The sequence below is a fragment of the Terrapene carolina genome, unplaced genomic scaffold (assembly GCF_002925995.2).
Source record: "Terrapene carolina triunguis isolate 2854851 unplaced genomic scaffold, T_m_triunguis-2.0 Scaffold238, whole genome shotgun sequence".
Taxonomy (NCBI): domain Eukaryota; kingdom Metazoa; phylum Chordata; order Testudines; family Emydidae; genus Terrapene; species Terrapene triunguis.
Window position 1 is genome coordinate 9,759,342 of NW_020664589.1, and position 67,038 is coordinate 9,826,379.

At 41.1% G+C, this 67,038-nt stretch overlaps 2 protein-coding genes across 5 annotated transcripts; one reads left to right on the plus strand and one right to left on the minus strand.

Moving 5' to 3' along the window:
• Positions 1-2,589: 2,589 nt before the first annotated feature.
• On the plus strand, positions 2,590-5,370 carry SPACA9 (sperm acrosome associated 9). Its single transcript, XM_024210423.2, has 3 exons — positions 2,590-2,733; positions 4,105-4,307; positions 4,977-5,370. Exons 1-3 carry the CDS (start codon positions 2,590-2,592, stop codon positions 5,368-5,370), a joined length of 741 nt encoding a protein of 246 aa, XP_024066191.2.
• A 7,515-nt stretch (positions 5,371-12,885) lies between these two features.
• On the minus strand, positions 12,886-56,807 carry TSC1 (TSC complex subunit 1). Of its 4 annotated transcripts, XM_024210419.3 has the most exons (24): positions 56,766-56,807; positions 55,231-55,460; positions 51,680-51,911; positions 43,340-43,532; positions 42,327-42,430; positions 41,377-41,529; positions 39,821-39,965; positions 38,436-38,590; positions 37,998-38,071; positions 36,195-36,373; positions 35,506-35,621; positions 35,088-35,211; positions 34,414-34,526; positions 34,023-34,095; positions 32,470-32,571; positions 28,583-29,159; positions 25,277-25,320; positions 22,837-23,003; positions 21,656-21,838; positions 21,177-21,287; positions 19,185-19,307; positions 17,200-17,387; positions 16,693-16,854; positions 12,886-15,195 (listed from the first exon to the last, which is right to left on the minus strand). In XM_024210419.3, exons 4-24 carry the CDS (start codon positions 43,443-43,445, stop codon positions 14,691-14,693), a joined length of 3,504 nt encoding a protein of 1,167 aa, XP_024066187.2. In that variant the 5' UTR covers positions 43,446-43,532; positions 51,680-51,911; positions 55,231-55,460; positions 56,766-56,807; the 3' UTR covers positions 12,886-14,690. The 4 variants fall into 4 exon arrangements, with proteins under 4 accessions (XP_024066187.2, XP_024066189.2, XP_026513138.1 ...); XM_024210421.3 differs by lacking the exon at positions 51,680-51,911; XM_026657353.2 differs by lacking the exon at positions 55,231-55,460 and having other exon boundaries at positions 56,766-56,806.
• Positions 56,808-67,038: the final 10,231 nt, after the last annotated feature.

Below are 67,038 nucleotides of genomic sequence, written 5' to 3' on the forward strand. Positions count from 1 at the left end.
CAGGTGAGTGGAGCTCCGAGTCCAGACTGACCACAGGGACTCACCCATCTGCGGGCTGTGTAAGGCCTTTCTGCTAAAGACTTAAAAGCACTTTACACAGCAGCAGAGAGTGTTCAGAAGAGCCTAATTGAATTTAACTGTGAGGTCACCTCATTCCTAGGAAAATCCCATCCATCCGCCTGTCTCTGTTTACTACTGGATGAAAATGGGATTGAGAGTTTTAATGCCTGTTCTTAGTTTAGTCTCACTTTTGTGACAGTCAAACTGTTTTGATGTCCCCGAGAAGCAGGACTTTAGAGATGACGAATAAGCAACAGGAACAAGTGAATGCCACATGACTGATTCTGGGAAGTGCTGGGTGCCCTTATATGCCCCATTGAAAGGCAATTTAGGGGGCTATTGTATCTTCCAAGCTGCTAGAGTTTCCACTTTAATGAAAACTTGCTCATAAAAATCAATCATAATAGGAGAGTTATAGAGGGTGGTTTTAAAGGCAAGGTATCTCAAAAGTTTTTCAAACTTTCCCATGAAGTGCAAGACTTTACGGCTCAGTCCAATTCACATGGTAAGGAATGGCAGCTACTTTAGACAAGAATATATATTTTGGTTAAACCTATTTACTATCTTATAAAAACATCCATTAATAGATCTTGTAATTAATTATTTTGCTTGTAAAACATTAATAGTAAGGAGTACAAGTTATATTTTTAAAAAGTCAATAGCCAGATCTGTTACTTGCTCTGTTTCTGAAATCCATTGCAGACCTATACTTTTTTTGTACACTTTAGACATTTTTTTCCATAACAGAGTTGCAGCCTATTTTTGACACCTGCAAATAAATTCATTTGACAGAATACCTGTGCTTTGATTTTTAGAGGCGCTATGCAATACAACTCCCACTGAATTCAAATGGGAGCTGCTGGTGCTCAATATCTTTGGGAAGAATCAAGACATTATATTACCCATTTATTATGGAAAGTCACATGCATTTTGTATTTCATTTAGATTTGTTATATTTCTGATCTAATCTCTAATTGTAAACATTATTTTTTATTGCAGAAATGTAAATGTTTGCTGTGTCAAACTATTAGGATTGGGGTAAAAAAATAAATTTTCTCCATTGGAGACTTTTACATTGTGGCTTTCAATGCCGAATTGCTACTTCGTTATTAAACATGCAGAAAGTGTAAATAGCTTCTTTGTGATCAATTTTGATCTTGTTAGAGGGACAAACCTAAGCCAACCCAAGTGAGTTTCCCATCCTCACCCATCCCAGAGTATGTGCCAACGTAGATTTCACCTCCCTCCAACGGGAGGGCTTCTGAGGGCCAGCTATAGTTTTTATGTGGGGATGCGTGGGGCCTCAGGCATACATCCATAAACTCCACCACATATTTGGGAGTGGGAGGGTTTAGCAGCTGGGTAGGACAGATCGGTATGGGGATACAGGAAGATTTCAAACTAGTATTGGGGGAAGATAGGGACATCAGGATGCTTGTTACTATGGGGCATCATCAGAAGTGTAGAGATGGGGGATTTTAGCAACTACGAGGTGGCCTATGCTCTGTCTGTAAGAGGGGAAAGCCTCACGATCTGTTGATGGAGAAGGCACCCAAAAGTAACTATACACTTGACAAATCCAGCCATGGAATTTGGAACCATGGACAGTTTTCCCTTTCATTCTGGGTCACCTTCTGGCTCTGCACTGTCTACTCAGAGCATTAATACCATTCCCAGCTGAGTGGTGTGTGCACTTATGGGCACTATAACAATCCTTCCTCTGATCCCAGAACTTGAGAGCCAGATTTAACCAAGGACATGCAAATGGTGGTGGTGCCCACAGTGCCCCTTTAGCATCTAGATTGCTGGGGCTAGGAGCAATAGTAATGAATTTTTTTTTTAAACTGGAGGATCAAAAGGACAAGAATAGTCGGAGCTTCTCTGGGGTAGGGGCAAGACAAGTTAAGGTGAAACTAGGGAGGTGGGGGAGTATAGAAACTGGTAGCCCTAGGCAGTGCTCACACTGCCTCTACATTCAGACAAGACCAGCACTGGAAATCAGCACCCCTTGCCAGGCCCTCATCTCGCTGTGAAAGAGCCAGAGGTTAACCTCAAGTCCAGGTCTCCCTTGTTCCATCGCACTTTACTGCACACTGCCGCTCAAGCTGGCCTTCATTTAATGTTAGAAGACAGTTTTCAAGCCGCTTGGGCAATAGCTTTACACTGGATAAGAGAAGATATTTCTCCCTTTGGTCCTCTCACAGCATTGTGTTTGATGCATTGCTACATTATGTTTACAATAGATCCACTAGGGTTTATGGCATCTGATTGTCAGTGGTCCCCTCTGGGTTCTCTACCTCTGTTTGCAGCATCATTACTACCTCATTGACTTACTGTTTGGGGCTCTGGGACTGCAGAGCCTTAACACAATATATTTCCCCAGCTTCTTGATTTTTTTCATTTTTGGGGGGCAATTCAACCCATCTGGTTACAGCTGTAGATGAAAATAAAGTTGCACATGTAAAATTGTATCACTTTAAAAAACTAACTTCCTCCCTCTCCTTTTTCAAAATCCAGGAGGGGGGGGAAATGAACGAGGTAAAAGAATGTCTGAGAAACATAGAACAGACTTACAAGATCTTCCAGCAACAGCAGTTTACATTTATTGCAGCACTGGACCACACCCGAGAGGATGCACATGACAAGATCAGGCCTATAGCAAGTATTGGACAGGTAACAAAGAAATCAGCACAAAGATCTCTGCCAGCAGTGATGGGGACAGCATAATGCTGTCATGCACTTGTGTATATTTCAATGGCGAATAACTTTACTAGGGGAAGCTATATACAAACCCCTCTAGTAAGATCTGTTTATTAACTCAATATTATATGCTACAATGGATTATCAAATAGATACAGAAGTATCTACACATTATGATTTACCCATTTATACAAACGCTATACTGCTTAGTACCACTTTAGACAACTTAGCCTAACAATCCCATTTCCCCACCTCACTCCTAAACACAAATATACAGTACAAGACCAACATACCCACCTTCCCCTGTCACACATGGACTCTGTAAACCTTAACTTGTTGTAGTAAGCAGCTTACTTTCCACTCCCTCGTTATTGGAGCTACTGTATTTTTCTGTAGTGTTTATTAAAAATAATGGCTGTGTTACAAAGGTGGAATGAGGGCTGAATATAGAGTAGGGGGTTCTGAGTTGGTATGTGAATTGTCTTGGAACTTTCAAAAATATTGAATATTTTAAATAATGTGAAGAACTCAGAGCCTGGAAGAGACCGTGGGAAAAAAAATCTAAATAAAATGACAATTATGGATGTGCTCCCTTTACATGTGGAGACAGCATATGTCATTAAAATCAGGGTTCACTAGGATTTAATTTTTCTACTTTAATAATGCAAGGGCTTTGTTCGCTATTCAGAAGAGTTTCTGGATAGATTGTGTTATGAACTAATGTCAGTTTCTACCAGGAATTAGCATTGAGATTTAGTCTTATTATTTAATAAAATTAAACTGAGCAATACAGATGCTTTGTAAGTGGTAATTATTATAATGTCAATGACCAAGGTTCAAACTAATCCACCTCCTGCCACTTGGCAGGAAGACTCTATACCTAGCCATTTCATCTCTCTAATTTTGATCCACCACTCACTAGTATAAAAAAAGGGTGACAGGAAACACCCTCTTCTGCACCCTCAGATCACAGTAATGGAGCCACACTGGCCACGTGGCTGAAGTAGCTCAGCCAGCACTCCTGTTCCAGCAGGGGAGGGGGAAGAATGGCCATGGATTTGCAAATCAGTGGATACCACCAGCCACACCTCTCCAAATCCTATTGCACAGGAAAGGAGGAAGCTTTTTACCCAGGCAGGCTCCAGAAATCCTGTTGCATATAGGTTCCCCTGCACATTGCTTCCTTCAGAGCCATGGTTGAGAGGGCAGTTTCTCTGCAGTGTAACACAAACTGCATCGAAACGGTCCTTTGTACGTAAAGCAATAAAAACTGCACCAGCTTGTTTGAACTAGTTTCACTGCGGTTTAAATATTGCCCTTCCTTGCACATGTTGCACTACATAGGTGCAGGCATACATGGATCATCACTGTAACAACACTACCGACAGACGCATCCTCCTCATGTTCTTGAGCATCTGTAGTGAACTGAACAAACTCTGCCAAAAGCTAGAAGCCCTGCATCCTGGTACCAGTGTAACGAACAATATTTTGGAGAAATGCAAGCTGCTCGTTAGCCCCAGCAACGACCTGAGCACCATTCGAGCCAAGTACGTCTATCATCAGCTCACTTTTTTTATACATTTCTCATTGTAAAAAAAGCAAACATCACTTAAGCAATTTATAAAGCTGGGAAACAGAGAGGCATGGTCCTCTGCTGATGTAAGCAAAATTTGTACTCCAGACCACCACACACATCTATTAGAGCCATGTGACTGTCTTCTAATTCCAATGAAAGAGCAAGGGTGCCCCAGTAATCCCATTGGTCTTTGGAGAATTTCCCCCAATACTATTCACTCCCCACTCACAAATAGTTAGATTTTTTTTTTTAAGTTTGTGAATTTCAGTGCTAGTGAAATATAACATATGGGCAGCCTAGTACACTGAAGTCACATGCAACGGCAGTACAGGTTTTCCCCACCCTATACTGTCAATGGTTTATTTCAACTGGGCAGAGGAGAGACATGTATTTTTTACATGCTGTTGAAATTAAATCTGGGGGCAACCAGATTTGGGCCCAGTGGTGAGGAATGTTATTGGGCAGGAACGATTTCAGCCACACAGTCTACTTCTGACCATCACTGACCCTTTGTCTTGAGAAAGTAATTGAAAGTGCCTATGTACTTGTACCAGCGACTCTAAAAGTGGCATTTTGGGGTTCCATGTATTTATTGATTTACCATCTGGTAAATAACTGCTTCCCCCCGACCCCCACGCAGGTACCCTCATGATGTGGTGAATCACCTGAGCTGCGATGAAGCAAAGAACCACTACGGAGGTGTGGTGAGCCTCATACCCATAGTGCTGGACTGCATGAAAGCATGGGTGGCCCACAGTGAGAAGCTGCCTCGGAACTTCCTGCATAACGTGAGTGATGGAAGTGCTGACTCTCAGAAGAGAACACAGCAGGATGTGTCAGCAAAGGCATCTGCTCCCCTAGGCCCACGTCCTGCTATCCTCACTACTGCTACTCAGACCTTGGTTAGTTACAAAGACTATTCACGAGAGCAGAACCGTAAGCATGGTAAAAAAGAGCACCTGAATGGCACAGGGAGAAACACTTGGAAATATCTCAATGGTCCCTGGAAACCACCTGGGAAACACTCTTTTTAGAAGGACCAAAGCTCATACAACTTTTGCATAGATGTGGCTGGTTATTAAATATGGTCTCTAGTATTCACTGCAGTTGTTCCCTCCCGTCTTGACCCAAGTTCTGAATATATGTAGTCTTGTAAGTTTCCAAAAGCAGATAAACCTAGATCTTATCAGACACCTTTCTACTGAGATCCAGAAAAAGAGTGGGAACAGGGATAGTGTATGTCACATGTATTCCTCCTTGACAGGTCTAGTGGTGAGGGCAGCAGATGGAGTTAGGACCAATCAGATTCTGGTCTCACCAATGCTGTGTCTTGGGCAAGTCACTTGAAGTCCAATTCTATGACTTCCTATCTGATTTTTTCAGGTTACGGGTTGCTCAAATTTACTGCTGTAAATGGCCTATCTGAAATCTAAGATGGGTGCACTACATCCCACACCAATACCAGTAATAAAGACTGAGCCAAAATCTGTCTTCATTTATAGCTGTTCAACCCCTTCACTTTCCATGGGGTTGGCACAGGTGTAAGTGAGGACAGAATTTGGTCCTGTAGTTGAAATTTAATTGACAGTGTGAGAACCATAAAAGAATCCAGCTCACTCTCCCAGAGCTGTTTTGGCTTTGCAGGGCTAACAAGAGGAAAAAGTTATTTATTACCACTATTAGTGTGCAAGACTCCAATCCAGGGAGTAGATCTACTGAGGAAGAGGTGACCATTCTCAGACACAGCCTCTTTTCAAAGTAGAATTGCACTTTAAGGTCTCTATGCCTCTGCTTTCCCTTGGGTACATCTTACCTACCTCACAGAAGTGTTTGATGCTTAGGTCATTAACAGCTGTAAGGCATTTGAGATCAGCTGATGGAGCATGCATAGAAAAGTGCAAAGTATTTTTAAATCATTGCCTTCCTATAGAGTCTCTGAAGCCAGCTAACTACCTTTCCAGGACTGGGTTATGAAAGTCAGTCCACCTGTAGGCTCTCTTCCCATAGTTATCACTTAGAACTGATTTGTATAATTTATGATGCTTTATGGAAGCATTATTAACTAAGCTCTTAACAAGATCTTGATAGTCTGATGTATTTCCCTGTATCTGATTGCTCTTTTCCCCTCCCACAGGCAAGTTAGCTCCTGTTCTTTTGCCTCCTGCCTGAAGACACTCCTGAATAAACGTTTCCCGTGCATGCATGGCTGTGTTTGCTAAAATTATGGGGGTGCTATTACCTTAAGGTGACCAGGTTTTTGAAACAAGTATCAACTGAGATGGGAGGGTTGAGCAAACAAGGAAGTGCAGAAGGGAATGGCAGTTCAGAAGAATAGGAAGTATTTACAGGTGAACTTTCACCCCTTCTTTTACCACCCCCTCTATGTATTTGTTCCCATTCTCTTCCCTCACCGCTCATACACTTCTCCATAGGATGTATAGGAATCATTGCACTTAACCCTCAGCTCTGGGATAGACATGATTTCTTCAGCAAACTTCATAATTATTTTTAAGTGATCCCGTTCAATTGAAACTACTGGGGAATTTAAACAGATTTAAGATTGTTGGGCTATTTAACAGACATAGTTGCTAGCAGGATTTTGGGTAGCAGAAAAGCCACCCTTCCTGTGGAAGACTTTATTTAATAGCTGTATCATGGAGGTGGCTTTAGAGAGAAAAATTAAAGTCACTAATAGCATCTAAGTACTTCAAGTTTCAGGCCTGATTGTGCTAGGCACCGTACAGACAAGTAACAGATAAAATGCTCTCTGGGGCCTGGTCTACACTAACCCCCCAAGTCGAAGTAAGGTACGCAACTTCAGCTACGTGAATAACGTAGCTGAAGTCGACATACCTTAGTTCGAACTTACCGCAGTTCAGACGCGGTCCACACGCGGCAGGCAGGCTCCCCCGTCGACTCCGCGGTACTCCTCTCGCTGAGCTGGAGTACCGCAGTCGACGGCGATCACTTCCTGGTTCGACTTATCGCGTCCAGACAAGACGCGATAAGTCGAACCCAGAACTTCGATTCCCAGCCGCCGAACTAGCGGCTGGGTGTAGACAAGCCCTGGGACAGGAACTGTTAAGCAGGAAATGAGGGCTATTGGTTAGACCATGGGCCTGAAGGTTACAACTTCCAGGTCCTATTCCCAGCTCTGCTACTGACTCATTGAATAACCTTAGGTAAAAGGTCATCTAACCTCTGTGGCTTAATTTCGCAATCTGAAAATGGGGAGGATACCTACTGCATAGCAGAGGGGCTGGGAAGCTTATTGTTTGTAAAAGCACCTTTTAAAATCCTTAGATGAAAGGGGCTATAACAAGGGGTAATTTTTACCCACTAAAAATCAGTTTCGCTAAGCCCCTTGCTGTGTCAGCCCAGAGAGTGGGTGTAAGTCCTACCAGCAGCAAAGGAAAACCCCCAGAGGGATATCACCGCCCCCCCCGTGGAGAAGGCTGGTTGAGCATGCCCAATTTGAGACTTGCAGAGCTCTGAAAGTAAATCTGCAACAAATATCCTGAGTGTCTCCAGATCCACATACACAACAAACATTGGGGGATGTCTGAGTTGGCATTTTAAGGGAGTTTGCAAAACTAGGGACCCCATCCTTCTGCCATTTAAGTCAAAGGGAACATTGACATTGATTTCAGTGAGAGAAGAATCAGGACCTGTGTTAGCAAGTTAGAAACAACCCTTCTTCAGTATCAGTGTGTCAGCCAGTCTGAACTTCCACAGCTGCACCTAACTCCAGATGAGACACAGGACTTCCCTGAATAAATTCCTGCTTCAAGTCCAATAGCTGTGGTTGAACTACGGCATATCGTCTAGAAAAACATCCAATCTTGATTTTAACAGTTCCAGTGATGGAGAATTCACCACAACCCTTGTTAAGTTGTTCCAATGGTTAATTACTCTCACCGTAACAGGGTTCCATTATTTTGCCTATGCTTATGCTACACAGCAGAATTGGTGGGGGGCAAGGGGGAAAATCTAGCAAGGGTATTTCCCATTCATTAAAATCACCAACTCTTTTTACTGCAATACAAGTTGATCAGAAATCACCATCTAAATTTAGTTTTAAAAGGGCCATAAGTGTGACTAAAATGACAATTAAAAATTCAATTGTCAAAACAGATATTCAGTTATAATCTCTTTAAATACTTCTATTTTAAATGTCAAAGGCAAGCAGTTAGTTATCACTTATCTGTTCTTGCTACATAAAATGAGTGCAGTTTAGGATTTCTGAGAATAGTGGTTACATGACCATATGTTCTGATCTATATTTAAATAAAAAATAGTATGAAAATAAGGAATTTGCACTTACTGTAAATGTCTGCTAGTCCAATCAAAAGTTATGCTATATGGAAGATAAATGTTCTAGTATTTGTTTGTGCATTTTCATATGTTGATCAATACGTTGTTCCAGCGGCTGTATAAAAGTCTGAAAAAAGAATCTCTGCTATGCTAGGTGAGCTAAGTGACTCCTGAAGAGGAAAAGCGCAAAGAATCTCCCAAAAACAAAACAAAAATTGCAGGGTGGGCAGAAAGGCATGTGTCATCTATCGAGCATTTTACAAACATTAAGTCATTCACAACTTTGTGAGATGGGAAAATAGTCTCCCATTTTACAGATGGGAAAACTGAGGCACAGTGAGGGGTCAAGTGACTTGCCAAAGTCCAAGTGGTGGGAACTCCTGATTTCTAATCCCAACTTTGACTCCCAGTCCTGTGCACAGACCAGGTCTTATTGCACAGTATAGATCTGAAAATCCAGTTTTAACGTCATTCTTTATATAGTGTAAGCCGGAATACTTGGATTCTGATCAGCTCAAACTACTGTATTAACTTTGAGGTTAACGTAGTATGAGTTCACTTTCAGTTTTGTGTATTAAATATCACAACCCTGCCACCCAACAAGCTAACAGCTGTTGCTCATGTCTTACCCAGGAGTTCCTAAACTGTAGCAAATTACTGAATAATTCCAAAAGTAACTGCCCCAGTCCTCTCACCCAGTCCTGCTCACTAAATTTCCTCAAGGACTCTTGAATGGAAAAATTGGAAGTTTCTTGGGAAACTATAGTTTTGCAATAACATGACAATGGTCTTTTGGAAGATTTTTTCAAAGATAAGTTGCAAAAACAGTTTGTCCAAATTACTTTAGTTTCTATATAAGTTTCCCTCTACACAGTGGATGACCACCACTTCAGATAGAGCGAAGTTTGAGAGAAATTTAGAAGGTTGGTAGGGTAGGAAGAGACAAGTATCAGCTTTCCAACAGCAACCTAGTGGCAATGTTGGAAAGAGTACCATCTTGCCATAAATCCAGTTGAAACTGAGTAGAAATTGAGGTAGTTGGAATGTAATTATCCAAACATAGCTCTGTAATAAAACTTTGCTTTAACTTTGTCTTCCAAGTTCACATACACACAAACACACAAGAAACCTGGGAAGCAGCCAAACTAGCTTACTTTGTGTTCCTCAAGTCTCCTTGATCACCTGCTTTTCCTTCTGAAGACAAATACAGATACAAGCAGAGTATACAGGATCCCAACAAAATCCAGCTGTCTGTATGCTACATACTACTTCTGTAGTTCTGGTCCAATTTAGACAGGGGACGGCATCAGTCAAAAACCAGTATCAAATCAAAAATATCCCTTAGGTTAAAGATTTGTTTTTTTAAAAGTTTAAGTCTGGAGACACCGTAACCAACAGGATGCTGCTTATAGGCCATCCAGAAGAGAGCTGGGATCAAGTCAGCAATTAGAAAGTCAGGGATTCGGCTAGACCTGAAAAGTCTTGCAGGGAACCACAACAGGAAGTGTGGTGGAAGTTCAGCAGCTCAAAAGATTAGTTCTGAGTGAGCTGGCAGAGTCATGGAGGCCTCTAGTGGTCAGGTCTAGGAAGCAGCACTAAAGAACGCAACAAGGTCAAAAGGAGAGTTGGCTTTTCAGTCTGTTATGTGGCAGTAGAACTGGGAGGAAAGCCATGGCTGCTGGAAGGATGATTCTTATTTATGGTTGTGTTTATGAGCATTAGAAAGTAAAGTGGATTCTTTATTTCTCTACTTTTGTGGAAATATATATTGAATTATTTGTATGCTGGTAAGAGCAGTTTTTGAATGTTAAACTTGTATTGAGATATGTAACAATAAAAGAAAGTCAAGATTCTGTTTCTGCTGTTTTTCTGCCATTTACATCCTATAGGAAAAATTCACCCAAGTCAGAGGGTCCAAACAAGGCTTCCCACATCACCTGACCCTCACAGTAAGGGATTAAAGTGTGCATAAATCCTCCGTTATGGGGATGAAGTCCCCATACAAGTAGTTGATCTGTGCAAAAATATGATCTCTCTGACAGCATCAAACAGTCCAAGTTGGTTCATGCATTTAAAAGTGTTAATTTTTATGCTCAAAGTACTTTAACTGCACCATTGATATTCATGCTTGATGAGCAACTTTAAAAAGAGTTGCATTTGTGCTCTTTCAGATTTTCATTCTGATTCCAATTGTTGTAAGAGCACAGGTCAGCTTCTGAAACATCCTTTTGCTAATTTGTAATTAAGAATGGCTGTCTCATTGCATTTGAGAAGTCGTTCTATGGGTCGATTGGTCCTTCAGCGCATACAATTCCCTAGGCTGTGCATACATTCCTATGTAAAAAGTCCCAAAGTGGAATTTGTTATGCAGACACAACCTTAATCACAGTAAAACTAGCTGGCAAGATTCTAATACAAGTCAGACCTTTAAGATGATTCTAACTGGGCCATCTGCAGTAGATGTAAATGTGTTCCAAGAACTAGACACTTTTCTGCTGTCTTTGGGGGACTTCAAACACACTCAACTTCTCTTTGGGAACTTCAGGTATGGTATCTGAAGCTGACATCTGGAATAAAGTCAAAATGGTAAATGCTTTCTTTCTGGAAAGGATAGCTCACTGTACCACTGTGATGTTCAGCTATCATTGGTGGCTGGTAGAAGATGAACAGCAGCATTCTGATCATAGTCCTACCGTCCAGACCAGCAAGCAATGCTATGTAGAAGACAAGTCAAATATCCAGACTACTTGCAGATATCTCTGGGTATGTAGATATGCTTGGATACCATAAGTACACCTCTACCCTGATATAACACAAATTTGGATACAATGTGGTAAAGCAGTGCTCCGGGGTGAGTGGGGGGATGCGCACTCCTGCGGATCAAGGCAAGTTCGATACAACGTGGTTTCACCTATAACGCGGTAAGATTTTTTGGCTCCCAAGAACAGCATTATATCGGGGTAGAGGTGTAGTAGGACTGGCACAGAATTAACACTGAAAACTACATGTGCAGTTAAATTACTGGATTATACATACCTATGACAACATCAAAGCTATTTTGCAAAGAAGGAAAAATTGCTCATGCTATCTATAAAAATGGCAGAACATCAGAAGGGCAGGACATTTATCTGTTTTGTAACATACCCAATACTATTAAACACTTGGACCTCTGAAAGTGCTTTAATGCTAATCTTGTTTCTGCAAAGCTCACATTCAGTCAGTATAGGTTACTGGCACAGATCCTTCACCCTGAGGGCGCAGCTTGCAGAGAGCTCAACGCAAAGTAGTGCAAAACAATACATTTTTATTTGTTCACAGTTAAACACAAGCAACTGCCTTGACATTTTAGAACATTCTAATAAGGACAGCAAAACCTCCTTTTGGTTTAAAGTTCTCTTTAGCTTAGATTGTACCATTTTTCCTTGTATTTCATATTTATGGCATTTAATGTGGATTGTTTAACATGCTTACAAAGAGCGAGGCAGTGAACAGATTAACTTTTGACAAAGACAGCGTTTTTAGATTTAACTAAAAGCAGTCAGTTAAAAATATCTGTCTCCACTTCATTGATGGGATCCCTTTAAACAAAATGCAAGTTACTACATACAGTAGATCCATAATTTTAGAGATTTACAAAAACAATGGCAAAATTTGTTCCTCCATAATCTTTGTGGTCCATAGATAAACCTTCTAAAGTGGTTTCTGATTCCATCCCAGTGCTAACATCCTTTTAAAAGAGAAAAGGCCACCTACTGATGAGCTCTGATTAGCTCCAGAGCATTTTTGCTACTAAACAACAAAAGTCCCTAAAAGAAGTGAGTCACCATGTGGCAGGATAGTCTGTTGGGAATTGCCAAACTGAAGGGAGGGTCTATCTGATTCCCATAACAGAACTGTATCCAATAGCTGAGTTAGCCCTGTTAGGGGCAATGTGCAAACTGTTCACTTCTGGGTGAGTGGGATATGAAGCCTTTGAGTTTTCACTCATTTGCTATTGCAACTACCACCAAGGCTTAAAAAACCTACAGACGTGTCAACGAAACCAGTCAATGTCACTTGTAAGTGACATTATTTCCTATTCTGTGCAGGTTCAAGCTTTGAAAAAACCACCAAAGTTCACCTTTACTTTCAGAGTCAGGACTGGCTTACAGGCAGAAATGTATACAGACCATAGGTGTTATGGGAGAGGTGGAATGGAAGGGAAGGTATTGTCTCTTTGGGCAACGGGGGGGCGCAGTGGGGGGGAAGTTGGAGGGGGAGGAAATCACAGCAGCTCTGTTTGTCAGGTTAGCAGAATGCCAGCCTGCGTTGATCAGGTCTATTCCTACTTAGATTAGGTCAAGCTAGAAAAACAGAGTACAAGTGTAGTTACCTTTCGGAAGATTCTTACCAACACCCCTGTAGACTGTTTAAGGAAAAAAAAGACGACATCTGTAAAAGAAGGAACAAAATGAACCCTGGGGCAGCGTGGCTCTGAAGCTTTAAAAGGTCATATTACAGACTAAGTGATCCTGGACCCAGACGTATCAGAATCTCACATAAATGAACTTCTCTCTCTTTCCTAATAATGGATCTCTGTTCTGACAGGAAGGAAACCAGAGTTTGATGACCGACATAAATCCTGATCCCAAAGTCCTTCAGCATGCAAGGCTCCCCATTGACTTCAATGGGAATAATAAAGATGGGAAGGCTGCAGGATTGGGTCCTGTATATCATTTTGAGCTACATACACTGGCCCAACAGTAAGCTCAGTTGCTTGGGAGAGTGGAGTGGAGGGGAAGGGGAGAGAGAGAGAGAGAGAGAGAGAAAACTAGGTAGCCACAAATTGAACTGCCATGACCTCTGTATCCAAGAGAGCAATAGCATTAGGGGGAGGACTTCCTTTGGGAGTTTATCCAATGATTCTTGATTCAAGCCTGGAATCTTATAAACTATTCCTGGGAAGAAGAATGTTTGAGATTCTTCAACCCAGAATGAGACTGTCTTGGTCAGCCTGGACAAAGATCACAATGAAAAGAAGAGTCCAGGCAGCACAATTGTCTCCCAGCTTAGAGAAACATTTGCAGAATATTCTTCAAAATGCTCACTTGGAAGTTTTGGTGAACCCGCCACTTTACACAAAATCTCTACATACTGTCCTTGTCTGGATCTCCCTGCACTCAGTATTCAGTTCTCATCACCTCCACTTACGCAACAATTTAAGGTCAGACAAGTACCAGTTTGTCAAACAAACAATGAACATCCCCCTTACCCACCCAAGGAAAAAAAAAAAATCAGAAGCAAGAGTGTTTTAACGAGACCTCAGCAAATAGTTTGCAGTTCCTTGGGGAAGGACAACGTTTGTTCACATATAATTTTCCAGGAAATGTTAAGGACAAAAGAAACAATGATTATGAATTGGGGTGAATGCAACATCAGTTTGCAGATGTGTGTTGTTCTTTAACCATTCAGTCACTTGACCATAGTCCAATCTACAAAGACCAGAGTTGGAGGAAAACAAACAGGCAAAATAAAGACCTTCAGACGAATGCACTAGAAACTCTGGTTTTGCTTCTTTCCAGAAGAACATAACCAAAATCACCTGCAAGGGCAACACAATTAACTGTTCTAAATTGGAAGCTTGCTGAGATATTTCAGCTAAGTAAAGCACTAAGCATTCATAGGTAGATTCACAAAGGTTAATTTGGCCTCATATTGCACTCAAGTTCATAGGATGCAACCACTCATTGGGGAGGGGAGAAGGGAAAAAATACTTATAAATGCTAACAGTTGCCCCTTCAAATTAGTACACACTGCTAACGATGGGATTTGAGAGAGGAGAAGCAGAAGAAAGTTAGGTTGGGCATTACCATTCCAGACCCTAAATCCATTTTGCATTCATTCAGCAGTCATCTTATGTAAAAAGACATCACTCTTGTTTCCACTGCTCGAGCTAGCTGCTCAGACCAATGAAACATAAAAGCTTTTAGTTAAACTTGCATTCGCGCCTCCTGTTCTATGCCAAGAATATGAAAATAACACTGATTGACTATCTTCCTTTTTAACTGTGGTCATGATGAGTTTCATTGTAGTCCATGATATGAAGCTGTCCAACACTGCTTTCCTGGTTCATGGGCGAGGGGCTGGGGTTGTCGGGGCTTGAAGGAGCCTTTGCCTCCACCATGCTTGGATCTTTACATAGTTCACTCTTTAGAGTGTCAGAAAGACTGCTGATGGTCATACCCTCCTCATCACACTGGCTCTCGCTCTTGTTGCGGAATAATTCACGCACCTTCATTCCAAGATAGCTCTTGGAGCTGGGGAGTGAGCCTACAGTTAGTGGGACGCTAGTGGAAGGCTCCAGCAACATGGATGCTTCCCAGTGACTGCTGAACTGACCCATCCTCTGGTTCTGGGATTTTTCTGGGGTGGACAGCTCACTGCTGCTGCCTTTACTGCTACTACTACCCCGGGTGCTCGGAGGTTTGGTCTCCCCATTTCTACCAATTGCTTCTTCACTGTATCCTGCCACAGAGTCTGCAAAACCTTCATTACTACAATCCAGCCTGTTTTGGAATGAGAGACAGAAAGAGAGTCAAAATGATGGTAGCAATGGTACACCATGAAGAGATTAACTAGTTGGAGAAAAAGGCAGTTTACTTTGATTAGTTTCTATGTCTACCATTACAGATGTGCTAAAACATACCGTCACCAGTTTCTCCTTTCAATCAATCCTGCAGCAAAGCATAAACCATTGAATATACTATAGCCAGAAAGATAACCAACATCACGGATTTAGTGGTGGATGTAGGTTCAAGACTGGCAGAGATCCAAAGGGTAGGATGTACCTGCATCCTCACTGCTTTAGGAAAGTTCCCACTTGGATTTGTAGATCTATCCTTTGCCTGCCGTTGCCTGAACAATACCTGCTCTTACTATATCAATTGTTTTTTGTAGCCATTCTGAAATTACTACAGGGCTATGAGCAGGAAGCATTTCATGAGTAGGAAGGATTTATTTAAATCATATATATGTGGATGCTAATCAGCAGAACAGACAAATTCCTAAGAGGGCAAAGGTAACTGTTGAGTATAATCAAGGTTAGTATTTCCTCCCCGAGTGGAGAATCCCCTTTTAAACTCGGACAGAAGTCTCAAGACTTCAATGAAAGCAATAAAATAGAGAGCTTTTCTTTGACTTCCAGATAGCAAACTTCAATTCAAAAGTACTACGTTTGCATAAAAGGGATGCCTCTGACATATCCTACTCAAGCCATTCATGCCCAACAAGTTTTGGCTGGGGATGATGGTAAATCCAGATAAGTTGTGAGAAACAATGCCTCATAACTGACAATGTTTCAGACCAGAAAAGATGGTCAATTCCTGAGACTTTTGTAGTCATAATGAAGGTTCAGCAATTTTCATGATAAATGCAACAGTTTGGATTAGATCTCAACATCCAATTTTGGATATTAGCAATCCTAAAGGTCCTTATTTAACGCAACAGGAACAAAGTGCCAATGGAGTAAACTATTTCCCTGGAGGAGAACATCCCATTTAAATAGACTGTATTGTCTACATTTCCTACACTAGGTCCTACCAGTCAGTCAACTAATTGTTACAAAGGGTAGAGCTGCCCAATCAGACAAGCTAAACTAGATTCATTATGCAGCAATTAAAATAGTTAAGAAAATTCTGTTTTGTTGTAGATTAAAATGATAGGTCCTGGATGTGAGCTAATGGAGCTCAAATTCTTCAGAGAGAAAATAGAGTGTTTTACTAGAATGGTTTTCACCTGTAGCTGGTTTGCATAGTATTTTAGTTACTAAAGAGCTCCTTTACAGTTTATTCTCAACTCTGTTATTGACTCACTGGGTGACTTGGACAAGCCACTCATCTCAGTTTCACCACCTGCAAGAATGAGAAAAGCTGATGCTTCATAAAGCTGAGTAAAGTACTTTGGATACTTAAGGATGGCAGGTACTGAATGCTAAACATTACTAAGGGAGGTTTACCTCAAGCAGCTTGCAAGTAGCTCATCAAGTTTTGTAATATTGTCCTTACCTTTCTTCTGCTGCTTCAGCTGCTTCTGTTTTTTCATCGTCAAGTTTTTTCAATAGGCTATCCTTCTCCCATCGGCCATACAGATCTAAAATCTCCAGCTCAAAGACTTGTGTAATTCTTTTCTGGGCTTTGTATCTGCTCTCTACCGCTTGCAGCTGGTCTCTGAACATACAAAGAACACATTATTATTAATTTAAATTTCTCAAAGTATAACCCATCTGCCAATACATTTTTTTGAACTTTATTTATAACAATATATTTTATTGCACCCACTTCTATTGGTGAAAGAGACGAGCTTTCTTCTGAGCTTACACATACTTCTTCAGGTCCTGAAGAAGAGCTCCATGTAAACTTGTCTCTTGCACCAACAGAAGTTGGTCCAATAAAAGATATTACCTCACCCACCTTGTTTCTCTAATATCCTGGGACCGACACAGCTACAACAACACGGCAAACAGCTTTATCTATAGTGTAAGTTAGTATTAGTTACTGAAGTGAAATCCCAACCTTGCTTGGATTTTGACATCCTCCAGATATTTCTTTTGCTCCAGTAACAGGTGATCTTTCTTAGAAAGCTGAGACTCCAGTTCAACTATCCGCTTCTGGGAGGCATCAAGCCTCTGGCTTTGCTGTTGAACACAGAATTTTGCTTTCTCCAGTTCTTTCCGAAAGGCAGCCTGCATCATTTCCACTTCCTGAAAAAGAGGGGTACTCTGTGTTACTGAGAAATACACCATTTAGTGTCACACAAGTAAAAGGCTAAACTTTGGTCAGATACAGTAAAACATCTACAACACTGGACCCATCCTATGCCCCTTTGCTTTGAAGAGTCTAAATCTGTTTTCTCAGGATTTCACTGGGGAAGAAAGGGTTACGGTTTTAAAGAGAGCTTTAATAGGGACAGGATTCCTAAATGTTTGTAGTATTTATACGTGTGCATACAGATACAGATCGCATAATTTCTATGTAAGATGAAACAAAGCAAACGTCCAAAAAAAGAGATGCAGAACTGGAGAACTTGTAAATGTATCAGGGATACTAAATTACCATGAATATAGCTCCACATGACTGGAATTTATTAGCACATCAGTGTTCCTTACTTAAGCCCTTTGCAATAGGGGTAAGGCTTGTCAGTCTTGTATCAGATTAGAATGGATAATTTTCAATTTCTTTGAAATGTGGCCCTCAAAGTGCTAAAAAAGGCACTTTTTTTGGCTTTACAGTTCACTTTTACTGGTTGCTGTCTCTCATGTAAAAGCAGGTACACTGTCTTTAAGTGTCACTTGCCCTATTGGTACAAAAATGTTTCCCTGAGCAGGGTAATAAAATCATGTGGTCCTTAGAAGTTTTACAAAAAAAGGAGCATGAGATGTATGTGTGGTTGCAAGAGATAAGCACTTTTAGTGACAATTGTTGAAGTGACATGGCACTACTTCTGCATGCTGCAAGACCTACTGTATTAACACTAAGCGCCTTCCCATGCAATATCTCAAGCAGCAGATTCTCTTTTTATCTTCATATAGAAAATTATATGTGATATGGATTTCTGCTCCAGGGTGATACAAATGTAAGTTTCCAAGGTTACTGAACCTATTAAGGGTAGGCAATTTTCCAGGAAAAGCTAGTTTATGCCACGGTGCTGGTAAATACCAGGTTAAAACCAGTTTAAACTGAGAAAAATAACTGCATCAGTGTCCAGTAAGTTCAGCAAGCATAGAACAAATCTTTTCAACCTTTGAATACACCCATTCAAAACTGAGGGACAAGCTCGGTCTATCCACTAAATCAAAGTTGGTCTTTTGCTGCATGGCCAAATGGACTGGTAATTTGCAACTCTGCATGCTTCTGATTGCTCAATGCTTCAAGCCTACAACTCTGCATTACTGTCATTTTTCATAGAATGTTTTTGACTTTTATTTATATAATATTGAAAACTGAAATGAGTCATGACATGAATAACTTCCTTAAGAAGATACCAAACCAAAATGCAGTCATTCCAATGTTCAGTATAATTACATATATTAATATTACACCCACTGCACTTTTACTTTTTATTTGTGCAACTCTAAATTAATCTATGTATTTACTGCATTATGTAACAACAATCTGAATGTATAACTAAACGTAAGTGTAATGTGGTGTGCATTAAACAAACAATTTTTAAACTAGAAAATGCCTTAAACTGTGATGAACTAGTTTTTCCCGGGGCAGTAAAAACCATCATTTTACCTAGTAAAAACTATGCCATCCAAGAAGCTATTTGAAGACAGACTGGATAGCCTGGCATGACTAACACAAAAGCTCTCATTGAAAGATAAATCATAGTAGTATATTCCTTCATTTGCTTTGAAATTGGATGCAAACATTTATGTCAGTTTGTTTGATGATTTATAAAGAGTTTCCTTCTTCACTGAAAAGCCACTACTGAACTTGATGATGATCCTAAGGCAAATCTTTCCAGAAAGGCCTTGCCTGTGACCCACATACTGTACCTTTGTCGTGTCTGCATGCTTGTGCTGCAGCTGTTCCAAGTACAGCTCATTGACCTCCCCAAGAACCAGAAGCTGCCTATTCAAGAACTCCATCTGCTGCTGGACTGACTCGCTGTTGGAAAGCTTTTAAAAAAAAAAAAAAAAAAAAAAAAAAAAAACAGAGTCCGCAGTGAAAAGTTTAATCTAAGTGTCACACCTGACCTACACTACATCTGGGGGTTATTTTTTACTGAAAAGAACAAGAAAAATCAAACCATGATGCCTAGGGAAAGTAGCAGGCCATTATGACAATCAAGTGAATGGATGTTACTCAGAGTTGCTGCAGGTAAATTGTGGCATCCCATGAGACAAATGCAGCATTTAGTTAGCTTAACCACTCAGTTTGCTTCAAATAAGGTAACTGCTTCTCCATTTGTATGTGAAGTCCCTTTACCTTCTGACAGGGGCTCTTTAACATACAGTAAAATACAAGGAGCGCTTTAATCCAAGCACATTATGAATTACTCCTGGGGGAATTCTGTGCCACTGCGCATGTGTAGAATTTATGTCCCCCGCAGATTTCTTTACTTCCCCGCAGTAAAATGCCTTTCTGATGGGGAAGCATAGGGAAGCCACAAGAGCGGTCATGAGACCCTCCCCAGCAGTATGTTTTGAGTGCCCAGGGCAGCCAGCAGAGAGGTAAATCACTGTGGGGCATGGGGCAGGTCTGGGGAAGACCAGGCTGGTGGCTCCTACCCTGCGCCAGGCTCAGCTGCTATTCCCCGCTGGACTGGGGAGGATGGAACTTCCTTTTCCCCTGCATGGCATCCCGGGTCGGGTCAGACCCACCCCCAGATTTCTTCCCCAGTTGCAGGAAGCTCTGCAAACTCCTCCCCCCACCCGCCACTTCCTACAACCATCTCTCCTCAGCTGCAGGGGAAGGAATCCCTGTACAGGGAGCTGCCCCCCCATCCGCCCAACCCCTGTGCATCCAGATCCCCTCACACCCAGACCCTCCTGCCGAGTCTCACCTGCTCGTACTCAGAACCTGCCTGCTGAGCCCCACTCCCCCTGAACCTGGACCACCTGACAAGCCACCCGCACCCAGATCCCCACCCCACCAATGCCCAAGCAGCTGCACCTGGATCCCCACCCCACTAAGCCCACTCCCCCAGCATCTGGACCCCCTCCCCCTCCCCAAGCCCCAACCACCTTCACCTGGACCCCCCTGCAGAGTCCCATTACTGTTGCATCCAAAACCCACCTCCCAACAAGCCCCTGTGCACCCAGATCTCCCCTCCACCCAGATCTCCCACTAAGCCACCTGCACCCAGATTGCCCCACAGAGAACCCTCTCAACCCACACCTGGCTCTCCCCACATTAAGCCCCTCTACACTTGGATCCTGCCTTCCTGAGCCAGTCTGCCCACACCTGGTGCACCTGGCATGGAGGGGCAGGGCCCTGGGGTGTTTCTGGGACAGGCCCAGTCCTTGCGCTGTGTCAGGGTTGGGTGCAGCCTCACCGCTGAGTCCGTGTCCTGGAGGGGCATAGGGAGGGTGCACAGTGATCTCCCACCTCTCTGCAGCCAGTGGCCTGTGCTCCCCAATGCCAAGCTGGAACCTTCACATTTATTTGACAAATAAAATTTGCAGAATTTTAAAATACTGTGTGCAGAGTTTTTATATTTCTGGTGCAGAATTTTTAATTTTTTTGGCACAGAATGTAATATTGGAGTAATATTGCTCAATCTGTGAAATTCCAAATGTGGGCCAGAGACCCAAAATGAGGAGCAAGATTTCAGAAGTATTAGGACCAAGCAAATCTAATTTCTTCAGCATAAAATTCTTCATACTCTGTGTTCTCACTCATTTAAAATCAATACCATGGAACTGAGTGTGGTATGAGGAGCAGCTTACCCAAAGTGATAAAGGCCTTCTGAGGAACAAAGAGAAATTTGAAAATGGGTACTAGCAAAAAAGGACATAACAAAAGGGCCACAAAGGGAATCATACCTTCTGAGAAACTTGGCTGAGAAGCAACTCTGTGTGACACACCTTGTTGTTGGCTTTCTTTAATTCTAACCTCAAATCTGCAATCATATTCCTACAGTCCTTCAGCTTGGTCTGTTCAAATAGAGAGCAAGAGGCTTAAAGTTCTGAAACTGTACTACAAACCTAGCAAAATACACATTTGGCAGGATGGCCAGCATTCCTCCCACACAGCATAATCAGCGGTTACAGACTAAACACTAAAAATGATCATCATCTACGGACTAGTTAAAGGCATGCAATTTGCCATTTCAAAGCAAAATAGAACAAAGCCACAAAGAATGGAATTAACTTAGATGAATTTTTAACTGCATGTTGTCTTATTTGGATTGAAGTGAGAGGTTTAATATACTTAAGAGCCATTTCATGCCAGATCATTAGGGGGGTTATTTTTAAAGCTACATTATCTGTTCACTATAGCTTTTCCATGCTATGTTTCATACCTGCAATTCCTGGCTCTGGTTGTAGAATTCTTCCCTGTCATGTTGCAGCTGTCGGATCTGGCTGTGAAGCTGAGCCACTATATTATCATGCTCTTCCTGAAATTGGTGGTATCTGGCCTGCTCTTTCTGCAGACTAAGCTTCAAGGAGTGGATATCTTTCTCCTGTAGTTTCAGCTGATCTTTCTGTCCAGAACCATATACCAAAAGTCAGATGACCAAATTTGCTACTTCAGCTAGTACATCAGAGACCACTACCCCAAGTCAACCACCAAATAAAGGATCAAAAACAAAACCCACTAATAGCACAGTCTTCAAACTTGGCTATGTTACAGCACTTTAGTATGTTCCTCATATAAAAAGGTTTTTTTGTTTTTTTAAAGAAATGGTTAAAGGTGCCAGGCTGAACATACTGGAAACTGAAGTTACATCCACAAAATATGGTCAGCAGTTATGTATGTTCCTCCACATCACCCTGTGCTCCAGTGGTGACCTAAAGGGACAGCCTCAGGGAAGAGAGGGTAGTTCCATTTCCAATAATTATTTAGTTCTTAGCCTCTTTGCTGTGACCGCAACAAAGATCCCAATTTACATGACAGCTTTTATAATGTGGACATAAGAATTCAAACAAGATTAAAGTTATTTCACATGGACTCCACACCACTAAGTTTTCATCACTAATCAGGGCCAGATTCAGAGACTCTGAAAGAGAGAACACACTTGAAATACTTAGCTTTCTGCCAGCATTCCTCCTCCTCAAATGGAAAGCACGTACCTCTTCAGAAACTTAACAAGGTTACTAGCCTAATGTTAAGACTGCCCAAATGTTAAGCAAGCACAACAATAACTGTTAAATTACAACATCTTTCTAAGCTAAGTTTGACAGTTATTTAAGCCAGTTGGCTTCTTCATGTATGTGTTCAGTTCAATGCCCTTTACAGTAAATTTCCAGTTTCAACTAATCACAATGCATCAAAATTATCCACAATCCATTCCTCAAAAATTGGAGTGTTCGAAGGTTACTTTAAAAACAACAACAAAAAAACTTCAATAATAAATACTTTAAAAGATTTTAAAGTTCTATGATACTATAGTAGATGTTGTCTGGGGCTGGTATTCATAGATTTGATAGTGATGTATTGGTAGCACTTCTTGGCATGCACAGCTCTTAAATCCTTGCTCACCATGGCAGCATTATGTTCCTCCAGTGCTGTTGCTTTGATCACTTTCCGCAGGAGTCGCCGGTTCCGAAGGGCATGTTGTTGCCTTTTGAAGCGCTCATACAATAACTGGTTGTGTAGCAAAAGCAGCTGGTTACGCAGGGTGTGAATCTCATCTGAAGGGGGAGAACCTAGACGGAGTTAAATGACAGAGCAAAGGTTACTGCTAAATATATTTTATTCTATTACATACATTCAAATTTACATCATCATTCCGGCCCCCTCTACTTTTCCAGGGTTATTTTTTAACTGCAAAACTCTTGAATCCTCATCATACCCACAGTTCATAGGTACCAATTTAGTATCTACATTTTACAGATGGGGGTAAAGTTTTCTAGAATGCTTAGATGACTTAGCCCTGGTCTATGGAGGCGGGGGGAAGGGGATTGATCTAAGTTACGCAACTTCAGCTATGTGAATAAGATCGTATTTAGATCGACTTACCGTGGTGTCTTCATCGCGGTGAGTCGACTGCTGCCGCTCCCCCGTCGACTCTGCCTGCACCTCTCGCGGCGGTGGAGTACAGGAGTTGACGGGAGAGCGCTCGGGGGTCCATTTATCATGTCTAGACTAGACGCGATAAATCGACCCCCGCTGGATCGATCTCTGCCCGCCGATCCAGCGGGTAGTGTAGACATACCCTTAGATACTTTAGAAAGTGTGACTGAGATTATGTCTACACTACAAAGTAAAAAAAAAAAAAAAAAAAAAAAAAAAACTCACGGCACCAGGTCTCAGAGCCTGGGTCAACTGATTTGGGCTTGCAGGGCTCAGGCTGCCGGACTAAAAATAGCAGTATAGACCCACTCAGGCTGGAGCCTAGGCTCTAAGACCCTCCCCCCTTGCCAGATTTCAGAGCCCAGGCTCTAGCCTGAGGGGGAAATGTCTATACTGCTATTTTTAACCCTGCAACCCAAGCCAACTGACCTGGGTTCTGAGACTGGGCTCCACGTTTTTTTCTTTGCAGTGTAGACCTAGCCTAAGCTACCTAAGTGCCACTGACTTCCAGTGCTACCTAAGACACTTTTGAAAGTTTTACCCACAGAATCAGAAAGAACTAATTTCCACAAAGTTACACAGCAAATCAGTGACAGAACCAGAATTAAAATTAGAATTTAGGACCTTCCAATTTCTAAGCCTGTGGCTCATTCCTCCAACCTACACAGCCTTCATAATTATAAAAAAAAAAAAAAAATACAACAACCCATTTGAAGCCTGAAACTGAAGTCTGTTTCCCTGCCAACATTTTCTCCTACATTACATGTTTTTGTCACGAGCAACCTGCTCATGAGTGCTGTGCTTGTGGCTTTCATGATTATTTTTGGGAAAGAGTAATGAGAAATGGTAGGACATGGCTTTTACTGCATCAGCTAAAAGTGATAAGACTGGGATTAGCCTCAAACCATTTAAAAATGTCAATTTTAAATAGTCAGGAGAGGATGTCTTCCAAAAAGCCATTGGAAAGATTTTAGACAGACCAATTTCACACTCCTTTGTTATTTCACCATCCTACCTTAGTAAGACAGATTTATCTAAAAGCATTCCTAAGCACAGACAACATTTAAAAGTTTTCTAACAGTGTACAGGGTAGGTTTTTGATTGACAAAACTCTGCTTAAGTCAGTTATGACTTAAGTGGAGCTTCCAGATGCCTCAGGTGAAGAAAGAGAAGGGACATATTTGAATTAAGGGAACCAGACCAATGTGTCCAAAAATGACTTCTGTCCTAAAACCCCTCTGCCTCTTAGTTATATGGATTTTTAAACTGGCTCATTTTTTAAAATCTCCCCAGAGGCGTGAAGATCACCAACACGGAAGTTAAAAGGAAGCCTAAGACGACAAAACTGTGAGATATATGTTAAATAGTGAGGAAAGATTTCAGTTTTAGGCTCTCTGAGTTATGATCAGTTGGGGGTGGAGTGGGGGGAATATTTAAATAGTTCTTTAAACCAGGTGGAATTCAGCTTTAAAACTGAAGGGTCATTCACCTCAGGAGTATTCGTTTCTACATAGGTGGCCATAAAAACAAAACCATAAAAGAGAATCAGTGTCCCTTTGAAGAAGGCCAGTACACGCAATTGTAGATTTGATAATGGGCATGAGTACCACTGCAATTTAGTGGGGGGAAAAGCACATAGTAATATTCTTGGTTCTGTAGGAAAGGTAATTATCACTTTCCAAAGAAAAAGAAACTTGTAATGTTGAAACAGAAAGGTGCATCATCTCCTGAACAGATAAACTACATCTTAATGCCGGTCACCATCCAACTTCAGCGTGTGAAAAGAAAGAAGCCAAATATGCAGTCCATCATTTAAGTAAACCAAGTAGAAGAAGATACAAAGAAATGCATTTTTTACTGACTGTGGACTACATTTATGGTCCTAAACCAAGAAAAACTTGTTTACCTCCAAAGTGAGTCCAGTCAGCAGATTTGCTTGGCAGAGGCAATCTGGAAATAAAAACACAGTATTAACAGTTTACAAACTGTAAGTGAGCACTTTACAAGACCGATTGAAATACAGTCCCTGTCCCTAAGGCTTTGTAATCTAACAAATGAAACATCATACTAGAGAATAATTCAGGTGAGAGGGTGTAAAGATCACTACAAAAAGTGGGCTTTAAGGAGGAATTTGAAAGACAGCAAAGGTGCTTGGTAGACAGAAAGGGAGAGACTGTCCCAAGTGTAAAAAGCAGCTTGAGAAAGGGGCAAAGCAGGAAGTAGGATAAGGAGATGAAGGGAGTGCATAATAGGAAATAAAAACAGACATGGATGTATCCATATATGACTCTCCCTTCTTGCACCTTGGCCCAAACAAGTTTTTCCAGTTCCTGACTTTCATACTGGGGGAAGGAATTGCTATGCTTCTCCTGGCCACTAGACTTCGCCCCATTACTGGACACCTAACTCTGCCCTCGTGAACAACTTTATCTAAGGGCACATCTACACTACAGGCTTTAAATTGACACATGTCCACACTACCCTCCTTCTGTCAGTGGTGCGCATCCTCCACCTGGAGTGCTTCCACTGACTGAAGGTAGTGTGTGGGAGACGGGGGCGGGGGCTGAGAGCCAAGGCTCTCAGCTCCATGCAGCTCCCCACCAGGAGCAGGGGGATCAGCCACCCCCTAGGATTCTTGACTCTCCGCTGGCAGTGGGGGTAGCTGCTCGGGCTTCTCAGCTCCCTAAGTGGGGAGCCAGGCATGGGCAGCCTGGCTTCCTTGTCAATTTCAGGGCTCCAACTTGGAGCCCTGAAATTGACAAGACAGCCAATAACAGTGTCTACACAGACACTGTGTTGCCCTAACTACACCGACAAAACACCTCCATGAGAGGCATAGGGTGAGTTATGTCGGTGTCGACGGGCACTTTTATATCGGCGGGACAAGGCTGTAGTGTGTACACTGATATAATTAGGTCGACATACGCTGACTTATCTCGACCTAAGTGTGTCTCAGACAAGCATCCAAGCCACCAGAACTCAGACAAGCATCCAAGCCACATTAGAGACAGGCAGCCAATGGCCCCCACTTCCTCACCATCAGGTTTAACAACACAGCTGAGCTCCATCAGCAAAGGCAGCAAGAGTCCTTAGGTTATTCACAGAGTCAGACTTTAAAAGTCAGAAGGAAACATTGTGATCATCTAGTCTGACCTCCTGAAATAGACCCAGAACCTCTGGCTGAGTTACTGAAGTCCTCAAATCATGGTTTTACGTTACAGAGAATTTACCATTTAAACCTGCAAGTGCCTTATGCCTCATGCTGCAGGGGAAGGAGAAAACCCCCAGGGTCTCTGCCAATCTGACCCAGGGAGAAATTCCTCCCAACCCCATATACGGCGATCAGTTAGACCCTGAGCATGTGGGCAAGACCCGCCAGGCAGATACCTGGGAAAGAATTCTCTGTAGTAACTCAGAGCTCTCCCCATCTAGTGTCCCATCTCCACCAGTTGGGTTTTTTTTCTACTGACAGTAGCCAATCTCCTCATATCATCCCCTTCATAAACTTTATCAAGCTCAGTCTTGAAGCCAGGTAGGTTTTTTGCCCAGCAGTGTTCCAGAACTTGACTCCTCTGATGATTAGAAACCTTTGCCTAATTTTGAGCCGAAACTTGTTGATGGCCAGGTTATAGCCATTTGTTCTTGTGTCCACATTGGTGCTTAACTTAAATAACTCCTCTCCCTTCCTGGTATTTATTATTCTGATGTATTTATAGAGAGCAATCATATCTCCCCTCAGCCTTCTTTTGGTTAGGGTAAACAAGCCAAGCTCTTTGAGTCTCCTTTTATAAGGTAGGTTTTCCATTCCTCAGATCATCCTAGTAACCTTTCTCTGTACCTGTTCCAATTTGAATTCATCTTTCTTAAACATGGGACACTAGAATTGAACACAGTATTCCAGACGAGATCTGACCAGTTAGTATAATGGTACTAACACTTCCCTGTCTCTACTGGAAATACCTCGCCTGATGCATCCTAGGACTGCATTAGCCTTTTTTAAAACTGTAGCACACTGACAGCTCATAGTCATCTTGTGATCAATACACCCAGGTCTTTCTCTTCCTCTGTCACTTTGAACTGATAAGTCCCCAGCTTATAGCAAAAATTCTTGTTGGTCCCTAAATGCATTACCTTGCATTTTGCTCTATTAAATTTCATCCAATTTCTATTACTCCAGTTTACAAAATTATCCAGATCTTCTTGTACAATATTTTGGGTCCTCCTCAGTGTTGGTAATACCTCCCAACTTTGTGTCATCCACAAATTTTATTAGCGCACACTCACTTTTTGTACCAAAGTCAGCAATAAAAATGTTTAATAAAATTGATTCCAAGACCAATCCTGACAGTTCACCTTCCAGTATGACCCGTTGTAGTCACCCCTTTAACCAATTCTTTATCCACCTTTCAATTCTCATATTAATCCCCATCTGCTCCAATTTGGCTAATAATTTCCCATGTGGAACTGTATCAAATGCCTTACAGAAATCCAGGTAGATTAGATCTACTGCATTTCCTTTGTCTAAAAGTTCAGTTGTCTTCTCAAGGGAGGAGATCAGGTTAGTTTGGCATGATCTACCTTTTGTATAACCATATTGTATTTTATCCCAATTGCCGTTCACCTCTATGTCCTTAATTACTTTCTCTTTCAAAATTTGTTCCAAGACCTTGCATACAATTGAGGTCAAACTAACAGGCCTGTAGTTTCCTGGATCACTTTTTTTCCTTTATTAAAAATAGGAACTATATTAGCAATTCTCCAGTCATAGAGTACGACCCCTGAGTTTACAGATTCATTAAAAATCCTTGTTATTGAGCTTGCAATTTCATGTGTCAGTTCCTTTAATATTCTAGGATGGAGATTATCTGGGCCGCCTGATTTAGTCCCATTAAACTGTTTGAGTTTGACTTCCACCTCAGATGTGGTAAATTCTACCTTCATAAAGACATTTTACTTATGCAGATAAATGTTAAGCTACCATTCTGGCTAGAAAGTTCACTTTCAAGAACTCATGCATGTCCAGCTAGGAACCCCTGAAGAGATGACTTAACATGAAGCAATTATGCACTTTCAATATAAGGACTACAGAGCCATGGCTGCAGAGCTTCTTGGTTTCCAAGCAAAGCAGCCTTTCAGGCACTGCTACTGATATATGGACTGACAAGGAAAGTGGTAACGAAGTGTCTCCAGAGCAAGGTCTGTAGACACTTACTTGTTGAGCTCCTTGGTATGTGCATCTGCTCCTTGCTGTATCAGTCTATCCAGTACTTCCATTGGAGAGGTGGAAGATGTGCAGTCTTCATCCTGGTTTCCCTTGACTTTCTTTAGCAGCTCCTCAGTCTTCTTGCTAACAAAGAGGTAGGCAGTCTTTGGTAATGCAACCTCAAAAAGGTGCTCATATGAGGGAGGCTGCCCACTCCCAAACCTCATTCTTCTCTGTGCTGGTACTTTGCAAGGGCTGGGAGTGAGGATACTGGTCTCCATAGAGGATTGGCCTACCCTGTTACCAGCAGGGCTTTCATCAGAGGCTCCACAGGGCCTCTCAATGGGAGTAAATGCTTGTTTAGGTGTGTCTCGTGCACCCTCTGGCCCAGATTTTTCCAGAGACGAGGCTAACGGTTCAGAGCTCACACTGTGTCCTTGAACACTGGAGGCTACTGAATGGGGCTTCCTTTGAGAGGCTGCTAAACTCTCACTTGTGCGGTAAAAGGGAGAGTCAAATCCTCCTCTAGGCACCATGGGCTCAGCATCTGCTGTAGTGATCTCAGAGATCTCTTTTGATATTGCATCTGAGAAAAAAAGAAAAGGCAGTTAATAGGCAAATAAGCTTTAAAAAAAATAAGTTTGGTGCTGTGTTAAGACAATCCACCTTTCACCTCCTATACAACACCCCCAAACCAACTCCTGTGAACATTTAGACATCCGTTTACCTGGTACACACTCAGGCTTGCTCTTTGTAACCTGGGATACAAATCCTGTAAACTTTCTTAATGTAAAATTAGAACAGGGTACAATTTCAGAACTGAGGGATGCAAATTAACTCATTGCTTTATGACAGAGAGATGAATTTTTCAAAGTGTAATTTGAGTTCTTAAAACTTTGGGAAGATTTTTCAAATTGAAATGGACCAGACAAAGTATTTGGGAATATGCACAATAGGATGTAAATTATTTACCACTATTAAGATAATACAAATAAGAGTAGATTTTATTAAATTGGAAAAGCTAGAAATAAAGCAAATAAAATAAACCTGCCTTTCTATACCGGGTGGATAAAAACACCAATTAAATACATTTAAAAATTGGTTTATTTAAATCAGATGTTTTTTAAATTTAGTTAAATACTTAAAATTAAATTTCAAATTGACAACTTATTTTAAGGCCTAAAAACTTATTACAAATTACAATCACTTTAATCAACTACAAAAAATATTCAGCAGTTCATATTTGCTGCTAAGTTTTAGGTAGAAGTCAAACCCCTGAATAATAGTGAAAGTCACTGGATAAACACTTGGAACCAGAGTTTGTGAAAGTGCTAAACCAGCTTTTGACAGCAGTAGCCTCTTTTGCAGGAGCAGAGAGAATCTTTTCTTCATTTCAGTTTTTCAGCTTCCAATCAGTTTCTTAACACTGAAATGAACTAGTTGAATAAAGCAGGAAAGCTTGTTTTCCTCTTCCAATCTATGAATAAAAACTAGGTATGAAAAAACGAGATCTATTAATTCGAAAATCTTGAAAGACATTCTGACCAGAAATCATCAGTTCAATTCATTAACTACAGATAATACTTCATTTAATAAAACTGTTAGTTTTAAATGCAAAGCATGTTTTGATAAGGTTTTTTTAAATGTATGCAGCACATTTAAGGTAGTTTTATTGAATAAAAAAAATTAAATGTTATTTTTGTGCATTTTAACTGAATTTGAATTTCTATCCAAATAGTGCTTTACACAAATCACAAATAAAAGAAATCAATTCAGTAAATAAAAAAATGCATCATTCACCATTTTTTAAACAATAAAAAATGTGAAAATTCAGAAACCAAATAAAGGTAAGTTAAGCTATATAGTTACTTAAATATAGGTATATAGATATAGTGTATCCTCCTGGTTATCAAAAAGAAGCACCAAAGTCCATGTAAACAGACTATATTTAGTTACAAATCAACATGTTTTAATGGTTGCCAACCAATGAGAAATCAACCTTTCATTAGGAAAGTAATTAAAAAGTATAAAGATGAATTACATATATCAAGGTTTCCTGCTTGCTGATTTAAGTCATGATCAAAACTGGTGATTTAAAACAATTTGCTTTGTTTCTAGCGGGTTTTTTTTTAATTTGAGTCTTTGTCAATTAAAGTTTCAAAGAAGATCGATAAATTTGTAAATATATTGTTCAGTTTATCCGTAGAAAAAAAGCCTCTGAATTAAAAAGTCATATACATCTGTAGAAAAAGGGAGACTGACTATACTAAACATGGAAAAAGTGCTACATCGTCCCTTATAGCGCTAATATGAAGAAAATATTGAAAGACACCCTATTAACACAATGCGTGTTAAGACAATACTATGAAACTGACCACTGTCTTACTCAAAATAGGGTTTTAAGTGATACATAAGCCTTGCAATAGTCCTCTGCATAAGGGTGAATTTTCCGCATAGCAAGTAGGGGTCTGTTTTTATACAAAAAGCAAGTATTTGCTTATCCTCCTATAAGTTTGTTTTTAGAAATTTTAGCAGAAAGGAAGTCCTTTTCCTTTTCTGCTAACTACTTCCTAATAAAGAATTTGGATTTTTATTTGTGGGGAAAGAAGGCTGTTGTGAATACTGGAAATTAAGGAGGACAGACTTTAGGATGGAATAATTTTTCAAAGGAATAGTTGGGGTATTGCAACAATTTTTTTTTGGAAATAATGGCTATCCCTGTTTATGGATCTAGAAAATACAGATATTATGCTGTTTTACAGAATATCAGAAAACTAACAGAACAGGGATGGAAAAAATGCAAGTTAACCTGTAGATATTAAAAACTATATAAATTTTTGGAATAAAATCTTATAGTATCTCTTTTCACTCTCCTTTAAGTGCCTGATCTAAAATCCATTGAAGTCAGTGGAGTCACTCCATTGACTTCAACAGACTTTGGCTCAGGCCCCAAATAAAGTCACTAGAAGAAAGTCTAGAGTAGTGCCATCTAGCCTGGCATGCTAATTAAGGAACATTATAAAGTTTTATTTCAAAATTATCTTGATCAGAAAATTTTATAAAGGGGCTATGTAATCATCATGTATTTCAGGGGTGGGTGCGCAGAAGCAATTCATTCTTTCCAAATGTAAATGGTAACGTCCCAAAATTAAGATAGTTTGATCCCTGATATTAAAATAAATACATTTTCCACTTGACTGTAAATGGTAATTTTTTTTTTAAAACCAATGCAAAAAAGAGTCAGCTAGGGACTTATTGGTTGTCTCAAAGTCAGAAATTCTTCCCAGATTAAAAAGAGGAAATACAGCCTTAACACTAGTCACGTAAAGAAGGGTTTACTATTATTTATGCATTACATTTACTTCTGAAATAATCTGATTTTTACATTGATACATATGTAAACGATAAGGATCACTAACAGGATTCTTGCATAAAAGGAGCAGATTTCAAAAATAGACAATGTTTAAATGGACCAGGAAGACAAAGCCAATAGGGGGGATTACAACAATTAAGCAGGGCAGTGTGGCTCAGTATACCTTGACAGCAACAATTTCTTTCAGGAATTAAGGATATTTCATTCTCATCCAAAATATGTGCAGAGTTGCTGTACATCCAACATGAAGTCTCTTCATTTATGTGGGAAGAGTTGATAAGAAGCAAGGTGAAATTAACTAACTATACATTTATGCCACTTTTGGAACACTTATCAGGAAGAAGCTGGTATCCCCGATAGGTTCCCTGAATCCACACATTTTCTTCTGTCCGCAGTAATTAGTAATACTCATTTATATCTGGCTTGATAAAATTAAAAACGTCTGAATCGTCAAACTCAGTACCATACTAGCTCGAGGTCTAAATGCATATAAAACCTACATAAGGATACCAAGAGACATTACCTTCTTCTCTGTCCTTCTCAACACTATCTTCATCAGAGGCCAGGCAACCTAAAAATTCTGGAAGATCACTTAAATTTACAGAACTTTTACTGCCAGGCACTTCTGAAGAAAAAAAAAAAAAAAAAAAGTAATTGTACAGATGCTATATGTCATCATAAGACTTAACAATACGATATCTTCCACTTCTGCTGAAACAGTCTTCAAACAACATTCTCCATCCCTCTAGATCCTCCCCAAAACAGGAGCATACCCCATTTCTGCTCCACCCGCAAATCAAAGAGTCCTGAAGTGTTAGGTCACTGGTCCCTCCAGAGACAGCCAATGTGATTTTGAAATGACAAGAAGTGCTACTGCAGAGTGAGATGAGGTAGTCTCCTCCACAGAAGAGAAGTATGTTGTCTGCAGTTCTTCTACCCATGAAAAGGAAGGACAAAGCTTAAGTCTCAAATATGTTTGCACTGCTAGATTTCCAGGCCAGCTCTAAACTCCCTTTAAAACACTGATCTTGCTCCAACAAACAGTACTTACCTACAAAAAAAGCTTAACTGAATGAATGCAGTACAAACTAAACCATATGTGACTGAGTAACAGATCAAAAGTCTGAGACAGATGATAGAGACGCACATACTAAGTAATGCAGGGATAGAAACCTTAGGTTCGCAGCTCAGTCACAAGTTGGGAATCCAATGGAAAGTCTAGCACAAATGCCAAATACCAAAAAGTTCAGATACCAGTGTTGCAAGACAACTCCATTGTGGAAAGCCAGTTTTAAATTCCAATATCTTCTCCACCCTGAAGACATTTCTACAGCAGTTCTTTAGTACCTTAAATGTGGTACCATCAAAGTCCTTTTCCACCCCTTCCAGAGATGTGTGGGTGGGGGAATAGAGGAAATGACAAGTATAAATTCCATTTCCAATAAGATACATTTTTTTCCTCAAACATTCTCTACAGATTTTACTACTCCACATGGAACTAGAAAGGGTTCTCTCAAATGCAGTGATATAGTAACACTGCAGGAGTATGAAAAAATACCAAGTTCTGCTTCCAGAAGCATTTGAGGGGAAAGAGTCTATCCTGAACTGCTGACACAGTGAAGGAACACGCATGGGCGGCCTTATAGATGCATAACACTGCAAGTCATTTTGAAGTTGAGGAATCTAAACATAAGAGAGCTTCCAAAGATCATCCTCAAAGCTTGAGTTTCTCCTTTTTAATCTTTTGCAACCTTCACTTAATTCTGTGTTCCAAACGTTAAATATTTAAATTGTGGAACACTGGGGTGGGGTTGAGGGGCAGCTAAGAAGGCAGTCCATGCAAAGCATTTCTGGAAGTGAATAGTTAACAGGAAACAAATCAAAAGTTTTTATCATGTGACGTTAAGCTGAATGGTAGCATTAGAGTGGGATTCGGGAACCACTATGGAATGGATGGGGAAAAAATGGAGAAAGGGCAGAGGAGAAGTCTTTTGTAACTGGAAACATTTATCCACAAATGAGATCACTGCTTTGGGGTAAGACTATTGAGAGCTGGGAGAAGAGGATGTAGTTTACCCAATGCTTTCTCGCTGTTTATGACATTTTGCTGTCGGGACAGCGAAGGCCTCCCGGGATCCGGTTTGTCCTCCTGGAAGAAAATAAGGATTCTTTGCAACAGACATCTATCACAAAGCAGCCTTTAGTACATGTTCAGCGAGAGGGAATTTTTCCAGACAGATGACTTAAGTGGTACATCAATAAAGGACTTCGGAGAGGCTAACCCAAATATAAATCACCTGAAATTACAGGCAATTTGTTAGTTTGTGTTAAGGCCCAAACTATACTTTTTCATAATTAAATACTTTTGATTTACACACAGACAACCACGACTGAAAAACAGGTTCTCATGAAAAGTTAACCCAGAGACTGAAGCCAGCTTTGCCTGGCAGTTACATTTTGCCTTTACCTTCTTGGGAGGTGTGGCAGCAGCTGAAGGGAGTGAAACGTGCACAAAGTCATCTGAAATGCAGGGTGGAGGAGGGGAGGTGGCTGGTGTTCCTAGAGGGGTTCCTTTTCCACCTGCTCAAAAGGCAAAGAAAAGTTTAATCGCCATTAAAACTCCATATCCTTCTTAATTTGAGTTAATTTCACATTCATAAAGTTCAAGTGATACACACTTCAAATGATCTGCCATTCAAATCTCACAATTTTCAGTTTCATATGGGACATCCAGTTTTCAAACTTCAGTACTTAACTCGGGGTACCCAGTTCTCTGTATCAGTGTTCATATTAGAACTTAGCTGTGTAAAATGAGTACTTGGATGTCTAAATGGTGATTTGGAGAACTCAAATGCAGAATTGGCTGTTCCCACTTAAGACGCCCATTCAAAAAATTGTATGCTCCATTCAAGTGTGGAGTAATGATATAGTTAAAGACGTCAAAACTTACGAACAGCAAACTACGTAAGAGAATTTTTAGGGGAAAAGCAGTTTAAAGAAGTTCCAAATACACTTAGATTCACCTTTAAAGAGCCTGTATGCAAACCTAAGTATCTACACAGATATTTTTTTAACAAAGTATCACTTCTAGACCAAGTTAAAAAACCCATTAAAATGCTAACTCTGAAATGCAGTACATACCAGGTGTGCTAAAATATTTGCTATAAGGCTGTGATGAAGTTTGTGAGGACTCCGACGAGACAATTCCTGGAGAGGTTGGTGGAGTGGTCATACCACAAACTGCAGAGGGGCTCCAGATGGTAACCTGTGTCACAATATAAGCAAATCAATTAGGAATATGTAATAAAAACCTATATGAAATACACACATCTGGCCCAGGCCCAATGTCAAAAACAAAAAGGTATCAATGAGGATTACATTTAATTCTTTACTATACTAGGTACAGAAGAAGTTATACTACGAAGCTGCAATGATTGCTCAACTGAAAGCAAATGCACCTATTTCTAAAATATTCAAATCCAATGAGAAGCCAATTTAAGGAGTGAAGAGTGAACATCTTTGTAATAACATGCTGGTGTACCATGGTTAGATGCGTTACCTGCTGTGGCTCAGTTGACAGCCGGGTAGACTGTGGGCTCAGAATCTGAGGTAGCTGCCCTTGCATTTGTGATAGGGTTAGCCTAGGAGTGGAATAAGGGGTAGAAGTGGAAGTTCCTGGAGTTTAAAAAAAAGGAACATTCATGTTAATCAAATCTGATTTAGGTCTTGATGGTCCTTCTTGCAGATATTTAACAGTTTTTATTTAAAAAAAAAAAAAATCAAATCCACTCATCTGTTTCCCATACATAATCTGGCTATTGGAGAGCAGATTTATCCCTTTCCATCCATGCAAAATATATAACAACAATTTTAAGTGGCTAATGATTTGGGGTGTCTCAGTATTTGAGTGTGCAACCTTAAAGAGGCCTTATTCTCAGAAAGTGCTGAACACTTGACCAGCTAATCACTACTGTCAATTCTGAGTAAATGACAGACAAGGCAACAGGAATGGTATTAGCTCATCATTCAAGGGAAAAAAAAAAGTCACAGCTTTGTGACATTGCTAGAGAATAGTAATATCAGGACTTCATATGTGTGTACAGAATAGGGGAAAAAACAACTTTTCTTTTTGCAAAAGTAGCCTTATAGAACTGGACTCCAAGAAGGGTACATTAGTAAGAACTGTGATTTTTTGTAACATAGCTGGTCTGCTTCCAATGGATATTAAAAGTGCCAATTAGCTCTTACCGTAGCTGCTGTGTGTGTCAATATAAGGACTGGCATTGGGGTCAATTTGACGAGGCTGCAAGCATATGCTGACTGGCTGTGACACAGAGTAATAGCTGTCTTCATATGAGGCTTCTTTTGGGTCCAGGGAGATTTTGGCACATTCTATCACAACATCATGAGTTTCTAGTCTTTTCCACCTGTAGACAGTTTTTGGAGCCAAAAGAGTAAGTTAGTCTTAAATAAGCTAATTATGATTATAAATCAAGGTTCCTGGACATATTAGGAACTGGTTTGTCAGATGGCTCATGTGTGTTCCTGCCAGCTTTGCACAATCCCAGCTGAAACACGATGAGGCACCATACAATTGAGTACCTTCCAATGTTTTAGACAGTTTACAAAGAAATTGCAATTAGATGACTCATAAGAGGTGACTCCAATTTGGCAACATAGCAGCTTTGAAACAGATCTATTTGAACCCAGCAGGGTCTTCTGTGGAGCACTCTGGAAAGGAGGAGCAGCATACGAAGTCTTGAATGGTCCTGAGCTTCAACACATGGAGAGATCAGAACAGCTACCCTCAGATGCTGGGAGTCCAAATTTAGACAAACCAGCAGTGCAGACTCTGAAACTCTTTTGCAAGTTGCTATCTGGTATGCCAATTAAGGAGTTTTACTTGTTTTAAGTTTTGGGCATAAATATTCTAATTTCTTTCTTTCACTCTGTACACCTCTTCTCTGTATAACTGAGTAACTAAACTCAGCAGTCAAATTAGAACAGGCCAAGACCTCAGAGGATGGAAGTTCATTGCACGTTAAAGTAGAGTAAGAAAAAACAGGAAGCTATCCATTTAGAAGCTGCTTTGCTTTTGGCCAGAAGATAAAATTTGAAGCAAGACCGTTTATGCAAGATACTAACCCAAAGGGTTTTAACTGACAATTCTGTGCCAATCTAACTCTTTAGAGCTGCTGCCCCCCCCACCCAAACGCAGCTGGGAGAAGCCTGCAAAATTGATCATTGTGATAGTCAATGGGTTCCCATTTAGTAGTGTTTTCCTAGTGGCTCTGAAAGCAGGGGAAGAGCACTATTATGCAGGAACAAGAGTCAATTTCTCCTCTTCAGTGGCTGGGCCTGTGGAGACAAGAGAAAAGCAGCAAGTGGTGCTGCTGCAGGCAAATGGGCCTATTTCTAAAAAAGCTAGTACAGCTGAGGCCACATAAAAACACACCTGTTAAAAGAATTGATCTGTTAACCGAATCAAATTTTCTAGGCACCAAATCAGATACACTGAAGCCATTTTAAATACTTAAATCCTATCAAGCACTTTCAATGAGTCAAAGGAAAAAAAAAAAAACACAATCTTAAAACTTGACCCAGTAAAACAGACATGAGTAACTTATGTCAAATCAAAATGCTCATAGTGAGACTGCAGATTCCTCTTTATTTTGTTAAGGAAAAAGAGCAAATTAGTTGTAGATAGCTTTGTTACATCACAGAAGTACTAACTGGTTTCTACCATAACTAAAATATCTTCCTTGAGTATTGTAATTATCTACCCACCAGATACAAAATGAAGTTCAACCCCCAAACAAACCACTGGAAAATGACCTATTCCAACAATTTGTGTCCCCACCCCCAACTGTAACCTCGGATGCAGAAACCTTACGTTTTATCTGGGGTACCTTAGAGTATTGATTGCAGAGTATCACTGGCATAGGACTTTTCTGTTGACAGGCACAAATTTCTGTTGTGAGCCTCCTGAAAAAGACCATCTAAAGACTGCTCGTTCACAGCCTTTCCTAATAGAGGAGTGAATTTATATACCTTCGTGGGTCCAGTTCATGGTCCTTGGATCCAGTCACTAATTCTGGATGAATTCGTACATGTTCCATCATTGGCTGGAAAAGTGGGGACAAAACAGATAAATATGTATTTAGTGCATCTGGAAAAGCTTTGCACCATATTAAACTCCAAAAAATGGAGCACCAACAAGTAGTTCCAATAGGCAAGGGCTAAAAGTTTAGAGGACAGTTACATAAGTGTGACAGGTAGATTAATTGTTCAGACTTGCTTGTATTTAGAAAGCTGTTCTTGCTTCCACTAAGGTTCCATTCTGCCAGTAATCTGTCATGATCCTGTTTCACTGCACAGTACTCAATCCAATTATATCAATGCAGTAGCGCTGTTTGGCAGATAACTACAATCTTGCAGCTATAAACTACACATTTTTCTTAACTGATATGAACATAAGCTATATTTTACCTTGACCACCTCTTCAAAAGTCTCCAAGTTTTCCTTCATACTGTAGTGAGAGCGTAGAAAGGAGACAAAGTTGCAAGGATACATTCCATAAAGGCGGTGAAAGAGAGCATAAACACTGGCATGGAGATGGACGAGATAGATCTCTGCCACATGACCTGGGGAAAATAGTTGGAGCCTTTTTACATGATTGAATTGGAGGAGAGAAAGAAGAGAAATTCTGCTGATGAGCTCAAAGAAAATTGAGTGTCAGAAGTTACGAGATAGTGCTTTAAGAATGCCTGTAATGATTCAAGACAAATAACAGTTTGGAAGCACCAAAGCTTGGCAATGCTTAAGACCATCAACTGTGTGAAAGGAGAGGCCGCACTTGCAAGTCACAAGTGTCAATCAGCTCTGAACTAAACAGTAAAATCAGGAACGGAGTATTCATTCAGGCTCTCTTTTATCCTGTGTTTGTACAGTACCTAAGGTCCTCAACTAGGGAGCCTAGGTGCTACAGCAATACACATCATAAATAATCCTTAAAACAAATCCTTACTATTCAGATTGGCTCCTTTGCAGAAGAGTTAATTTTTCAACAATTGTAGTTTGCATGACTGACTGAACACTAAGCAAATCAATAAGGACACCCCTTTCAGCTCAAAGTCAAATAAAAATCTGATAACCACAGGGGAAAAAATATCACAAGTTTGAATTGTGTAACTACTGGCTTGTCTTTCCGGCCTGTAGGAGCAGCTATGATATGAGTCAATGCCAAAATGGCCTTCTAAATCACACCTCTATATACTCAACTATGGCATTTGTTCACAGGGTCACACAGACAGAAGACATGCAACTTCTAGAGTTGTGCCCCAAAATGGCTAATGGATTGTCAGAATGGACTAAGACCAATCAATGTTAAAATGAAAAGTCTAATACTACCAGTACTTTAGTGATTACTGGTTCAGAAGCATTGTCAGAAATTCCTACATCCATAGCTAACACTCATAACTGAGAACCTTCAAACTGGCACCTGGTTCAAGCTAGTTGTTTTCTCTCTCACCTTTCCATCTACTAGACTTAACTGTCCAGCCATATCCTTAGAGCTCTAAGAGTTGCATTCCTGCCATGTAGGGGCAGCAGCAGAACTATTGAACTTAAAGCATCACAAAATCCCTCATTTCAGAGTGTTGTACCAATAAGCGCCATGGTACAAGAGCAAAATCCAGACATTAACTGTCAAAGAAAAGGAATAGCTTTTGCATTTAGTATCTAATTTTCCCCATTTAACTAACCCCAAGAGTCAGAACTGCAGCCCACCACTAGTCTCCCAAGATAGAGTGCTCGCCAGCAGTCAGAGAAATGGTGCTACTGAATCACACTTGCAACAAAGTCACATCTCTCACCTGGATTCTTCAAGCACCAGGATGAGAGACGGCCAAATATACCAAAGAAATCATGAAGGTACATTTTGCCAGACTGTGGAATCATTGGCAGCATGGTTATTAACACTAGGACACCAGTGGTGAGTACTACTACATCTGTGTCAGTCTGCAATGAAGAAAAGTCATATTAGTCAGAATTCAAATGGAGAAGTTTCATTTTTTTCCTGACGCAGCACTAGTACACAATGGACATCACATATTTACACTCTGGTAAGGCTCCTTACTTTAAGGATGCCTAATCTAAACCTACCAAACTTTGGCTCACTATCACACCTGCCCCTTTAATCTTGCAGATCCCCAAGAGAAAGTCAGGGATTCCAGCTACTATCCTGTCTTCCAACGACTGACCTGCTGCCTAAGAATTTGTTGACTTCCTTCAAAGGCAGTCTTTATACCTGTTCCTTATCTGAATGGAGAGAACCACTCCCGGTATACCTACCTCTGCCTGTTTAGAACTAAACATGCTCTGCCTCCAGTGCCCAAGAGATTTGAAATTTGATATGGGTACCCCACATAGCTGGCAGACTACTAAAACTAGGCCCCAGCTGTCCTCATGTTAACATCTCTTAAATGCGTACAAGCCTCTTTATGTGCAGCCACACAAGTTAAATAGTCAACCTGTTATAGTAACAAATACATGATAAAAATGAAACCATTTGGACCAGAGCATAATAATCTGTATCTTGAGTTTAGAGCTTCAGTATTAAAACTTGAGGTTAGCTACAATCAGTTTGTCAGATTGCTGAAATACACATCAAAAAACTGAGCACTGCTGAAACAAAATACTGATGTTAGCTGAAGGTACTGTTGCATGGTAAATCTAAGGTAACTGAAGAGGTCCCAAACTGTAAATTCTGTCTGCCTGATGCCTCCAATTAAAAAAAAAAAAAAAAAAAAAAAAAATCTTTATGAATAGAGACTCTACTAATGCTAATCTACTATTATAACTAATTATGCAAATTTCTGTACCTTGTATTCATGTATCTTTGCAAACTTCAATCTATTCTCATAACACTCACGTGAGATACACACAGGGTATATAATTACTAATTTATCAAATGGGGAAACGAAAATACAGGACAGTCAAGTGACTTGCTCACGTTCTCTCAGCAAGTTAGTGGCACAGGAAGGAAAAGAAACTAGGAGTCTTGACTTGCAGTCTTCCTGCTAATCACAAAACACTGTTTTCTCCCTATATTAACTTTAGTGTCTTAACGTTTTACATGTTTTCATAAAGCAAAGGATACAAAGTTGTACAATTTAGGGAAATTCAGTCCTTATAAAACAAGAAACATTCAGACCTAGGGCTGTCAGGGATCCACAGAACATCTACTATGTGGGAAGTGACAGTGTAAGCTTCCTCCACCAGTGTGCTTCAATGGAAATGGAGTACATACTCACTATTTTGTCAAAATTTTCCTTTCCCCTAACCAATTTATGCAAATGGCACCCAGATATTACAGCAAGGGCCCCTTATAACACATATAATAAATACTCAGTGTTGACATAGTTCTTACCTTAAGACACTTAAGTAAAGAAAGCAGGAGAGGTGCTTGAGAAAGTTTATGTTTCCAAGATGGCTGTCGTCTTATCACATGACCCAGCAGTGAGAGAGTATGTAAACGGGTAGCAGCTTTGCCCATATATTCATTAATTTTGTCCAGTAGGTGCTGAAACCGAATTTGGGAGAGGGGGCAGAGGAGTAGAAAATGAAATGAAATGTTACAGAATATTTACAGGTACCTGGTGAACAGGAAAGGACACCAATCTGTATGTTTGACAAGTTGCTCTTCTCAGTTATAGGAATTAAATGTGTTTTACAAGTGTGTCTAGGGAGCCAGATTGAATACAACCCTGTGAGTACAACACAGGGATACAGATTAAGTCTCTCTGTGGTGATACTGACAACAAAATGTTGTTCAAAACAGAATTTGTCATTGTGCTTGGAAACACATTCTGCTCCAAAGTATTCAGCCATTGCAGAAAAAAACAGCTGTTAGTTTTGCCAAGTGTTCATTTAAAAAATTCCCACGTGCCTGCAGAATCCCTGTATATTCTTGTGCAGCTGCGCTTCCCCCTCCCTTCAATGGGTAACAAATCTAGTAACAGTAATAAGCAGCTGCTGCCGCGAGCTGTAAAGCAATTACATTACAAGTAAAAGATATTAAATATCTGTATGAAAGATCTTCTATGAGCTTTGTAATTTCATCTCTTGTGATCAATGTGTAAAGTTGATTGCAGTCATGAACCCAGTTTAAGTAATCCATGAAACAAAATGAAGTTTTGTGTTTGAGATTTTTTTTTTTTTTTAAACTAACCTACTCTTACTACACAGATAAAACACATCAATTGATTCTACATCAAGGGAAAGGAAGAATTTTAACTGGCTTTCTATTTAGAAGCTTCTCTAATACTAGAGTAACATCTGCCATGCTCCATGTTCTCCAAAAACTGTAAGTTATTTTACCTTGTCATGAGGCTCTTGCAGTGTGGACAGGATCTGCAATGCCTGCTGAGAATTGTTTTCCAAGTAGTAATCTACTAGCATATTCACAAGCATCGGTCCACGGTCTATCAGTTTGTTGTCAGCAACAAAAAGGAATAGGACAGGTTATAATGAACAAAAATTTTCTATTGTAAAAGATTAAAATAATTGCAGAATTGAACAACATTCTTACAAGTGCCTCTAGGAAGTTACCCAGGTTTTTAAAAATGAGACCTCCCAATTACATTCTCCCATCCCCAAGTGTCTTTCTGATTGTCTAGCTTGGTGAGAGAGAGGAAGCAGACCTTTCTAAAAACTGACAACAGGATTTCCTAAAGTGTCCCACACTAAATGATTAGATGTGTGACACTGACTAAACTTTTGTAGAGAGTCTACATCCAGCGTTCCATGCTGCTGGGTGGAGTCTGGCAATCAGTTTGATTCCCTCCTTCGTTCTCCACATGAAGCAATTTTAGGGGCAAGGGGAGTAATGATGCTGTTCCACACTAAAATGGGTCCACGAATAGCCTTAGGAATGCTCTTGGTGGTAGCAGAAAGCATTCCTAAAGCAAAACGAAGAATGGCATTTCACAAGAGGAACTCATTGTTTGAAATGAGTAAAGTGGATGAAACACTTTCACTTTTTGGACATACTTGGTAGGAAGGGAGCGTGATATCTACTTACAACCAGGGTGTGCATATTTACTTTAGTACACCACAAAACCCTAGTAACCTTATAAAAGGGTCAAGAAGACAGTCTCAAGGAACCAGGAGTTACAGTTTATCAGACCTTCCAAGAAGTGTCTCTTAACCAGAGGAACATAAGGAGCATTAATCCTTGATGCAATCACTGCCTCTGACATAGAGAGTTTCTTTAAAGTAAGTCACATTTGCAGGAGCTAATGAGTAAATTTGATAGGGAACTTCCAACTTTTTGCTTATTTCTATACAAAGCTTCCTCCAACCCTCCAGTTTAACATCTAAGAGACACATACCAGAGTTGAGGTTATCTTTGAAGACAGCTGTTATATCTTCCTGGACAAGCAGAACTGAAGAATCCAACATAGAGAAGAGCTCACCAATATTTGCTTGCTGGGCCATTCTGTTTACTGCTATAGGCTTATGCACGTGTTATGTGAATGTGCAAGTTAAAACTTCTTCAGGTTCCTCATTGGTGCCCCTACCAGACTGGAAAGACAGAGCAGAGTACAGATAACAGAATATATCTCCCTCATTCTTTCTCATCTCAAAGACCTCATCACTGCTCTACTGGTAGCTGCAATATTACCCTTTTTGACAGTTAAATGCCAAAAAAGTTTGTTAGTGCAGAGTTAAGGCTGCCCAGTGATAGCTTGTACCCTTCCAGAACATCGAGTTCAGCAGAACTCAAACTTCTGAAATCCAGGAAATACAGAGTTAAAGTAAATGCTCAGGCAACCTTAACTCTGCCCCACTAGAGCTGGCAACAGCCAATGGGAATTATATGCAGGCACTCCACCTGTAGTCACAGTGTTAAGTATAGCTGTATTGAATGGTGGAGGAATATACTGGAGCAGTTTGCGAGAGCTGTGATTGAGGAGATCTGGGCCTGAGTCCCCTATATATATTATCAAAGGAAAGAGGTGCATATGTACCATGAAGCCAATCTAACCCCAGGTATAGAATTCTACTGTCAACCTAGTGCCATCTTCTGTTGACTTAGCTACCACCACTTGTGGAGGAGGATTAACTATACCAATGGAAGACTCCACCCATCGGCATAGGTAGTGCCAACACTGAAGTGTTACAGCAGCGCAGCTGCACCACTGTAGTGGTTTAAGTGTAAACATATCCCTAGCTTTTATATACTGCATTTCACCAGAAAATCTCAACTTTACATCATTATCCTCATTTTACAGATGGGAAACTGAGGCACGGAGGGGTGAAATGACTTGCCCCAGGTCACCCAGCAGGCCAATAGCAGAGCTAGGAATAGTCCCAGTCAAGTGGTCTTTCCATGAAGCCGCATAGTTGCTATGTGATTTCTCAGTGCTCCTCTCTCATCCTGTATATTTTGTGATAGTGGAATGGGGATAATGATCATGCTTTGAAATATATCCAGTGTATAGTTGCTAACAGAGCTGGTGAGAGAAATCTCATCCATAGTCTATGTCCCAAAACCTTGACAGTTTTATTACATGGTTGTTACAGTAACTTTAAGTACTGAGAGAAGATGTCTCTCTCTTTCCTTCTCCACACCCTGGCCCATTATTCCCCACAACATGTAGCCCCCCGCCAACATTTCCAGCTCCCCCTCCCTTTCCCATCCTATTAAGCCATTAGTTGACACTGTAGAAGCCATTAATACGTATGAAAAATCGTTCCTTGCTCTCTCCTGCCGTATGCTGCTGCATACATGTATCACAGACAGCATCTTACTGAAGGGCGGCAAACTGCCTTGTATATGTAGACAAGCTGCACAGAGCTGGGCCCCTCACTCCCATTACCAGCTGGGACTTCTGCTTCAGCCAGTCTTCCCCTCCCAGGCCCCAAATTCACCTAATCTGCCCTTCCTCCAAACCTAGCACCTCCCCCACACATTCTGATCAGGTCCCTCTGACCCCACATGGATGATGTGTATCTTTACTATTTATTTTCTGGTGTTTTCAGATGTTTAAACATGTATTACCTTCAGTCCCCCCCACCTCATATGGAGGGGCAGGGTGAGGGGCTCAGACCCCTGCAGGGGGGTAGAGGTTCCCTACATCATAGAGTACACATACCGAAGAGGAAAATTCAGGGCTGACCATCCCCCCTCCCTCCCAAATTCCTCTGCTACTCCTCATTCTCCAACCTATTCCTAATCCCTACTTCTTCTCCCTTAACATAAGCCTTCCCCAACCCCTCTTCTCTCCCCAACCTCTCATTTCCATTTATTCTTCTCCCCATAATACCCCCATCCCTCACTTCAGGCCTAAATCCTCTCCCCTACGACCACCTACTCTTTTACCCCTCCCCTTTCAGTAAGCATTCACATGTGTAATTTATTTTCTATTAAAAAAATAGTTTCACACCTTCTGAATATTCTGCTGTACTCAGCTAGCATTTCTCCTATTAAAAACCTTGACAGAGACAGATTTTTCTAAGCTGTTTACAGCTCATTCTCAGTGTGACATTACACTCCATATTCTTTATGAAAATATGCTTATGATATGGATATGACATAACTAAGATATGTTTTATGCAAGATGACTCATGTAAGATATCATTGGAAAGGTTATGATTTACTGAATGTGATTATCCAATCTGTACGCATGTATAATTTCTGTATCTAAAGTTAGGAATGTGGCCTATGTAACAATTACTGGGTGTGTATTTGGAAGACACCTACCAGACAACAGGCCATCAAATCTGATGGGCCTTTAGGAAGAAACAACAAGACTGTGATGATACTAACCTCTTCTCCTTCCTGGGAGACATCCTGTGACTTAGCTGTGACACTACTAGGTCAGGTGATCTTGTCACCTAAGACTAAACATTATCTTGGACTTCTTGTAACTTTCCACTAAAAGGGGGGGAGGGGGGTGAAGTTTGGGAAACAAAAGATTCACGTCTTATGTAAATCTTATTTAAGGGTGGGTAGGAAGGCAAACTGGACTCTCCTCCATTGCCTCCCCAAGAAGAAGGACTGCTGAAAGAACCAAGGAACTAACCTGAAGGGAAAGGCAGAGGTGAGTCCAGACTGAGACAGGGATCCAGTCTGTAAGAAGAAATATCTGGAACTCTGAGCTACAGAAACTCTGCATCCTGCCTAATTCAACATTTAGGGCAAGAAATTACATTTTGTAACCCATTTCTTTAGTGAATCAAGCTTAGTTTGCATGTTTTGTTTTATTTGCTTAGTAATCTGCTTTGTTCTGTTTACTATCCCTGTATCCCTTTAAAATCCACCTTTTATAGTTAATAAATTTGTTTGGTTTATTATTAAACCCCTTTTGTGCAATTTCTAACGGGTGGGGGTGGGAGAAGTTGTGCAGATCTTCCTCCACATTGAGGGAGGGGGTGAATTTATGAGCTTACATTGAATAGATTTCCCTACAGCACAAGACAGTATTATTTTGGGTTTATTCTCCAAAAGGGGTGTACACGTGAGTGCTGGGTGAATCCTCTCACACAGCACGGACTTCAGTCTGTGTCTGCAGCGGGGTGTGGCCCTGCCTGTGTGTGTGTGTGTGCTAGAGGAGGCTTAAGAGTCGGGCTCAGCAAGACAGGTTAAAGGGGGCCCCGGCTGGCAGAACAGGTGGGCTCAGTGGTATATCAGCACATCAAGTGGCACCTTGAAAGGGGGCAACCTGTCAAACTCAGATTTCTGCCCAGGGTGGGTTTCAAACTTAGGCCATGTCCACACATACGGTACTACAGGTGCATCACTGCAGTGTGTCCGGTGAAGACGCTTTACGCCGATGGGAGAGAGCTCTCCCATTGGCATTAAAAAAAAAAAAAAAAACATGCCCGCGAACGACAAACTGTCAGCAGGGAGAAGCTCTCCTGCCAACATCGCACTGTGCACACTAGAGCTTATGTCGGTGTAACTTATGTCGCTCAGAGGGTGGAATAGTCATACCCCTGAGCGACGTAAGTTTTGCCAACATAGGCAGTAGCATAGACAGAGCTATTAATTGGCCCATTCATCTCAACGAGATGTTCTCAGCTGAGAGTACCTAATGGAAATGAATACAGCCTGAAACAATAACTCTGAGACTGAGAGCTGCTCCATTCACATCAGTGAGCGTTCCCTTTCTACCTTCCCCACTGCTGGCGAGTTCCAGATGTGTGCCAAGCATACCCACTCTCAGTTCCTCACCCCAGCAGCGTGTTCTTGGTGCATGCTCTGAGCATGTCCGTTCTAAGCTCCCCAGCCAGAGATAGAGGGCTTCCCCAGATACTGGCTCACAAGGGGGATATGGAGAGGAGCTCAGATACTCCCACAAAGGCAAGCCCCACCCAGAACCTGGCTCATATGAAGGGGAGCAGGGATAGGGTCAGCCCCCTCATAGATGGATAGGGGTCCCCAGATCCTGGCATACACATGGGGAGGGGGGCAGAGAGGGGGCTCAGACAATCCCAGAGGGCATGGACCTCTAGCTCCTAGCTCACATAAGGTGTAGGGAGTGGGGTTCAGACCCCCCCAAAGAAAAGCAAGTCCTCCCACAGAATCCGGCTCACATGGGGGGAGATGGGGAGTCATAGCTCATATATGGGCACGGGTCCCCCAGATCCCAGCTCACATATGGGGCAAGGAGCAGGGGCAGAGCAGGGACCCCCGCAGATCTCAGATCGCATGGTGGGGTAGGGATAGGGGCTCAGGGGCCTCCAGAACCTGGCTCACATGAAGCAGGGAACAGACTGCCATAGATGGGCAGTCCCACCCCCCAAGCGTGGCACAGACAAGGGGCAGGAAGCAGGGGCTCAGACATTCCCCATATAGGCAAGCCTCCTCCAAAACCTGGCTCATATGGGAGGGTCAAACACCATGCGATCTGTAGATGGGCTGCAGACCAGAGGACCACGCGCGCGCGCACACACACGCACTCTCTCCTGGGGGAATTCTGCACCACTGTGCACGTGCAGAATTTATGTCCCCCACAGTTTTCTTTGCTTCCCCACAGAAAAATGACTGACAGGGAAGCCACGGGAAGCCACATGAGCAGTCATGCGATCCTCCCCAGCAATACGTTTCGGGTGTCCAGGGCAGCCGGCAGAGAGGTAAATCACTGTGGGGCAGGACTGCGAAAGACTCAGCTGGTGGCTCCTATCTGGTGCCGGGCTCAGTTGCTAGTCCCAACTGGGTGGGGGGAGGACGGGACTTCCTCTTTCCCAGCACAGCCTCCGGGGCTGTGTCAGAGCCACTCCCAGATTTCTCCCCCACATGTAGGAAGCGCTGCAAACTCTACTCCCTTCCCCCTCCCCATCTCTCCTCAGCTGCAGGGGGAAGGATCACTGTACAAGGAGCTGCTCCCCCATCTACCCAACCCTCCCACATTCAGACACTCCCCCTCCCCAATGAGCATCACTCCCCCTGAACTACCCTAATGAGCCACTCACACCTAGATCCCCACCCCACCAACCCCACACTGCACCTGGATCCCCACCCCACTGAGCCCCACTCTCCCAGCATCCGGACCCCTCGCTGAGCCCCCCCACACACACACTCAGAGCCCTCTGCCGAGCTCTATCCTCCCCACACCCAGACCCCCTCTCTCCCCTGAGCCCCAACCACCTTCACCTGGACCCCCCTGCAGAGTCCCATTACCACTGCACCCAGAATCCCCCCAACACGCCCCTGTGCATCTAGCTCCCCCTCACACTGAACCCTCTCAACCCACATCTGGATCCCCCCTCTCTAAGCTCCTCCACACTTGGATCCTGCCTTGCTGAGCCTGCCTGCCCGCACCTGGCACAGAGAGGCAGGGCCCTGGGGTGTTTCTAGGGCAGGCCCTGTCCTTGCGCTGTGTCAGGATTGGTTGCGGCCTCGCTGCTGAGTCCGGGTCCTGGGGGGGGGAGGGGGAGCTGCACAATGATCTCGCACTTCTGTGCAGCCAGTGGCCTGTGCTCCCCAATGCCATGCTGGAGCCTCCACATTTATTTGACAAATAAAAGTTGCAGAATTTTTAGGCACAGAATGCCTTCAGGAGTAACAGAGCAGGGGAATATGGGGCTGACGTGCCCCTGCCCCTATTCTCTCCCAGCTCTCTAGGCACTCACTCCCTTGTCCCCCTTCCCACTCTCCTCTCTCCCCCCTCCCACTTCACCTACTCTTCCACCCCAATCACGCTCCCCTCCCAGGAAGCATTTGCTTGCATCGTTTTCTTTTTTTAAAATAGTTTCAGCACTTTCTGAATATTCTGCTGTAGTCAGATTACATTTATCCAAAATACCCGCCCCCTCCGCCCCCGAGAGAGGCAGACTGGAGCAGCATACCTACTTTTCTTACTTCAGATTTCTGCCCTGGCTTGGATTTGACCTCTCAGTGCCTTGGGTGGTGCTCAGACTCAATGAACTTAAAACATCCTCAGAGCTACCCAGCCCCTGTGATACAGGTTAGTTTTCCAGATCGATTACAGTAAGCATGTACATAGAGAGATACTTGCATGTCTGCTTGTGTGCCTGATAACTGGAGAAGCAAACTCTTTTTGAAAAAAGATTTTAATTTGATGTTCCCCAAACGGCTGATGGTTGCCATGCACTCTATTAGGATAACCTCTGAGATCACGGTGCAATGAGCTGAGCCCTGGTTTGAGCTCTATCAGTGAGCAAAGATAGGTTCTGGCAACTTATCTTCAACTAAAACTTCCTTTTCCCTAGGTGCTGTATTTCTGGAACCCTTTGGTCAAATGCCCCCAAATTTGGATCACTAAAATAACCCAAGCCCTCAAGAGGCATGCCAACTTTCAAGTCAATCCATGTAACCATGTAGATTTCAGAGCACTTAGAATTGAGCTTTAAACAGAAAAAGTTGGTCTTAATCTTAACTGTAGCAGAGCTCTCACTCTGCTGTAATGTTAAATGGAAGAGGCTATTGGGGATATTTTACCTATGAGGGATGCATATTCATGGGAGAAAGTTTATAACCTTCCCTTCACACTCAATAAAACTAATAAATTATATGCAACCTTGAACATTAGACGCTGTTTTGTTGAGAATACGTTGGCTGAGACACCTGGATTATGCCCGTCTCAGAGTGCTATGAATTGTCAGCGTAGATCTGGTCAGCCAGTTATGATGACAAGAGAAAGCAGTTGTGAACAAAGTGGCAATAGCTCCCTGAAAGCACCAATGCTCCTTCTTCCATAGTGGCCCCTAATGCAGCCGGGCTTCAGAACAGTTCACACATACTAGGCTACACTCAGGAAGTAGCCTACATATGCTCAAGATCTCTTTCCTCCTCCTATATTTTCAGGTCAGCTGCAATCCAGCCTCATTCCAGAGAGTTACTTACAGCCCTTCCTCAGTCTTCCAGCTGCTCATAACCCTTTAGTGAATGAAAGCAACTCTGAGTGGAAAGGTTGGTGTGGGAGGGGGTAGAGAAAGGAAAATGAGAGGGGGGGAAGGTAATAAAGTATAGATGAAGGTAACTGTGCTAGAGTATGACCCAAGAAACATGGTGGTATCTGTCAATTCACTGTAAGGGGACCCCAATAAAAGTAGTATGGAGTTGGATTAGAACCTGGAAAGGGATGATCTGCAGCCTAATTGCATTAGGTTTCCTGCGACTAAACTAGCAATTTGTACAGTTTCTGTGGGGTAGGGAGAAATATTTATCATATTAGCAAAAAATCGTCTACCAGGTCAGCTGCTGACAGGAATTTTGATGACTCTGCTGAGATAGGAGGAATCTTGTTCACATATAGATGTCTAAATATGGAGTGGCACATTTGTATTAATATACAGAGGGCAAAACTGAACTGCATTCAGATCAGTTTTTAGGACAGTAATGTTTTACTACATTAACCTTTCAGATTCCTATTTTTAATACATGGATGCATAAGCCACTGCTGAGTTCATAACTAGTAGCCAAAATTCCATAATTTACTAATGTTCTATTCTTTATTTTACCCAAAGGAAATCTAAACCAATATCAACCTCCCCAGATAATGCCAGCAAACTGTCTTAGGCAGTTATTCTACATCCATATTAAAACATGTCAATTCTTACTAAATGGGACAGGGTGACTTTATTTACCCAAAAGGTATACAAGAATGTTAGACTAGCAGAAACCAGCACAGTGACATTTCTGACTACTTGCTTGGTTTCATGAAACAAGATAAATGAATTACAGGAAGGATAATTTTATCACCTATATAGGTAAAATTCTGAAAAATATGGCAAGTCACATTCTTTAGTAGTCTACAGCCTGTCCACTTAACTGTACTTGTTCCCTTTAAAAAATTAACAGTACATCACAAACAGGAAGTGAAATGAGCAAAAATAAACTTGAGTGGATTAGGAGTCAAAGCACAGATTTACACATATACCGCCCTGCTCCGAGTCCACAATAAATAGTGCTGGGATCCTGGTTTATTGCCCAACTAGCAGAAATCACAATCTCATGAATACACCAAGAATGGCAGACTGCGTTAGGATTTTCCTAAAGCAAAAGAGTCATCTTGTGTTTGGAACCCTCAAAGTCAGCGTTCATATTTAGCTGGACAATAGCAGGCTAAGCATTTAGCATAATGGGGAAGGAAAAAGTGAACACAAGAAAACAAACCAGTCACTTGAGAAATAGTTAAATCTCAGTTCCTAAGAACATAAGGTGAAACATTTAATTCTAACATGAGTCAAACTGAAAGTACCTTGCTCTGTTATCTTGAAGTCAAGAGTCAAATCAACAGCAAGGAGAAGACCACAGCCTATTATGGGTCAAGCAGAATGGGATGCTGTACTGTTTAGCTGTAGAATCAGTCAGTGTCAACTTTATCAGGACTTTAATACCCAGGATTAAGAAACTGGGTTGGGATACAGGGTTCAGATTCACACCCACAGTTAGCCTTTTCACATGTATTGAGATGTTTTTCTAAACAAGGACTGAAATAGAGACGATTCAGTCAAAGCAGGAAAGATAAACTACTTCAGTTTAATACAGAGGGCAAGCCTGTGAGTTAGAAACATGCTGTATTACATTTTGAATCTTTCATACAGAAGCACGCCATGCTAAAAATACAAGGCCATACGCTCTACATCCTACTTGCAACTGCAGTGCTTCATAACACTTTGGGGGGAGGGAGGGGACAAAACAAAAAAACCCCACACCCTCTGCCTTCTAGCGTAAGGTATTCTTAAGAAAATCTGTGGAAGGTCCCTTTAATCTCATTTGTGAATCAAGCAACATGCTAAATCAGCAGCAGTACGTAAACTTTAAAGTTACAAGTTTCCCCTCTTTTTCTACATTGAAGGACTAAACTCTTGATGTTTTCATTTCAGTTATTCAAGCTTCTGGGCAACCTCCTTTCTGGTCCTTCAAGGAAAAATATGGTATAAAGCCATTTAAAACATTTACTAGATCACCAAATCTCAGATCAGTCCTTGCTGAATAAGCAACTATTACCAATTAAAATCTTTCTGTGATAGAAAGTAACCACAGAGAGCCTGGTTTTATGCTTACCACAATAATCTCTATTCTGCAAATACTGAAATCTAGGCTGAATAGTTGAAACCAGTTACCTTGGCTGTAGCCAAGTAAACTGGACACTTGCCATCATTGTCTGGTTTTGATGTCAGCTTTACACTACAGTGCTGATAGCTTGACATTTTGAATGCAAACATCACAACTCTCTAATTCCAAGTGAGAACCAGTGTTAACAAGTCTCACTTTAGAAGTTATTCTAGAATCGACCTTTACACCCAAATTAGAAAGGCAACTACTGTATTGATTTTACAGCATGAACAATCTAGAAAATAAAACCCAGTAGATAAGAGTTAGAACTGTGCTAAACAAGGAATATATCACATACCATATCATTAATATAAAATAAAGCAAACATGGAAATCACCTGGTTAATCTGGAGCAGAGAAATAAGACTATTTAAGTTGTACTTTTTTCCAAGAGTCGCTATTAAAGTGTTAAAATGGATTAGCTTTATTATTTTAGAACAAGGGCTAGTTGCCCAATAAAGACAAGGTTAACTTAGAAATCAGAAAGGGTCAGACTTTGCAGATGCAAAGATAATTTGCTGAAACGCTCCATGAGCTTTAGCTAGTGTAGATAAGAGGGGCAGCTCTAAGTAAATGATGGTTAATCCCCTCCCCCATAGCGCATTAAGGACAACAATATCAGAGGAGGCAAAGGACTACTCCTGTTTAAGCTGAAGTGATCTAAAAAAGTATTTCCATACCACCACTCAGATATGGCTCTCCCCAGAGGTACTGAACTGTATTAGGCTCTTTAAATGACATGTTCTCTGAAGCTCAGTACACAGATCAGGAGTGAAAGGTTCCTTAAAGAATGTAAAGTATGAAGAAAACGTTTGCTTAGTAACATTACATTCTTAGAAAGCTTAATTTCTTCTTATTTAGAAAAAAAACTTATTTAGTACAATTTCTAATTCGAGAAGAGTTGTGCTAGTAGCACATGAAAGGAATAACCAAACGATTTTTAAGAATGCATACCAGCTAGTCAACAGAAAAGTAGAGACAAATGCAATTTAGTGAAGAGGCAGCTCGGCAAATAACTAAGAAGGGCAATGTCTTATTGATCCTAACCTAGATAGGCACAGAAAACGCTCATTCACATTGGAGTGTTTGTCCATTTAAAAAAAAAAAAAAAAAAAAAAGACAGGATGAGGCTTAATTTGACTCTAGAGAAGTGTTTCCCAAACTTCAACAACCTGTGAACCCCTTTCACTAAAATGTCAAGTCTCGCGAATCCCCTCCTAAAAATGAATATTTCCAGGGATTTTCTCTTTTATCTGAGTATAAATTATAAAAACAGTGATCTGGGAAATATAAAATTTGTTTTTATGACATGCTTATTACACACTTATTATTTATCATTACAGGATTATTACATTATGAAAATGGCATCACTCTTCAAGATCTCACTTTCGTAGCTTGTATCACTTTGAATAAGCCTGTTATAAGACAAGGCTCCTATGTTTCATCAAGAAGTATCAGATGTGAAACATCATGAAGGTATTTAAGAAGCCAACTCAAAGAGTTTCTCCTACACAAGCATTCAGGTCTTGAGCAGTCCAGGCAAACAATGCACATTACAACAAAGCTTAAACTTGTTCTTCATAAATTTTAAAAAACAATACTAGCTGCCTATTTAATTTTAAAAACAGCAAAAAATATCCACCTCCCTTTCCATTTCTTATAAGGAGTCTTGAAGTTTAAATCTCCTCAGTGTGATAGATATGCTTGCTTTCATCTGCTTAGCTCTTGGAAGTCCAGGGGCTCCCGGCTGCTGGCCCCGTTCTGCCTAGGGTCCCTAGCGACAGCTCTGTCCGCCATTATGGAATTTTTTCCCCCAGAATCCCCAGTAACATTTCATGAACCCCCAGGGGGTCACGAACCCCAGTTGGGGAACCACTGCTCTAGAGTCTACCTGCCGTGTGTGTCTGTTATAACAGGTGTCAACTATTTAAATCTTCTGCACATAGACAGGATAGCAAACGTCTCAAATTGTAAAGAAACAGGGTAGCATCCAGAGTTATCAATTGTGACAAATACAACCTGATAAAAGTTTGGTAAACAGCTCCCAATAAAAGCCTTCTATGTGCATTTTTTATTAGTCTCTAACATTTTATAAAGAAAACTCACTTTCCAATCTCTTTCAAGTAAATAACTTGTCTGACAGTGAGATCCTCTAATCACCTTTTATTCTGATATTCTTAACTCAAATATGTTCAATGAAAAACAAAAAGATACAACACTTACCTTGCAGCAAGGGTAGGCAAACTTAATTTTAAAAAAATGCTTTAATGAAATACTGTGAGTGAAACTCAATGCACAAATCAGAAAATCCTAAATTATGGTTCCCACAGTAACCAGAACCTCCCTGGCCTGCCTGTATTTGTATTAAGTTGGGCTGTGACTTACTACGTGCAATGAAGCCAAGTAGCAGCAGCTGTATTAACCACAACTGAATTTCCTGACAACAGCTGCTATGTGACCACGTTGCATGTATTAAAACACAAATTTAACAGCATACAGTAATACTAAGTACAAGATAGCAGAATTCTGGTCACTGTGGGAACCATAGCCTTGAATTTCCTGATTTGTGCATTTAAAGTTTCACTCATCATATTGCATTAAAAGAGATTCTGAAAATTAAGTGCATTTGCTTTTGTAAAAAAGTGTCTGAAAACTGGGGCTTACACTGCAAGTATCACAAGTGTATACGTACTGGAACAAGGAGACCAAAGTCATCTTCATTTTGATTCAAATCCTCCAACATTCATCGGGAAAATGACTGTATTTTAAACATTTAATCCTGTCTCATTCTCAAATACAAAGGTAATGAGAGAGTGCATGGGTCTACAGCAACAGGATGAAGTCCAAACTGCTGCTGTTGCATCTTTCTTTACTCTTTGCTCCCAGCATTGGGAACAGCAATACAATGTTATGCCTGCTCTTCTGAAAAGAAAAATATTAACGCCAATTTCAAGACATGAACACAATCCACCATATAGTATAGTAATACAGTAAAGCCCACAACCCCCATTATGGTAGGTGCTGCTATACAGACATTGTAAAAATTGGTCAGGAACCAGCAAAACCAAACTCTCCAAGCTCCAGAAAGACAGTCACACAGGCTTAAACTTTCATATTTGAAAAGTCCTAGATTCATGGAAACTGAATGATTCCAATACATTACTTCACCACCACACAAACTTTTTAAAGTTTAAAAAAAGGTTTTCCTGGCCTAAAGGCATGTTATTTAACAAGTCATGTTCTGTTCTGCAATGTGTAATTCAGTTTCTGATCCAGTCTCTCGCTTTCTAGTTTGGCATCACTCAACAGCAACCTCTCTGACTGCATAAGGAGAAGCTAACAGGCTCTCTACATCCTTTGCCAGAAGTAAGGCAAAAAACAGTGGACTCTGAAAAGTGTTTGGAAAGGGCGTGGGGGGAAATGGATTGACACTCGGAGCTTCAACAGGAATTCCGAGAACCCCTCAGGGTGAAAAGAGAAGGGCTTAAGCCAACAATTTCTGCAGATTTCAGGCTTTCATTTTTAAAAAGTTAAATTCCTAACTCTTATGTTTGCAAATAAGACCAGCTGTAGTGCCATCTTCCCAAACCTGCTGGGATGGCTCCAGTGTCTACCGTTGTTCATAGCTTTACCAAGAAATAGTATGAAGATAACAGAACTCTGGACAGTTTCAGTGCCAATATTTAGAATGCTGTGAGCAGCAATCCAGAATTAAATCAGTTTCACACTCCTAACGCTGCTTGGGAAAGCTATGAACAGAGACAGGCACTGGAGTTATTCAAGGAGAAGGAATGAAAAACCAAAGGTTGAGAAACAGTGGTGACACCCCTGCTTTCACAGCAGCCAGGAACTCAGCAATAGGAAGACAAGACAGAAAACTCCTCCCTTCTAGCAGCTAGGGAAGGGCTTCAGGTAAGATGCTTACTAGCCGCAACCTGATGCAAATAATGGAGTTTCCCTCCTTCCAGCAGTGTCCAGGGACAGCTCACTTACCAGCAGCTGACGTGGTAGAAGGGTCTTGGCTTCTCACTAGGCTTTCTCCCACTCCAATAACTCACTGGTGAACGCCCTACCCTTTGTATTTACCTCTGGCTAGTAGGTTTTGGATAAATTTTACAAGTCCTGAACTATTCCCCCCCCCCCCGAAGTCATCCCTCAAAATCAGGATTGAAATACAACAACAGAGTGTGCAGGGGAAGCTTTTAACTGCTGTTGGGTATGCTGTACCTGTTCTGTGGACAAGTAGGACTTCAGTTTCCAGTGCTGTCAATCTGGCACCTTTCATGATCACTGATTTGAAGGGAAAAAAAAAAAAAAAAAAGAACAGAGAGGTTAGCATATGCTACCATTAACACTGTTATAAAGCAGTGGAAAAAGCCTGCTGTTAGGTTTCTCTGCAGTTTTGTAGTTCCTGCATTACATCATCAGCCCCCAGTTTGAGTAACAACCAAAAAAGTTGCAGGGTTACTTCTTCTGGTTCTTTATAGGTTAAAGGCACAAGAGAATCAACAAAATGTTGGCCTCCACATTCATATTTTTGCTTAATGATATGAATTTACAAAACCTGCTATGAAGATTATTAAAATTAAAAAATATAAACTAAAAAATTAACACAGATTTTTGGATTTAAACATTCCCCTAGAAAATCATGAACCCAAATAATTGGACAGCGAAGAGGACTGTAGACAGAAGTGAAGATGACCATTCCATTTTGCTGTCCAAACTGAGCAAGATACAAAACTAAAATTAAAACTGTAGAAAATAAAAGATTAAAATTCAGTTTTGTCTATAGTGTTAGTAACAGAGTCAAGGACTTGATCTAAATATACATGTTTTATGTTGACAGGATTGCTTTAAAAAAGGAAGATTAACTTTTTTTTTTTATAAACACACTTGTGCATCTCAAGATGATTCATTACAGAAAATAATTCCATTCACACACCTAAACTTTTGGGCCATTTCTATTACTTGGACACATTGCTATGAGTTAGCTGAGGGCTGTAGAGCAGTCTCAGATATTTATAAGATCATATAATTATTAAGCCTGACATTTCAATGATTCTCATGCTCAGTACCTTTACTGGTATGTTGTGTTTTAAAATGTGAGCTGGGTTTATCCAGTTCACGGGTGAAGCCATGGACACACCAGATACCCTACTGAGGGTCTGTCACAGTACAGCTGCCTGGCCTTGCATAGAATCGCAAAAGTTAGAAATGTTGAAAGATTTAGACCACTGAGTCAATCCCTATACAAGCAATAAGCACAGGCCCCTCAAAGGGTGGGGAGGGGGAGAAGAGATATCACTTGATCCGCCTGAAGAAAAAGGGTTTTGGTTTAACTGGGTAGAGTGGCAGCCGAGAAGTTATATTTAAACACCTTCCAAACAGGTGCTTTTGAAAAGTTATTATGCACATGGCATTGATTTTGTATGGGGAGGTGAGAGGTTATTTCTTAGCACTTATAGAGCAATTTATACAGTAGAAATGATGTAGGTTAACGTATGTTGTATTTCAGTTTTCCAATTAACTGACTTAGAAATAGCATTTCTTCTTCCAGTGAGTTTCATTACTCCTTTAGTTTACTTAAAGTTTTTGCTTGTCATTCTCAGGATGGACAGTGAGGAAAAATACACATTCATGTGTAGGAACAAAGACAAGATTACACAAAGTGATAGCTGTCGAGCATTCCCAACAGAAGCAAATAAGTGTGGAAAATGGTTGCAAGTTCAAAGTTGGCAACTTAGTTGTATTTACAAGAGGTATATCTTTCGCAACAAACTATCCAACAATGTTCCCAATAACCTATGTTACTAGGATGGCTAGAGCATAGACATTTTGCTCTTCCCCTTAGCAATAAGACTAATTCAGTTTTCAGCCGTCATGGCTGGACAGTCAAAGTGAAATTTCACAGTCCATTTATAAACAAGCAGTGTTATGGTGAGAGTCCTTAAATAGTCAAATGTTTCAAATGTAAAGGCTATCCCTTCACACAGTCTGACTGTTAGGCTCTGACTGACAATTCCAACTGGGATCAATAGCAAGACTTCCTATGGAAGATACTTAACAGGAGACTATTAACACCTGTTTCAAATTCTCATCAGCAGTTTGTTTTCAAGTGTTTTCCAAAGGAGATGGGTGGTTCATTATTTTTATATGGATTGGACCACACGAGCATTCAGAGTGTGCCAGACACTTTCCAAAGTTAAAATGTGAGCCCTTTGGGAAAGGGACTGCATTTTATGAAGGCAACTGAGATATGAAGGAGAGAAAGGAATAAAACACACAATCCTTTATAAAAAGCAAAACAAAGAAACAGCTAGCCCTCTCTCTAGCCTACGTTCAGAGAGTTAATGCACTGGCCTTTCACTCTAGCAACCGCATTCAAACCCTGAGTAGATCACAAGTTGACTAGTGGGTTGGTCTCAAACTGCCCTCTGACTATATCTACACCTCTAAGTTTGACTGTTAAAACCTTCACCTGAGACATCCACATTTTTAATAGGCATGCTACACATCAGGATTGAGGTACATTGGCAGAACTGTATGGGAGAAAATTGCTTGCCTGCAAGCAACACTGTCTACGAGCAAGCAGTCTGTTCCTTGATTTCCCTGGACACGATCTGCAAGATTATATAATGGAGTTAGAGAGCTAGATGCCTCAATTGTTTTTTGGGATATGGAGTCTGCCAAACATAGGATGCTGGTGAATCCATTCCAGAACAATAGTGAAGTAAAGTTATTATCATTTCACAACTGTTTAGTTGCCTAAATGAACAGAATTGATGATCTAAGTCTAGTTACTAGGGCACATATCCACATCAAACCAGTGACAAGTGAAACCTATTTTGAGACCAAGGCCAAAAACAGAAGAGGCGTAAGTTCTAGCCTACTCTTTTACTCTACTATGGACCTGTCTACATTGTCCTTTTTCTTCAGATCTCCCTCTGTCATACCACCAAGGCAGGTGCACCTACATTAGTGGAAACACTACTGTAGACAGAGTACAGGCTTTCATTTAAAAAAAAAAAAAACCAAAAAAAACGCATCCTCTATAAATGCTTAGAATAGGTCTAGATGACAGTGGTAAAAACACCAACATCAGCTCTTCACTAGTGTGCTTGCTATCGTTAGAGCACGCGAAGCTATATTGGTGTTAGAGTAGCAGTGGGAAATTAAGAAAAATGTCCATGTAGAAAAAGCAGATAAGTCTCACAAGCATAAGGTTCCACAACACGGTGACAGGAGTGTGGGGAAGCATTGCTGGTGATGTACCTGTTCTGTAGATAAGTGAATGTCAAACTTTAGGCTGACAAAGATGAGGATGATAGTAAAGAACATGGCTGTTCTATTAGAGATGTAGTTATCTAAAAAATGTACTCAGGTTCCCTAACTAATTAAAACCTGGAGTGACCTTGTGCCAGTAAATGCAGAATATTACTAAAGGACATGTCAGTCAGTGGCCAGTGGATTGTACACTATTACTGCTCTATTTTTATAGAAGTACTAACCATCTTCACTCCAATAAGCTGGTTTTTGAAACATTTGTAAAAACATTCTACATAAGTTTCAAATTTATACCATACAGCATCTTGCAACCCCATTTGATATATTGCTGAAGTTAAATGAAAAGAGCAACGCAATGCCATGAACTAAAAACGGTTAAGGCAAATTAAATACTTTTGCCGACACAGGGTTTAAATTGAATTATTTGTCTATATTAGTCTTAAGCTGTCAATTGTGGCTCTCTGATCAACCTGGTCTATGATGCTCACTGTAAGATGAAGGAATTCATATTAGAGCACCACTCTTGAAGACTAAGCTACAAGTTGTCCTCTAATAACTAAATCCATTTTAAAGCCAATTTTGGAAAAGTATTTAACTTGTATAAGGAGGCAATGTGTTCCAATGGAACAAGCACAGGTATGGAAGATGTATACCCATGCCTAACAAAAACTTGCGGTATAATCTTCTGCAAAAAAACCACATACAACACTTGAGTTTCTCTTCTGTAAGGTGGGGAATACAGATACTTACCCTATTGTGTAAAACACAGAAATCTTCAGATGAAGAATATCATAGCTGTTTGATATTATTATATCCACCTAAGATTTGGAATATTGTCAGTAATAAATCATCTGACCCTTACCTAACGTGAAGCACAGTCACTTCTTTCATCCCCATTTACATTGTGCACAAGACAGACTTTAAACAAAATTCCTTATTTCCCAATTTGCATGCTCTCAGTCCCATTAGAGACAGTAAATTCAGCAAGATATTGTCAATGCTTGGAGTTGACAGGATGAAAATGGTGAATCAATAACTTTTCCTCCAGTTTATCACTAGGTATTTTAGCCTCTAATGATTTAGATCTTTTTTGTGGCTAATTTTAATATCTTCTACAAGAAAAAAGTCAAGATCCCTTGGTTGGGTATTTTAAAAAAAAGAAGAGAAAAAGTGAGCTTGTTTAAGTGTTTATACACACACACGTTCATCCCCTCCCATTGAAAAATTAGAAATAGCTATAGCCAATTATCCTAATCTTACAATCAGGAGCTTTCACAAAAGAGAATCTTATTAAATGAGTCAAAGCAGTAGGACTAAAGAATTGGCCCACAGAGAAGAAGGGAGAAGCCAGGAAACCTCAATTATGGAACCTATAAAAAGATATGTTCTTTTCAAGGTGCAGTTTGCCTACAAGGCACTGTAACCAGTCAAGGAACAATAGACTGAGGCCAGAAGGGAAAGGGTAAATAAAGCATCTGCACAGTGAAAGAGATAATGGGATCTCTCACAGGGTACAGGACTTCCACGCACATTTTTGTCAAGAGAATATTTTCTTCTGTTGTGAACTTTTATCCCAAGCAGAAGAAAGGAACACACATTCCTTCCATAAAGGTATTACCACTTGTCTAAATCTGTATTACTATAGCAAGTGAGGCACTTTTTCCATTGCTGACATCAGTATTTCTCCCCACTTGCAATGATTTTAAGTTTGGCGGGGAGGGAGGGAGAAGAGGCTAACAAATTGTTTCAAGATGCACCCCATAAGTGAGAGGAAATGTTTTAAGTTACCAAACACAGATACGCTTCAACAGCACATGACCTCCACTAACATCCTGGACTCTTCACAATCAGGAAATAGACTTGGCTATGGTAATACAAATCTTAAAGCTCATACTACTCCACCGAACTAGTATTTTAGGGAGACACCACAAGGTGCTGGTTAAACAGCATTACTGGACATAATAGGAGTGAATAGTGGTATCATTCCTTTCAACGAGAACTCAGAAATTGATAAGCAGTTGCTCCTCATCCTCAGGAGTCCTCACATTCAGTCCTGAAAGGATCAATCGTGTCTCCTCTCACTTGAGATACAAGACTTCTGAGAGAGCCTATGTGTCGCCATGGGCTCTACTGCCATCAATATGCCAACAGTGCCCAGTTGTACACTTCCTTCTCAGGTAAGACGATCATCATCACCACCACAAAGGTAATGGATTAAATAAGTGACAATGAAAAACAGTAACTCTCAACTCAGAAGAGAGTAATGCTTGTATGGAGAGGGAAACACTGAACAGCTAACCAAAGCACTGACCACACTCTCGACAAAATACACCTGCTCTCCAATTGTCAAAACAGTAATTACCCTAAGGATATGGAAAGTTAATCTTTTCTCTCTGGCTGCAGAAAGTAGCAAGAAATGTCCTTCCACTGCCAGACTTAGCAACTGTTTCCTCTCAGACCTAGCAACTATGATGTACACATTTGTCTAGTCTTAACCAACACCACTATGTAGCTGGGATTACAACAGTCCAAACAATAACTCCAGCATGTTCTAATATGTGGCAGCCTGCATATCAATAGAATTAGCCACTAGTAACACATCACACACCTCCTCTGCCCTGTTCACTTCCAAGTCCAATGTAAGCTGCCAATTCTAAACCTAGTTACTAACTGCTGAGTTAAAAATCATAGTTGCCTAGCCTGTCCATTTTCATCTACCTTTTTGCTGAAGGTTACCCATAACCGAAAGGAAGGGGAAAAAAAAAATCAAGGTTAAACAGACAAATCCTAGGATGTAAGAGCAGAGTCCAATTCAGTGGTTTTTATGCTTCTCTTGAAATTGTGTTTTGTGCCAAGATACTATGCTAATTGCTTCCCTACAAATACCCGACAGAAGAAAAAAAGAAGAAAGTTAAAAAAGCACGTCAAGAAAAGGGGGGGGGGGGAATGAAGCTTGGTAGGGCTGATACTCTTTGGCCCTTTGATAGAAGCCATGGACTTTTTGCTAATAAGCCACTATTAACCTGAAAGAGAATTTTTTATTTTAGCTCTGCTTACAAGACTCAAAATAGATTAGTAATAAAAAGGAACAGAGTGATCCATTTGACTAAAGGTATTTACTGTTCAATAAAAATAGTAGTCAGATCCCTTAGGTAAACTAACAGGCAAGTGAAGGGCTCTACACTCCACAGCAATATATGAGCATCAAGCCTCTCCTAAATCTTGAGAACAAATTTCTATCAACAATAGTACTCTTGGCAAATGTTCACTGAACTGGGCTGCAATTATGCTGCTCTTGAATATAGTGCAAGACAGATAAGGTAACTGGTCTGGTTAGACTAAGCATTTTAACTCCCATAGAAATTAAGGAAAATACTTGATACCTTAACATGCAACCCAGAGAGTAAGAAAGAAAACAGTGCAGATGCACAAGGCATACTGAAGGCAAACATTTGCCTTTCTAAATGCAGCTGTTCTGGTTCCGGTAATCCCACTGACTATATTAAACTAAATGACCTAGTTTGTGGCCACTACATTGTGAATTCTATCCTAAGCCATTATAATACCCCTTTAAAAAAAAAACCATACACCTGGCTGCTACATACCATACAAATCCCACAGTCCCCCAAGGACACTATTAGAGGATGTTTTGTTTACTCATTTGACTTGCTGACTTGTCATTGTTGAAGGCATATTTTCTTATTGTTTTGTATGGCAGAACATTCAGTTCCTTTAAAGACCAGTGTCAGTGATCAGATACTCCACTTGCAACATGAGGTAAACAAGATCTTTGATAGTGTAAGGCTGCTGGGGTTAGATAAAAAAAATTTAAAAAAATCAGCATCCTACTAATCAGCATCAGTTCTAGATCACATATGTATGTTTTAATTCAGAAGTCACTATAGAAACCAAAAGATTGTTTATTAAACCCAAAATATCTGTAGTTGGACAGCAAACCTCAAATTAAAACCCTTTAACAAAGAACAAAATAGTTTTAGTCAATATAACCCTGAGTTTTTATACTCAAGTGTAAGACACCTTGTCAAAAAAGACAGAATTAAGATTTGCTTTAATTTAAGTGATTTTACCTTATCTAAATCAGACGGTGTAACCATCATATTTTAGTTTGAACAACCAAGGAGATCCACATGACTTCATTGAGAAAGCAGGTTTTGTTTAAAAAATTACAAAACTAAATATATATCTCTTTTAAAGATTTTTTTAATTAATGATTTTAGTGTGCATTTAAACATTACCCTGCAGTGTTTACAATACAACACCAGAGCCTTGCAAGAGTGTACAACAGGAAATGAAACCAACTAAGAACAAACAAACAAAAAAGTGTGTATTCTTACTTATCACAAAAAAAAAAAAGTAAAACAAACTGCATACACTGTGGAAGAGCTAATTTTTAGTTCTTTGTTTTCAAGTGTCTAAAATATTGTTAGTAACAAACTAATTGAAAGAGTTATTTGATCTAACATTGTCACTATAATACCACTTCCATTTTGACAAGCTTACAGTGACTTGTACAGAAGATAAGTTATAACAATTGTCAGTCTGATCCTATGGCATCCTGAAAATCTTCAATTCTAGCATCTACTAGGAGGCGCTCAGCATCCAATTTCAAGAGTGAGAAGTGGTTTTAGATGCTACAGCTGCTCCCAAGTCTCCCCATCAATTTGTGTGATTTCAGACCCACATGCTCCTTACAGGCCTGTGTTTCTCTCCCTTGTTGACTTGTATGAGACTCTCACAAACAATAAGAAAAAGAGACTGACTGTATTACTCTGCTTCCCCAGTACAAATTACATACAAAGTAAACAAAGACAGAAAGAAAAAAATAATTTGTGTCTCTACCCTCTTATACATAGTCCTTTCAGGTGTTACTTATAACACTAACAAAATATTTTCAAGCAAAAGTGTGATTTTTAAAAAAAGTTAATAGTGTCCAAGCAATTTTCCCATTGACTTGACACAACTGCCGTTCCAAAAGAGAACGAGAAAATCATTTATCACCAGAGGGAGAGACTTTTAAAAACTGCTTTAAAATTAATCTCAAATGAATGAGTCCCCCTTGCAAACGAGAGAGAGACCTTGAGGTCCGGTCTGGAAATTGCCACTCAGCATTTGAAAGGAAGGTGCAGAGTCTGCTTCCACAGTCAATGCACCAGATTATTAAAATAAAGTAGAGAGAGAAACCATCTTAAAGGAGATGCCCAGAGGAGCTATGTCTGGGCAGAGTCACATGGGGGAGCTGCTGACAAAGACCAGGTTTAACTGGGGGACACAAACAACTGGGGGGGGGTTACACATTATTCATCCTCTCACAGCTTCTTTCCTCCCTCTCCCCATCTATTCCCTCTCTTCTCCTCACTCCCCCTCCTCATTCCTAAATCTCCCATCCCCTTCTTCCCCCCATCTCCTCTCCCCCACCTATTCCCTCTTCTCTTCACTCCCCCTCCTCACTCTTAACATCTCCCATCCCCTTCTTCCCCCTCCCCCATCTATTCCCTCCTCCTCTTACTCCCCCTCCTCACTCCTAGCTTCTTCGACGCCCTTTTCTTTCTATCCCCTCCCCCTCCTTTCTCTCTCTCTCACTCTTCCCCATCTCCCTCATACGGGGGGGGTCCGGGATACTCACCCCTCCTTCTCTCCAACTCAGCTGTTTACCACTCGGGGCTCCTCTAGCCCACAGGGCGCCGCCATCTTGGCCCTGCCTCCCTCCTCCCCTCTCCAGCCCAACTTAACCAGCGACTCCTCGAATCCCTCCGCTGAAGAAAGTAGTGCGCGGGACCAGCCCCGTCCGCGCGATCCGCCGCCGCCTGCCCACGCCCCTCCCTCGCTGTTTCCTCTGAGCGGCCTCTGTCTCTCGGCGGTCCGCGTTCCAGGCTTGGGATGCCCCGCGCCGGAGTGGCGCGGAGCTATCTCAAGAGGGAGCGATGCGGCTCCAGAGCGGTCTCGTGATTCTGGAGAGGGCCGCAAGAAGCGCCGGCTGAGGATCACGTGATTTGGAGACTCAGGGAGGGAGTGGGCGGGGCGAGGCAGGCTGGGAGGTAAACAAGGCCCGCTGCCTCTGGGGGCGAGGCAGGCTGGCTCTTGTAGTGGGCCTGGACCTGCTGCAGCCTCAGCGCCTAGCACCCCGGGGGCGTCTGAGTGCTGAGCTCAGGCAGCTTCCCAGGCAGGCTGTCTGGCTGTCATGTTACAATGCCAAGGGCGCAGCATGCTGACACACGCAGCCGCACACCGGAGGCGCAACTCAGAGTGGCACTCGGCAGCTGGTTGTGGCACCACCATGGTGACATGCAATGTGATGCCATGGTGGACACACAGTTACACCAAGCAACATGCCATGAGGCCACCTTTGCGTTGACATCTGCAATGACAAGCCCCAGCGACACCACGGCAATATTGCAGCACCTCAATGCAATACTCTGACACCATGTTGCCAGGGTGACATAAGATGGTGATGCCATTGAAATCAGTGGAGTTACACTAGATATAATTGTGACCCATGTGGACCTCCCCCTGATCCTCTCAACCAGGATGTGCTCCTATGCAGTGTTGCCAACTCTCAAGATTTTATCACAAGTCTCGCAATATATGTGCTTTTTTGGAAAGCCCCAGCTCCTGGAATCAATTGGCTCTCAGATTTCATTTTAAAAAAAGGAAATTTCTAGTCCTCGTGGTTGCAGAGGAAAGCTTGAAAACATGAAGCAAGGCTCAGAAACTGAAAAGTAAATGAAAAGAACCTCAGCACTATTATTTATTTTTAAAAATCTGAAGATTTTTGCCACTTGTGGTTTTAGGGGGCCCTGACTCATGATTTTTGAATGCTTGAGGTTGGCAGTACTGTTTTGGTGAAGTAATGATCGAACAAGCAGCACATCTCTGAGTTTTCTTGTGTAATGCACCTATGCACTTTCCATTTATCCACAAATCATACTGTTACCAGTTTAAAACAGGGATCTAATGAAGCCCCATTTTTGTCCTCCTTTTGTCTTATCTAAGCCATGGTGAACTTCATTTCTGGAAACTCCTGAAATTTTTTTTAGCCATAGCTAATTAGCTCTGTAATTTTTAATCTTACCATTGCAAATGTACAAAATGGGCTGTCCTAGAATCTATCAGTCAGAGTGCCATTTCAAATTTACATTATAATGAACAAGCCCCTTAATAGCCCACAAAGAACATAATTACCTTACTTGTAAAAGTA

Excerpts from the sequence above, each read along its gene's own strand:
- SPACA9 (XM_024210423.2), top strand. The coding sequence starts at position 2,590 with ATGAACGAGGTAAAAGAATGTCTGAGAAACATAGAACAGACTTACAAG. Across the intron at positions 2,734-4,104 it reads CTATAGCAAGTATTGGACAG|GTGCAGGCATACATGGATCA; the intron begins GTAACAAAGAAA and ends TGCACTACATAG. Across the intron at positions 4,308-4,976 it reads CTGAGCACCATTCGAGCCAA|GTACCCTCATGATGTGGTGA; the intron begins GTACGTCTATCA and ends ACCCCCACGCAG.
- TSC1 (XM_024210421.3), bottom strand. The coding sequence starts at position 43,445 with ATGGCCCAGCAAGCAAATATTGGTGAGCTCTTCTCTATGTTGGATTCT. Across the intron at positions 38,591-39,820 it reads CTGGTGCTTGAAGAATCCAG|GTCATGTGGCAGAGATCTAT; the intron begins GTGAGAGATGTG and ends TATTTTCCCCAG. Across the intron at positions 23,004-25,276 it reads TGACTGGACTCACTTTGGAG|GTTCTCCCCCTTCAGATGAG; the intron begins GTAAACAAGTTT and ends AACTCCGTCTAG.